General features: G+C 39.3%; 8 protein-coding genes across 12 annotated transcripts; 4 read left to right on the top strand and 4 right to left on the bottom strand.

Annotated features, from left to right (window-relative positions):
- Positions 1 to 9441: 9441 nt before the first annotated feature.
- LOC116213851 (F-box/LRR-repeat protein At5g63520) lies at positions 9442 to 15257 on the bottom strand. Its single transcript, XM_031548946.1, has 10 exons — positions 14918 to 15257; positions 14667 to 14774; positions 14454 to 14546; positions 14205 to 14309; positions 13970 to 14065; positions 13842 to 13881; positions 13052 to 13216; positions 11812 to 11987; positions 10567 to 10685; positions 9442 to 10345 (listed from the first exon to the last, which is right to left on the bottom strand). Exons 1-10 carry the CDS (start codon positions 15149 to 15151, stop codon positions 9865 to 9867), a joined length of 1617 nt encoding a protein of 538 aa, XP_031404806.1. The 5' UTR covers positions 15152 to 15257; the 3' UTR covers positions 9442 to 9864.
- A 722-nt stretch (positions 15258 to 15979) lies between these two features.
- Positions 15980 to 18314, bottom strand: LOC116213852 (palmitoyl-acyl carrier protein thioesterase, chloroplastic-like). The gene is made up of 6 exons (XM_031548947.1): positions 17618 to 18314; positions 17364 to 17497; positions 17140 to 17253; positions 16857 to 17034; positions 16675 to 16743; positions 15980 to 16422 (listed from the first exon to the last, which is right to left on the bottom strand). Exons 1-6 carry the CDS (start codon positions 18026 to 18028, stop codon positions 16165 to 16167), a joined length of 1164 nt encoding a protein of 387 aa, XP_031404807.1. The 5' UTR covers positions 18029 to 18314; the 3' UTR covers positions 15980 to 16164.
- A 3864-nt stretch (positions 18315 to 22178) lies between these two features.
- Positions 22179 to 24070, top strand: LOC116214966 (HVA22-like protein e). The gene is made up of 5 exons (XM_031550504.1): positions 22179 to 22508; positions 22694 to 22720; positions 22904 to 23026; positions 23256 to 23496; positions 23705 to 24070. Exons 1-5 carry the CDS (start codon positions 22462 to 22464, stop codon positions 23723 to 23725), a joined length of 459 nt encoding a protein of 152 aa, XP_031406364.1. The 5' UTR covers positions 22179 to 22461; the 3' UTR covers positions 23726 to 24070.
- A 2060-nt stretch (positions 24071 to 26130) lies between these two features.
- Positions 26131 to 28754, top strand: LOC116214965 (11-beta-hydroxysteroid dehydrogenase 1B-like). 2 transcript variants are annotated; one of them, XM_031550501.1, is made up of 7 exons: positions 26131 to 26213; positions 26327 to 26584; positions 26776 to 26968; positions 27102 to 27187; positions 27301 to 27432; positions 27541 to 27705; positions 28062 to 28754. In XM_031550501.1, the coding sequence occupies exons 2-7, from the start codon at positions 26402 to 26404 to the stop codon at positions 28350 to 28352; spliced, it is 1050 nt and encodes a 349-aa protein (XP_031406361.1). In that variant the 5' UTR covers positions 26131 to 26213; positions 26327 to 26401; the 3' UTR covers positions 28353 to 28754. The 2 variants fall into 2 exon arrangements, with proteins under 2 accessions (XP_031406361.1, XP_031406362.1); XM_031550502.1 differs by lacking the exon at positions 26131 to 26213 and having other exon boundaries at positions 26310 to 26584.
- A 1342-nt stretch (positions 28755 to 30096) lies between these two features.
- Positions 30097 to 35212, bottom strand: LOC116213248 (recQ-mediated genome instability protein 1). Its single transcript, XM_031548119.1, has 8 exons — positions 33898 to 35212; positions 33291 to 33461; positions 32658 to 32803; positions 31722 to 31846; positions 31106 to 31599; positions 30908 to 31018; positions 30701 to 30829; positions 30097 to 30580 (listed from the first exon to the last, which is right to left on the bottom strand). Exons 1-8 carry the CDS (start codon positions 34438 to 34440, stop codon positions 30416 to 30418), a joined length of 1884 nt encoding a protein of 627 aa, XP_031403979.1. The 5' UTR covers positions 34441 to 35212; the 3' UTR covers positions 30097 to 30415.
- Positions 35213 to 36178: 966 nt separating this feature from the next.
- On the bottom strand, positions 36179 to 40645 carry LOC116213249 (SWI/SNF complex subunit SWI3A). 2 transcript variants are annotated; one of them, XM_031548120.1, is made up of 7 exons: positions 40448 to 40645; positions 39714 to 40255; positions 38405 to 38908; positions 38153 to 38313; positions 38001 to 38050; positions 37648 to 37808; positions 36179 to 37552 (listed from the first exon to the last, which is right to left on the bottom strand). In XM_031548120.1, the coding sequence occupies exons 1-7, from the start codon at positions 40530 to 40532 to the stop codon at positions 37373 to 37375; spliced, it is 1683 nt and encodes a 560-aa protein (XP_031403980.1). In that variant the 5' UTR covers positions 40533 to 40645; the 3' UTR covers positions 36179 to 37372. The 2 variants fall into 2 exon arrangements, with proteins under 2 accessions (XP_031403980.1, XP_031403981.1); XM_031548121.1 differs by having other exon boundaries at positions 37648 to 37805.
- A 4120-nt stretch (positions 40646 to 44765) lies between these two features.
- On the top strand, positions 44766 to 50148 carry LOC116214267 (protein DEK). Of its 2 annotated transcripts, none has more exons than XM_031549651.1 (11): positions 44766 to 45664; positions 45846 to 45879; positions 46497 to 46576; positions 46788 to 46847; positions 46983 to 47096; positions 47183 to 47263; positions 47366 to 47437; positions 48158 to 48692; positions 49048 to 49145; positions 49238 to 49268; positions 49347 to 50148. In XM_031549651.1, exons 1-11 carry the CDS (start codon positions 45299 to 45301, stop codon positions 49493 to 49495), a joined length of 1620 nt encoding a protein of 539 aa, XP_031405511.1. In that variant the 5' UTR covers positions 44766 to 45298; the 3' UTR covers positions 49496 to 50148. The 2 variants fall into 2 exon arrangements, with proteins under 2 accessions (XP_031405511.1, XP_031405512.1); XM_031549652.1 differs by having other exon boundaries at positions 44767 to 45664; positions 46986 to 47096.
- A 945-nt stretch (positions 50149 to 51093) lies between these two features.
- On the top strand, positions 51094 to 53595 carry LOC116215563 (omega-hydroxypalmitate O-feruloyl transferase). 2 transcript variants are annotated; one of them, XM_031551311.1, is made up of 3 exons: positions 51094 to 51237; positions 51485 to 51936; positions 52486 to 53595. In XM_031551311.1, exons 2-3 carry the CDS (start codon positions 51496 to 51498, stop codon positions 53344 to 53346), a joined length of 1302 nt encoding a protein of 433 aa, XP_031407171.1. In that variant the 5' UTR covers positions 51094 to 51237; positions 51485 to 51495; the 3' UTR covers positions 53347 to 53595. The 2 variants fall into 2 exon arrangements, with proteins under 2 accessions (XP_031407171.1, XP_031407172.1); XM_031551312.1 differs by having other exon boundaries at positions 51122 to 51237; positions 51460 to 51936.
- Positions 53596 to 62181: the final 8586 nt, after the last annotated feature.

The following is a 62181-nucleotide window of genomic DNA, read 5'->3' as shown; positions in this document are numbered from 1 at the left end:
TTATTTTAAAAAATTATATGAAATTTCGTATTACAAGTACCATATATACACACAATATTTTTTTCCCAAATTTTAGGCTGTAGTAAGAAATATTCTCTCTATGTTTTCATTTTTTTAAAAAATTTTCTTCTTTTCTCTAGCATTTTAAATCCGGACCGGCAAGATAACGGTATAACCCGATTGATTAGTCCGGTCAAATGATCTAATCATTATGGTTACAAGCAAACTTTTGGAAACAAACCTCTAGCATTCATAAATACGTATAACGTCATATTTTTCACCCATATGGTGTACAAGCTTTTCTTGATCACCGTAGGATTTTACTTCATGTGACTCGAATAAGGTATTAGGTTGTTCGGTCGACTCTTTATACCAAATAATCCTATTGTATAGTCGGACCACTTATTTCTCAAAAAAAAAATCTCCAACTTTCGTTTAGAAAATTCAAAAGAAATTTCATATTAGAAGTATTAGATATACAAACTAAGACATATGGAATATTTTATTTTTCAACACCTTTTTCCCTCTCCGAAGTGTCTTTTTCCGTTTGTTTTAATTTCTCTTTTTTTATCTAATGTTTTTAAACCCAGCTCGATAAGGTAGCAATGTAACTTGATTAATCAATCAAGTCAAATGATTGGATCATTATGATCAGACTAACTATTTCTAAAAACTTATTTTTCCCCCCCCCTTTTTTTATCTAGATTTGTCCTTATTACATGCAAGTTCTTCCCCTTTTTTTTTACGAGTACTATATATAAAATAATGTCACCCATGGAATCAAAATTTCAATGTTCACAAGTAAATATGAAATCACATTTTCACCCATATGATTACAAGCTTTTCTATTTTTTCCTTGATCACTGTAGAATTTGACACCAAAAATTTTATTTTATTATCTTTATCTATTTTACCTTTTTTTAAGGAGTTATACATATATCCCATACTTGGCGACCATTTTTTACCGACCATTAAAATGGGTTGCCAAAAGTCCCTCGAAATGGGTCTGGGGTGACCTAAAAAACTGGGTTGCCTAAGATAGGGCTTTGGCCCACCAATTTGGATGGGTTGGCAAAAAATGGTTATGATATGCCAGCCTATGTCGACCCATAAAATTAGGTTGCCCAAGATAGGGCTTTGGCATACCATTTTAAATGGGTTGGCAAAAAATGGTCATGGTATGCCGACCTACGCTGACCCATAGAAAAAGATTGTCATAGGTATGATTTTTTGCAACCCAATAATTAAGGTCGGCACAAGTTAGTCGCATTAGGTACGATCTATTCCGATTTTTCTCTTTCCTGCCCATGATTTTAAAATTTCAAAATTGTCACTTAAATTTTTGGTCCAAGCCTTCCTTGATGTCGAAGCTCCTTTACTTTCCACCACCGCCATCTCTGATCCTACACAAACCCCGTTTCCACCTTCCTCTTCCTTATCCACTGCCTCTCGGCTATGTTTTTCCTGGACAAGCTCATCTCAACCTCTTAGTCCTGTCAATGCCTAGCTCCGTTCTGAGCCACCTCTGACCAATGGCGAGTAGAGCAACATCTTCCCCTATTGATGGCAGCAACTCCCTCCTCGACGAGCTCTCATCTTTTTCAGCTTAGGTCGTGGTGGAAATGGAAGGGTAAGATGGGTTTCAGTCCGCGGAGAGTGAAAACGAGGAATCGAGATAAGCTTAACTATTCACCTATGCAGAGGAAAAGCATAAGAAGGAGAGACTTATCGTCACTGAGCACCGGTAACCCTCCCTCTTTCTCTACTCATCTACTACGTTAAAGGTTAAAGAAAATAGATGGGAAAAAGGCATTTGATTGTGCTATTTCTTGCTGTTGGCAATCAAGTCAATTTGTATTGTGACTTCCAGTTACGATGATCTTTTCTCGCTCTTTGATAAGTAAAACCAAAGGATTTTATAGTGTAAGTTGATTTTTTTCAAAACATAGAAAGATAGTCCTACTAATTTCATGTTGTTTTATTGGTGTTATGTTGTCTTCCATGATTAGTCGATTACCACTATTGATTTTAGTATATGCTTAACCATGATTTTGTTGTCCTTCAGCTGATTCTCAATAATATGGAGTTCCAATCTGATGACATGCCAAATTATACGACATCGGATGGATCGGTGAGTTGTTCTTCCTTTGAAGAAACAACAAAAAATGATCGATAGTTACTTCCGTCATTTGTCTAATGTTATGCACTTGCCCGAAGTGATGTGGCTTTTTGCCCTAGGTTTTAGGTGAAGATTCAAAAGGATAATGAAGTGAGATTGAAGATCATCGAGGTTCAAGTAAAAGAAGAGGAACAACCTGCTAGTTCCACGGGGCGCAACGGAAGCGAAAAAGGGACAGAAATTCAAAATTTCCTACCCGTGAAACTAATTCCAAGACCTACTAGAAGAATAAGAGTAAATAAAAGCGTACCTGGAATATTTAAAATTGTCGACCAAGCGTCCCACGCGTGACGCCTCTACCGGTGTCCACACCGACTTTGTCGACGAGTCTTCGAGATCGGCGGTGCTAGCGACCAACACTCGAAAGAAACACCGATGCAACACCCGAAATTTTTAAGACTAATGGACCTAATTTGAGTTGAACAATTCAACCCAAATTATATATATTTTATATGCACACATATATGCACGTACATATATATCTATGAGCAATACGTCATTGTCTTGAGTCACGAGAAATCCATATCTCTCGGGCTCATGACGTATCCTACTAGACCTACGAGGCTCCTGTGTCACCTGTGTAGAAGATTGTGCCACAACAACTTGTGGTACTTGTTCTGCAACATCGCCCGTCGATTGGTCAATGTCATTTTGTGGTAGAAATTCCCCAAGTTCTAATTTCCTCCCACTAGTTCCTTTGGAGAGAAACTCTTTCTCAAGGAATACCGCAGTTCGAGCGACAAACACTTTGCCCTCGATGGGATTATAGAAATAGTATCATCGAGTTTCCTTAGGATACCCCACGAAGTAACATTTGTCCGATTTAGGGCCAAGCTTATCCGAAGACAATCTCTTCACATAAGCTTCGCAACCCCATATCTTTAGAAAAGACATCTTGGGACGTTTCCCATACCACATCTCATATGGTGTCCTTTCAACTGATTTCGACGGAGCATTGTTTAATATGAGAGCAGCTGTCTGTAGAGCATATCCCCAGAAGGAGTCAGGTAAGTTTGCATGACTCATCAAAGATCGAACCATATCTAATAAAGTTCGATTCCTCCTCTCAGCTACACCATTCCATTGTGGTGTTCCAGGTGGAGTCAGTTGAGATAAAATCCCACACTGTTTAAGATAGTCAGCGAACTCATAGCTCAAATATTCACCTCCTCGATCTGATCGAAGAACTTTAATGCTCTTACCCAACTGATTCTCCACTTCATTCTTAAATTCTTTGAACTTTTCAAAGGATTCAGATTTGTGTTTCATCAAAAACACATATCCAAATCTACTGAAATCATCAGTAAATGTAATGAAGTAGAGATACCCACCTCTAGCAAGCTTGTTCACTGGTCCACATATATCGGTATGTATGAGAGCCAAAAGATCACTAGCTCGCTCACCTTTTCCGGTAAAAGGGGCCTTAGTCATTTTCCCCATTAAGCAAGGTTCGCATGTCTCGATCGATTCTAAATCAAACGAGTCCAGTAATCCATCCTTATGGAGTCTAGAGATGCGATTCTCGCTAATATGGCCTAAACGACAATGCCAGAGGTAAGTCGGGTTCGAATCATTAGATTTGAGCCGTTTGGTTTCCACATTATAAATAGGCGTATCTAGATCAAGAACATACAGACCATTACTTAAATGTGCACTGCCATAATATACATCATTCATGTACATAGAACAACACTTGTTCTTTATAGTGAAACAAAATCCCTTCTTGTCCAAACAAGAAACAGATATTATGTTTCTACTAATAGCAGGTACATAATAACAGTCGTTAAGATCTAATACAAGCCCAGTAGGTAAAACTAGGTGATAAGTCCCTACAGTTAATGTAGCAACTCTTGCTCCATTTCCAACTCGTAGGTCCACCTCGCCCTTTGCCAACGATCTACTGTTCTTTAGGTCCTGCATATTTCCACAAATATGAGCACCACACCCGGTATCTAATACCCAAGATGTAGAAGTAGTAGATACATTGATCTCTATAACATGGATACCTGAAGTAGAAGTCTCACTTCCCTTCTTCTTCTTCAACTCCTCTAGGTATACCTTACAATTCCGCTTCCAATGTCCAGTGTTGCCACAATGGAAGCAGTAATCATTCTTTGCCACCTTGGCTTTAGGCTTCAACGCACCCAAGTCATACTTGGATGCACCTTTAGCCCTCTGGCCTTTACTCTTGCCCTTGCCCTTTCTTTTGGTCCCCTGGACCATTAGAACAGACGTCCCCTTACTGATATCATGCTCAGCTGTTCTCAACATGTTAAGCAGTTCAGGCAATGGTTTATTGTAGTCATTCATATTATAGCTCATGATGAACTGACTATAACTGCTGGGCAGCGACTGTAGGACTAAATCTGTGGCCAACTCTTGACCTAGAGGAAATCCCAGTCTTCCCAGAGTTTCGACGTACCCAATCATCTTGAGTACATGAAGACCCACCGGGCTACCCTCAGTCAACCTTGCCTGAAAAAGTGCTTTAGAGATCTCGAATCTCTCATGTCGGGCCTGCTCTTGATAGAGCTGCCTGAGATGCACGATCATATCGTACGCCTTCATGTTCTCATGTTGCTTCTGAAGCTCCGAGTCCATGGTGACTAACATGAGACATCCGACGTTTACGGCATCATCATGATGCTTACTATAAGCATCTTTCTCAGCTTGGGGGGCATCGTCAGGTGGTGGCGCAAGAAGAGGTTGCTCTAAGACATATAGTTTCTTTTCTTGGGTGAGAACAATTCTCAAGTTTCGATACCAACCAAGGAAATTATTCCCTGACAGTTTGTCCTTATCAAGGACGGATCGCAAACAGAAAGTACTAGAAGTGCTCCCTGCCATGGTAACTACCATAGAAATATACAAAATAAGTATTATGACACAACAATATTTAATGAGGACTTTATAAATATTGCTCCCACTATTTATATCAAATCAATGACCCTCAGTTTTGATTCAGAGAATATCATTCTCATAGTAGCTCAAGATCCATATCTCACCAAGCTCTGAGTCAGCGAGGGCTGATTCACCCAGAACTGGCTATTTAGGTAGGGAACTCACTTTCCCAATTGCATCACATGCAACTCTTGATTAGTTGGGTGAATAACTCCTTATTCAAATCTATCTTATAGATCGATGCCCAACTACATGCCTCTGAACTCATAATCCTATTAGGCTTGCTCAGTTAAGTCCGACCCACTGGTAAACACAACGTCTTACTAGGATAGATAAGGGCATCCTGCGAAGGCAAGGTCTACACACTCATCGATCTTGGTCTTGACGAGCGTTACACGGTGGAAGGTTATGGACTTAATATTTTGAGGGATTTGATTAACATTTAATCGATCTCACTATACACTATTATGTAACTATTACATAATAGTCCACACGTATAACTATTATACTAACACAACTAGGACATAGTCCATGTCTAACAGTCATGCACCGCAAATATCAAACATAATCACACGAGTACCAAGCATAAAATCATATTTTATGCTATTATCTACTCAGATTCTAACTAGCTAGGCTCTGATACCAATTGCTAGTTCCACGGGGCGCAACGGAAGCGAAAAGGGGACAGAAATTCAAAATTTCCTACCCGTGAAACTAATTCCAAGACCTACTAGAAGAATAAGAGTAAATAAAAGCGTACCTGGAATATTTAAAATTGTCGACCAAGCGTCCCACGCGTGACGCCTCTACCGGTGTCCACACCGACTTTGTCGACGAGTCTTCGAGATCGGCGGTGCTAGCGACCAACACTCGAAAGAAACACCGATGCAACACCCGAAATTTTTAAGACTAATGGACCTAATTTGAGTTGAACAATTCAACCCAAATTATATATATTTTATATGCACACATATATGCACGTACATATATATATTAGCATATATATATAATATGTGTGCGCTTTTATATATAAGCATATATATATAATCATGCTTACTGCCCCTTTTTATAAACAATATGGGGGGGTGAAGATGAAATCCCAACCGATGTGGGATTTAGGGAATTAAGGTTCCCTTATGACATGTGTCCTTACACATGTTAATCCACATAAAAGCCATGTGTCACCATATTAACCGTGCATCAATTTGGTCCATTTAATCTAATAAATCGAGTCTAATTAATCGACAAATTTAATCTCATTAAATATCCAATTAATTAGTCGCACCATAAATCATCTAATCTCTATTAGATGATTTTATTGTTTCAAAATATCTCGTCAATTTAGTCGTAGTGTGTGACCCTGTAGGTTCCCAATTACGTTGACAGTAATATCAAAATCTCTATTTCAATATTACAAACAGTGAGCGGCATCTAGCAATGCATCACCGTTACTCAAGTAATCGGAAAGTCAATTTCTCGACGAACCTCGTGACCTATATTACCGTGTAATATAATCCATTGTCCCCTATATCTCTATTGAGCCCAAGGCATGGTCGATGACATCCTTGTATGGCTCAATATTTCTCTTTCTTGGTTTACCGGTTAAGTCTATCAGAACAAATGAGCTCGATATCGTTATATCGACTCATTTGGGTATGCATACACTTTTAGACTTAACCACCAAGTGGCCGTGAGATATCGCTCCCGTTTCGTAAGAGGGACAAATTCTATTTTGATCACTCACATTCCTCTCCATGTTCTGTGGTATACCCAATAACTGTCTTTATAACCATCCTGTTACAGTGGCGTTTGACAGTATCAAAGTATATGACATTACATGTAGGAATCTATGGTGACCTCAAGTCAAAGGACCATTACACTATAGTCACTTTGAGATATGCTAATGACAGTTACGTAACAACCCATGTAGCAATCTCATGGTGGGTCAGTCCAATACACATTACTCTTAATGTATACATGTGGTGTGATTTGATATCTCCATATCCATGACCTATGAGACTTGGTCATCAATCAACACTCACACTAGTCTAACCGTATTATCGTTGTCCTAATTAACGATAATACTTTGACTATGGACATTTAGGAATAATGTTCATTAATTATAGGATCTCACAATCAAGTCACACTTGATGCCTATTGAACCTACTATTCCAAGGACATTATTGTGTAAAATCATATTTAGCGCAATCTACACAATAACAGATATGCCTCGTAATATAATGAAATAGATATCATATTACAGAACTGATTATAGATTGCCTCTAGGGCATACACCAATTCCCAACACAACCAGTAAAGGAGAAATTGCCCCTGTCTCAAAGCTTCGAGCTGAAGTTGCTGCAGAATAAGCGTAAATTTATATCATAAGTATTTGGCTTTGTCGAGTCTTATAACCGTAGAAATCTTAAATTATTATCGCTATGGACATAATTATTTGGATTGTAAATTTGATTCAAGTGTAATTTATATTTGTCTGTAGTACAATCAACAAACAACTTGTCAAAAGGCGAGAAACAAATTGATAACACGCTAGAAAAAGTGCTGATAGTGGCACCCGTTATTTATCATCGTGGATTGACAGCGGGCTATTAGCCGGCTGCCAGAGGATGAACCTAAAAAATGGTTAGGCTAAGACAAAGCTTTCACGACCCAAATTGGGTTGGTCCAAGTTCGCTTTGGGCGATCCAAAATTTTGGGTCGGCTCTAACCATAGCTTTGTTGACCCAAATTGTGTCGGCTAAAATACCCAAAAGTTCGGGTCGTCTTAAACATTGCATGGGCCGACCATTACTTTAGCGGACCCATCATTTTGGGTTGCCTTTGGTCGGGTCTATGGCGACTCATTTGTGAATGGGTTGTTGGGTCTAAAACGATTATACTTTAGGCGACCCTTTAGAATGGGTTTAGAGACCTAGGGCAACCCATCCGGGTCCTTTTATGGGTCACCACAGGACCCATCTCTTGTAGTATCTATACATGAAGACTCATAAACATTCTAAATCTATTGTTTTAACATAATATGATCATATAAGAAAATGTGAGTATAATAAATAATAATTTCTTAATATAATATTTATCTAACAAATTATTTGAGGGAATTTTTGTACCATCGGCGAAGTGCATGCATGTTCCATAGTTAAAATAATTAATTGAGAAAGAAATTTGAAATTTGACCACCATTTAACTGTTAGGGAAAAATACAAAAAAAATCCATTATAGTTTGGGATCGAGATAAATTGCACCATATGCTTTTGTTAGTGACAATTAGCCCCCATGTGGTGTATTCCGTTAGCCATAGGGCGTTACTATGTTAGTTTTTTTAATTTTTTTTCCATTTTTAGTCCTCAATCTTGAGCATTTTAATTAGTTTGGTTCTAAAACTTTTATCTCTCATCATTTCTATCCTCAACTTTCTATTTTTTTCATTTTAGTCCTAGAAAGAAAATTGAAAGAGAAGGAGGGGTCAGAGACCCCGATCGATTCCGGGATTGGGGCCACCAATTGACGGTCCCGACCCCTCATCCCCTTTCAATTTTCTTTCTAAGACTAAATTTTTTTTTAAAAAAAAGGAAAGTTGAGGATATAAATTTTAAAAGAAAAAAGATTTAGAATTAAAATGATTAAAATGTTAAAGACTGGGGACTAAAAATGAAAAAAAAACTAACGTCGTAACCCCCTATGGCTAACGGAATATACTACAAGGGGCTAATTGTCCCTAATAAAAGCACATGATGCAATTTGTCATGAGTCCTGACCCCAAATCACAATGGAATTTTTGTACTTTTCCCGAACTGTTATTAGTAAATTTTTATTTTTATTTTTATTTTTATTTTTATTTCTTAGGGTTTTCGTATATTAAGCGGGCAGTCGCACTTCTGTTTCGTTGCATTTCATTTGGAGGAGCTGAGCCTGAAGGAAGGAACTTTGTTCTCTGGGTCTGGACTCGTCTTACATGCATGCCTAAATGCGAAAGGCCCATATGAGTAGATGGGCCATAGAAAGATCGAAATGAGGCAGGACGAGTGGATGGGCTTTTATTAGCCGCCAGACCGTCTGAGGCCCAACAAACCCACTGCAACTGATGCCCAACCCAAGCATATGGGTATTCTTGTTTTAATGAATGTAGTAGATTTCCCTCTCCAGAATAAGAATACGCGCGACTGCACTGCAAGATATTTGGGTGCACAACTCATCGACTCAACCTTACTTTCACACTGATGGTGATGGATGGATCATCGAAAATTTGGGTTTTTTTAATATATATATATATATATATATATATAATTCTGTATTCCATTCCATGGGATGAAAGCTTAAGTGGTTGTTTGTTTCTCGCCATATTTTGAAAGCTTGGCTGCTTGCGTTTGGTTTCTTCATATTCTGTAACATTGATAAAAAGGCTTTGGAACCAACCGCTCCCTCGCTCGCTCCATCACCTCACATGAAATCTCCTAATCATATGGAGCACTTCCTTTTTTGGGGTGATTCATTTACCGCTGCCGCCTTCTTGCCCAACCCCCCCCCCCCGTACTATACACTACTATTTCATTTACGAGGCAACCAACTTGTTCTTGCCTCAACCACACTCTTTGTATTACATTTTTCAACCGTCCCTGTCCCACCAACTGAAACAACCAAAAAAAAAAAAAAAGTGCTGCTGCTGCTGGGGTAAGTACTGTATAATAACTTACCACCATGATTCATCCACCACCCATTCACAGAAATAAACGAGTGTTCTCTTCTTTTCTCGTTCTGTGACTCGCCTACTGCTCTGCTGGTGATGGCGGTGGAGTGTAGGTCATCACGAGATAAATGCTGCTATACACATGGGAACAGGGATTGACAGGTGTGCCACCTTCCGGATTTTGCTCCATCAAACTTCCCGAGCAGCGCCCAATTTCCCCGCTACAGAAGACTCCCGCGAACGGGACTCCAGGCAAGCTCTTGATGAATGGAGAGCTGTCAACATTGGGGCGTCCAAAGAAATACTCGCTGCGTCCACAGCACGAGAATATGAAGCCTCCAAAGACCTCCTCCTTCCTAACACTTTCCTTTGCTGCTGGTGATGAAGTAGCCACTGTCTGGTGAGAGTTACTTGCAGGCACGCCCATATTTAACCTTTCGAGGCTTGCACTTACTTTTTCACAAGTCGATGATGCCACTGCAGCATCTGGAGCATAAAATTGGAAGGGATCCCCTGTTCTAATGCCAAGACCCTCAACATACAGATATTCTTCGTCTTCTCTGTGACAGACCAAGACACAATCTAGTCATTCCTAAAGGAAACACCCCAAAAAAAAAAAGAAAAAAAAAGGGAGGAAGATCGAAGATGAACAAATCTCAAACAACCACAGGCGGGAGTGAGAATACCACGCGACAAGTTTCAACTGATGACACAAACAAACATCCAGATAATATATAAGACCATATATGCCAAATATAGAGGAGAAGATGTTAGACCTCACCTGAAAATGTTATGGAATGACAAAGATGTCATAACACCTGCCTTCTCTGATCCAATGGCATATTTTCTTCTCTTTGTGACTCCAATATAGAGATCGGGATGGCCAATTCGATTATTTAGCTACCACATTGCAAAGTAAAGAGGTATATAAGATTGGGAAAGAACGGCACAAAACTGCATCCTCTGCCGTCTAAGATACTAAAATAATCCATAAAAAAGATGCCATCCATTTAAACAGTATCCAAAGAACAGTTAGGTGCATGGCTTAAGTTTCTAGCCAAAACAACGATTTAGTTGTCAAAAAGGGAAACTCGTTCAATTTACCCTTCTCCTTGAAAATTCATCCATGAATTGTACTATTTAAAGCATTATCTCCAATAGTCATATATTCAGCTTTCTTTCTGCTTTCCTTTCCCTGGAAACCAAGGACAATTTATCGTGAAATCTTGCATTGCACAATTAGCACCAAAGCTCCTTCCACTGAAGACACAAAATGTGCTCTGGTTCTAGGAAATATTTAAGAGAGGGAAAGCGATGCTGCAAGAGTAATTCTTTTTAAGAGTAGTTCTCAATTTGCAGACATGTTCAGCAGAAAATTAACCCAGCTATTACTTAGGTTATAGTTCCCAAAATAACTCTTCTTTCAGTAACCCCTACACAAAATGAAAGGTAATAATTTTTATAAATCCTAACCAGACAAACTCCTCAGTCCTTCCATGAAAGGTAACAGAATCAGGAAAGCGCCCAAAAATGGTTCTCAAAGTATTGTTTTCATGGACAATAATGGCATGCCTTCTCAAGAGATCTACTACCTATATTACCGAATCTGCTTATGCTTGACATTTCATAAATGCTGATAATGAATCAAGATTATGCTCATCTGAACCATGTAATGAGGTTCACGCAAGCCCACTAGCACGATGCTAAAGCAAAGGATCGAGTAATTCTGTTGTCCCAAAAACCAACCACAAAGAGAGCTATGGTACTCACAGACTTAGTACCCTATGAAGCGAATCTCCAAGTTATTCCCATGCAATAGAAACTAAAATAGCAATGGGAAAAAGGGGAAGGCAGTAAGAAATATTAACAAAACAATGGGACACACCCATTCCATCATTAGACCCCATATAAGTTACTCCATAGCAATAGGAAGCAAAAAAGTGAAACTTCCACAATCTGTAACCTCGGTATCAAGAACTTCCTGAAAAGCATTTCTAAAACTACAAAGATGTCAATATTGGCATACCTCTTCATCAATATTCATCATCATTCTTTGGCCATCAAGAATCTCTCGGCTTCCCTCTCTTCTAGCAGTGAGCCAAGTAGAATGATCACTTGTTCTTACTGAAGCTGCCTTGTAAATTGGACCCAGGGCTGACACACCTTCTGACAATGCCACATGAAACTTTATTTCCCCTAAACCTGCTCATTCAAATCACGCCATAAGATGACTTTAATCGTTACCTAAATGATGCCCAAAAAGAAAAAAAGAGATGCATAAACATAGAAGCCAACATATTTTCACTCTAAGAGTATGTATATTTTCCCTAATTCTCTATGATATTCCCCATTAACATGTTGATTGCTGCTCCAGCAATGTCTATACCCCTTGCATATGCTCAAAATGCACATCCATGCTAAAAATTCATTTAAGGAGGTATATACTATTAGGAAGAGTAATCACCAATACTAAGTTACAAATTTACAAGAAAATATAACTGAAGGAAGTAAAGCAATGGGTAAGAAAGACACAGAGATCGAAATTTTATGCAAAAGAGGAAAAAAAATAAATTGTGGGCATGCTTGCAAACTAACTTGCAAAGAAAGACCTCAGACCTAAAAAATGAGTGAAATGAATGGCCATTATGTAAAACTGGAAAAAAGAAATGCATGATGTAGTATCATTCAGATACAGTAAGGTCCAGCAGAGATAGCGAGCATCCGGCATTTTTTCTGTCTCCAGAAATCGTGACACCAACTTTGGACAGTGAATCTCCTTAAATATAGGATACTGTTCAGTGATTCAGAAATAGAAAGCACACTAAAAAGAACATTTCCTGCTCACAGAAAAGAGACAACATGATATCTTGACCTTCCTTTTTGATATGAATGAAGGATGTATGCTACAATGAGGTTCATAAGACTTAATACGTCCATCAGGCACAGTGAGAAGAAACTATTCATGTATACTATCTGGATTCTAAGGTAGATGATGGTAATGTATCCAAAGCACTAATTGAACTTTTGTATCTAATTATCACGAGCTAGTTAGGTTAGCAGCTTGCGAGGACTTATATGGCATGTGGTCTGTATGCGATCTCCTGAAGGCAATAAGACAGCTTGTAAGCTCTTAAGTTAATATGAACAACATTATATAAATAAATGAATACTTCGTTTAAAAGAGAAGAAACTATTCAGTTGTTATTGGTTATATGGAATTTGGAGTATACACTAATAAAGGAAATACTCATAGAAGTGATAAGTACCGTGAATGTTGTTTCTGTCTCTTACAAATGTAAGAGCAACAGCATTATTGATGTAGCCCTGACCACCATCAGAGTCAAAGAAACTTCTTTTTTTAACTACAGTTTGGTAAACAAAATGGCTTCTTTCATCACCCACAACGGCCGTCTCCACAGGCATGGCAAAATCTGGAACATGCATTTACAGAAATTAGCTTGCTCAATAGCCAGACAGCTAAAAGCAAAGTAACTATGAAAGCATGATAGGACAAGGTCACTAGCAAAGAACAAAACCTAGCATTGACATGCTTGAACAAAAATAAAGGAACCATAAACTCAAAATTAAATGTCCACTGGTGTCATATAATATGGAACTGAATATATCTGGACACAGGAACAAATACTAGAAAGACAAAAAATCCACTACCTATTAATAAGGATTAAGGGGTACCAAATTAAATCCTCGTGACCACATGAGATGCCACTGACATTAAAGTATAGAGTTTAGAGATACCCTCATCCACGCATATATAACATGCAATTTAGATATGTACATTACATAGGGAATTAAATAAACACTACAGGATATCTTAAGTTACTACAACTCCCGGAAAACAAAGAACCGTGGGAAATAAATTTCCGCAGAATAAAGACCATTCCTTCTCTAAGCTTGACAAAAATCTTCCTTCTAAACTACTTAAGAAGCAATAGGTTCTTTCAACTAACTAGGATCACCGGATGATGATCTGCTTATCAAGAGAAAGATGGATGGTCACACTGAAAATCAGGAACATTACATTTACATATAACTCACCCAGCTTCTCTATTGCATGCTTGAGATCACAATGACCATTCTGCAACAAAACAAAATGGCATTAGGAGAGCAACAACTTTTTTCTATTTAATGGAAAAACACACAGAAGCTATGAGATATGAACCCACCCCAAACATCACAATTCCAACAGGCAATTGCTGACCTGAGACAGAAGCAGAGAACTGTCTGATATCTAGAACAAACTCATCGACCAGTATGGTACCCTGATGCCAATCAAATTACCGTGTCAGCCTGCTTATAAACATAATCTCAGGGAAAGCTTTAGGAAATAAAGATAGTAGTAGTAATAAATAGGAGAAATTGACGCGATACAAAGATCACATAGTTTTTGAACTCGAATACCTCCCGCTGTTGCATCAATGGTATAGCATCAACTTTTAATCCTGGTACAAATCCCACTGTCAATGCAACACCCCGACCCCCATTATCGTCATCTCCCCGTTGGACCTATCGAAGTTCAATTTTCAGAAGAAAAGGACAAGAAAATGCAAAAAATGCCTTTAGAAGCTCATCCTTTGATTTCATGCAATATTTCCCAAAGCAATTTCACCTGTAGACGAGAAATGAAGAAAAATGCACATCTATCCTGACCTCTAAGACTTCATCCGTGGAGGCATGTCTTCCAATAATTCCGACAGAGTAGGATACGACGATAGGAGTTGCAGTTCCCAAGCGTTTACTCGTCTACAAAACACGATATTTCACACGGATAAACAACTAGATGGAGTACCGGACAATCTTGACCTGAATTTCGAATTACAGAGGAATAAATAAAATAAGGCCACTGGAGAATCCAATACACACAAGCTTAAGCATTGATGACAAGTCACAATCAGTTGCAACATTGACAATGGCGAAGTGGGGTCGAATTGGGTCTGATAAAACCTTGTCCAGAACTTCCAGCAAAGCACCCTGCCGACAACAGTCCCAGTTGATCAGAACACGATCGGAGGATATAAATAAATATTAGAGATCAAGACAAGCAACATTTGGATTGGGTCTGTTTCAGTCGGAGCTCTAGTTAGTAGCTGGCTAGAAGCAAGCAAATAACGTACGAAGGGGGAAGGATTGAGGGAGAGGGCAGAGGCGAGGAGAGGGCGGCAGAGGATCTGATTGGAGACGCGGTGCCAGGTCTTGCAGACGCAGGCGGCGGATGCGAAGGAGCGGGCTGGCAGCCTGTGGAGTACGTTGTGGAGGAGGTCCCCATGGCAGAGAGCGAAGAACGGCTCGGAATAATGATCGTTCCTGGTCCTAGGCCTGCTGCTCGTGCCAGGAGAAGAAACCGCCATTTCCGTCGACACCAACCAAACCCCCAATGATCACCAGCTCAGCCTCATCGTCGTCATGCGTCAGCTTCAGCCTCTGCCTCGAAGGGCGAGGGAGGGAGGGAGAGTGATCGAGCACTGAGTTCCAAGCTCTTCCACTCCTGGGCTGGGCTGGGCTGGGCTGGGCTGGGCTAGGCGGGAGCGGGACTTCAACATGTGCCGCCGGGCTTTTGAATGAAATCACCATTGATATTGAATGGCTCTCAGCCCATTTTGGGCAACATTCCCTTTCCAGTTTAGCTTTGTCTATAACAAAATAATTCCATTAATTAACAACTACTAAATAGATTATCTGAAATTTGAGGTTAGATTAGTCATTTTACCGGTAGTTGCGAACTACCAATACCCACCTGGCCTCCGCTTACCCTCCTCAGATCTTCGGTGATGATAACTAACCCCTAATGCTTGCTTTGTTATTCCCACGTACTTAGATACGACATGTATATGCGTGTAACTGTGTGTCATTTTATGTGCAGATGTATGTATATGGTCGTCTCGGAATACTGCAATATCAGTCTGCCATTTATGAGTAGAAGTATATTGGCAAGGATAAGGGACCAGAAAAGTGAGGATGTTTTCTGACATAAATCTGTGACTAATGGATGTCTGTCTTGTCAAACAATACTGTTTCTATGTAAATTGTTGGTGTGAATTAAGAACCCGGAAGTTGTCCGGACAGAAGTGTGTGCTTGGATCTTTTCTGAGGTACAGCCGGTTCGACATCCCCAGCAACTTAAGTTTGCTACCATTTGTGCAAATTAGAGAACTACCACTGTCAATGCCTCTGTATAATAATAATAATAATAATAATAATAATAATAATAATAATCTTTGCAAGCAATGAACGCATCGCCTCACGATGCAAGGGAAAGAGTTGAAACTTATTGGAGAACAATACATGGAGTAGATATACAAAAACGAATTGAACCAAAGATCAAAAGCCGGTCATCCCAAGAGCACCCATACTGTACGAACTGTCAGTCCCCAGATTTTGAATGCCACTCTGTTCTTGCTCGGATTATCTCGGCCTTATCAGCTTCCATTCGGAGAAGGTGTATGTATTCCAGGTCAGGGTTGCTCCTTTTTCTTGCACCATCGGAGCCTTCTGACGTGGCTGACGACGTTCTGCTAGTGCTGGTCAGTGACTCCAGCAAGTTTGATTGGCGGCATTCACGCCAATATTCCAGTGTTATACTCGTCAGATGGTACGCTTCCAACACCTTTATGGGCACGCTCTGCAATAATGGTTGCTTTAGTACACTATCATCAGGATTCGGGATGCGTTCTTCTATCTGGAACTATACAATATAATTGATGACAGCTTTGACTATATTTATATGCTTGTTCATGACTATGATGTCTTCGATCATAGACTAGTACACAGTCATATGACTAATTATCAGGACCGAGTCGAAGCTTGATAAAGAATTCCCAAGAACAGAATAGATAACGGCACATGAACTGTCCAGGGACGGTGACTTATATACCTCTAGAATCCATCCGATGTATTTAACGTTGTTCACGTGCTGGTTAGCATCCATGTCGCTCCACCTAGGCTGAAACCAGAATATCAGATGAGCAAACGAATCAATTCCTACAAGTGGGAAAGTTCTGGAATTGGCAATCCTATGAGATCAGGAATAATAAGACGTAGCCAATGATGACTTACTGCCAGCCCTGAACGAATCCTCTCGGCTGTTCCATCAGTGAGCTTGTCGATTTTATCAACATCATTCTCCACGTGAGGAATGGCAAGTCTGTTCAGGTAGAAGGGTATGACCTCTTGCTTGACTTGTTCAGGGATCTTAGACAGCCTCCTCGTTTCTCTGTTCATGATCACCCATGTGCTGCATTCATGCGTTGCAGGCAAACAAGCTCGGACGTAAGCTCGATGTACAACATCAATGATTCAATATCAAACTTTTCAATTTGCAATAGTGTGGTGTATCCACCTGGTCGCTCTTGTTATGATCTCTTTGGTGTGGTAATCGCGGATTATCCAGTCTCTGCGCATCCCATTTTTCCCTGCCGCATCAACCCAGGTATCGATCTCCACCACATCTCCCCTGCCACAGAAATCACATATAAACCATCGAGTATTATTGAGGGAACACAACAGACGCTCGTGCCGATTAATATACCTCCTGTTTGTTGAGGGAATAAAAAAAGCTGTTACCAGGAGCTGTATCTCTGGACTTGAATGTGGATCCGTGTGACGACCCATATGAGCTTCCGAAGGCTCATCTCTCGGGTTGCACCGAAACCATTGCCAGCAAGGCCGGAGCTCGTCACGTGGTTTAGAGCTGTTTCCTGCATGCAAGCCAATTACTTGCTATCACAGTAGTACTCTTTTTTTTCTTTTTTTTGAAACTACGGTGCTATGATTCCCAAACTTGCGTCGGTGGGATCAAAATTATGGTTGAAACCAACCTGAAGGAGGTTCATGAGGGTCTCCATGGTGGCGGTCTTGTCGGGTCCGATTTCATAGGAGCGGATGATGAAGGTCTGCCGATACACAAAACGGTCTTCCACAAACCTGCCCAGCAAACACGAATGAAGAGGTGCGGAGATGGGGCTGTCCTTGAGGAGTCCAAAGTTCTCCTTGGCCATGGATACACCATTCACCTTCTTCCTGTCAGTCACGTCGAGCACTTGATCGCTGCCAGAAGATGCCATCACCTTGAGCCTTGCCCGCCTAGGGGGCCAGTTCATATTGTTACTTGAACAAAAACCGACCTTCAACAACCTTAGACGTTGAGCCAAGCACGATTCTCCCGGGGGGCTGAACGGGGAGCGGGATGTGAACTGCGACATGTTACCCGCAGCAAGCAGCTCATTCATATTTTCTTTTCCTCGATGGAAATTAAAGATTTGGTACGTGCGAAACCTGAACTGATGAGGGAAAGATTTTGGTAGCTTTTCTAATTCTACCGGATCATATTTCCTTGCTGTGAGGGGAAGAAATTTTTTAAGAACGTACGGCACATACGTAGTTTTAATGAAGACTTGTTTGGTGTAAGAAAGAATGTATTAGGGAAGAAGAAGATGGAGACATGTAAGTGAGAAACTTGCGCCTTAGGAAAAACGTGTGGATGCAATGGGGAAGAAAGATTATATCGGGAGAGAGATGATGAGCAGCTCAACCACCACTTTTAAACGGATGGTGGGGTGGGAGGGAAACAAGAGCCTTATTTGCTATTGTCAGCTTAATTTACACGCAATTATTATATATAGTAACTTTGTAACTTCTTCCCCACCCCACTCCTTTTTTTTTTTTTTTTGGTGTTTTGTTTGGAATTGGATTGGATAATTAGATGGACTGGAAAAATGAGAATGGAGGAATGGTTGGGATGAGGCATGGCAGGGGGCAACAGCAGATGACCAAAAAAATAAAAGAAAAGGACGGAGAGACAGTACTCCTCACACCCCTATATCCAAATTAAGACTTGAGAGATTGCTAAAGATCCATTCCATGGATAAGGTCAAAAGGATTTTATATTTCTTTTTACTCTAACACAAATTTCCCCCGGCAGAAATATCCAATTGTAATTCAATATGAAAACCAGACATGGAAAAGAAGGAAGAGAGATGAAATAGTTTTTCTTGTGGCTGTGTTAGGTAAGGATATGCAAAACGATCCGTGAATTTGTAAGGTATTTAAGTGAACTCTGAGATTTAGTCGAGCGAAACTCGTAATCCCTTGTTATTTAAAAAAAAAAGAAAGAAAGATATGCAAAACGAGTTGTTTTTTACCGTGCCATGTCGAGTAATATATACTTTGTTCGGAAATGCAAGCTAGAAATGGGAGGGGAGGATTTACTTTACTCCAGTCAAATGAGGAGATTTCTGAGGAAAGAATTTGGAGAGATCCCCCCCCCCCCCCCCCCCCCCCCATTGCATGCATTTTATTCTTTGCAGGTACCGCTGCAGTGCTAACTGCCAACTGCCAGGGCAAGGGAAGGGTATCTGCCTTCTCCTCTGCACTGCATGAAAGCACAACTAACGGGAACTACTGGAAGAAGAATGGAATGGGGTGTGTTGAGGAAGGTCGTAGACGCCATCAGTTATGTGGTACGATTAACTCCTTTGATCGTTGGATGGTTGATGAAATTATGTATTTATTCATCAATAATTGTAATTCAACGGTTCTAAAAGAAAAACATATCGCATCATATGGATTTCCTTTCTAATTACTAATAATATAAGATTTATTTTTAAATATCGGGTCTGTGTCGCCTAACATAATGATCCTTTTGATATATATATATATATATATCTATATAGATAGATAGATAGATATGGGTGTCCATGGACTTCGGGCTTTAATGTGGGGTTTTTGTTGGGGCATGAGTGGCTTCGGAGTTGTCATCTTGCTCATGAGCTTAGGTCTTGTCGGAGTATGTGGTGGGCTTTGCTGTTTCCTAAGCAGAAGCCCTTTTTGCTCAGTATAGGCCAGAAAAAGAAAAGAATGAGAAAGGATAATTTTAGGCTCCCAACATAATATCATAATAATCATTTTGGTTCCGACGATAATAGAGTAAAGTAGAGTACAAAGCTCATAAAAAATAAATAGAAGCCGTATATGTTCGTTATTCATTGAGAGTTTCAGTGTCCCTTTATTAGATATTAAAATTTTTGTTTTAATATACTAAGTTCGTGAACCTTTCTTATAATCGAAAGAGTTCCGTAAAAGTGATATGATAACATGTTGGATTGGACACCGCTACGGTGTGGTCAATGGGAAAGAAAGAAAAGAATATAGAAGATGCATTACTAACATACCTACATATATCTGATGGGATGGCAGTCCAGTCCAACAATTATAATAACATTAAGAAGAAGAAGAAGAACCGTGTTTTTTTTTTTTGGAAGGAAAAAAAAAAAGAATCGTGTTTATGGCCTCTCCAATCTAGTCCAGTCCAGTCCATTATCTCCTTCTTGCTTGTGAGAAGCCAGCCCATTTGTCGCGCCAGTGCTGACTGTGGACAGGAAAGGTTGCCGCTTCCACAGCCCCCTCTACTATTTGGGCGGTGGGCGTTGTCCCAAAAAGAAAAAGAAAGAAATAATAATAATAATAAGGGTAAATTGCACCGGTGGTCCAAAATGTTTTACAAATATTTCATGATGGTTCAAAAAGTTTTTTTCGCTACATGATGGTACAAAATGTTTCAAAGTTGTTTCATGATGGTACAAACCGTCAACTCGAGCTTGACGCCGTCAAGTCGACGCTGACATGGCTACTACGTGTTACCTCCTTACTGACGTGGCCGAAAAATTTTAAATAATTCTAAAAAATTTTAAAGGGGAAAACTTTTAAAAAAAAGGAAAAAAAAGAAGGGGAAAACGGGGAAGGGAAAAGGGGAAGAGGAAAGGGAAAAGAAGGAGAAGAGGAAAGGGGAAAAAGAAGGGGAAAACGGGGAAGGGAAAAGGGGAAGAGGAAAGGGAAAAGAAGGGGAAGAGGAAAGGGGAAGGGGGGAGAAAAGGAGGGAAAAGGGGGAAAAAGAAAAAAAGGAAAAAAAAAAAAAAAAATTAAAATTTTTTAAAATTTTCAAAATTTTAAAAGATTTTTTTTCTAAAATTTTACTCTTTTTTGTATTTTTTGTATTTTTTTTAAAATACAAAATATTTTAAAATTTTTAAAAATAATTTTAAAATTTTCAAAATTTTTAAAAATAATTTTAAAATTTTCAAAATTTTTAAATATTTTTTATTTTTTAAAAATTTTTACTTTTTTTTGTATTTTTTAAATTATTTTTTTGGACTTTTTAAAATTTTATTTTGTCTTAAATGACGTGACGCACTGTGATTGGTTCCTTGTAACAAAAGTGACACATAGGACGCGTCACATCAGCAAAATGTTAAGGGCGTTAGGGCCAATTGACTGTTTGTACCATCATGAAACAATTTTGAAACAAGTTGTACCATCATGAAGCGAAAAAAAGTTTTTGGACCATCATAAAATATTTATAAAATATTTTGGACTACCGGTGCAATTTACCATAATAATAATAATATCTTCTCTTATTAAATCAGATCAAGAGTATTCTTCGCCTTTAATTATTCCCTTCCAATCCTTTCCATATATGCTGCTTTTGCTTTTCCCTCTTTCCCTTTTTTTTTTGTTTCCTGATTTATTATTATTAATTAATTAATTATAGGGTAATGCGGCTTTTAGCTTTATCAATTCCTTCCCTCTTCTTTTGTATCTCTTTTCAATTCATAATAATGGCAATCAATTCAGTTCAATTGGGATTAGGGTAGGATGCATTGGAAAGGAGGGGCGTTCTCCTTCTTCCACGTCTCACCGACCTTTCCGCCTCATCCTCCTCGAAAGAACACACTGACCACCGCCACTAGCACCTACTTCCACGTGGCTTCAAACATTGGGGACTGTCAACGAGGAAGGAAAGCACCCCCTGCTCTGCCACTGTAAATAAAATTTATTATTAATTTTAATATAGATTGTATAGCTATCACTTCTTTGATAAATAAATGCAATCAATTTTATCCAGAAATATAAATAGATAAATGAATGAATAATCAATTTATTAGTATCATTGATTAATTAATTAATTGATTGATAATCAACTAAGTAGTAACTTCAACTGCAATATTCCATCTCCACCTGGTACAACCTACGTCCCGAGATAGATTGATCGTTCTTCCCTATCGATTACGTGATATGTATCATGGATCAGTAGATGCTAAACACATCTTTTTTTTTTGTTTCAAATAAAACAAAAATTTTTTGTTGGATCTTTTTTGACCAAGTGTCATTGTGATGTACATAACCTATTACGCCCCCAGACCCTTTTTTCATACAGCAAGTGAGGACCAAAGTGATCTAAGTTTGGCCCATGGTAGTCGGCGGGGCAGGGTTCGACACGTATTAAGGCAGGCGAGAGATCTCCGATAATAACTCCAATATCGCCACGTGTCCCTGCAATCTAGTCACCATGACTATGACTCTATATAATAAAAGGGAGGAGGTTTGGATCCTTTGTTTGCTCCACCCTTCATTCTCTTTTCCTTTGGTCATCATTCTACTCGAAGACCAGACCGCACTCTAATTTTTCTCTTTCCATTTTTCCAGAAACTGCATCATCATCATCATCATCTCTCTCTCTCTCTCTATTCAAGTTGATTCATTCGTTGGTGTCTGCGTGTGAAGCCTCCTCCCCTTTCATACGTAAATACATCCTATATCAGATCAGATCTTTGAGAAGAAGAAGAAGAAGAAGAAGAAGAAGCAGTAGGAGAATTAAAGAAATAATATGGGTCGCTTCTGGACTCTGCTAACTTATGTCCATTCCCTGGCCGGGTAACTTTTCACTTTCTAATCTCTCTCTGTTTCTCTCTCTATATATATATATATAATATAATACCCTTGCGATTAATTCAATCAATCAAAATATATTAATCTGACTCTTTTTTTTTTTTATACCTCCCAATTAATAATCTCCTTCCTTTCCTTTCTTGCTTTCTCTATGCAAAAAATTGCTGCAGGCCCGTGCTGATGCTGCTGTATCCACTGTAAGTGTCTTCCTCTCCTCTCCTCTCCTCTCCTCTTCCTTTGAAAGATTAAAATAAACAAATATATAGCTATCTGTATGTTTAAGATGTTGTAATGTAATTGGGGTGTGGGTGTGGGTGTGGTTGTGGTGGGCACTGACTGTGACTGTGACTGTGACTGTGACTGTGACTGTGACTGGGCAGGTATGCATCGGTGATGGCCATAGAGAGCCCCTCAAAGTTAGATGATCAGCAGTGGCTCGCTTACTGGATCCTCTATTCCTTCCTCACCCTCCTCGAGATGCTCCTCCACCCTCTCCTCGAATGGTGGGTACCTTACGCTATCCCCTACCTACCCTGCCTACACCTCCTCTATTTGATGTTGAATTTTTTTTTTTCGATTGATTATTACGTATAGTCGAGCCGAGTCATACTGTCTTTTTGTCTCTCTCATCAATGAGTGAAGTGATCCATCCATCGTTATAATTAATTTATTTATTTATTTATTTATTTACACATGTGCAACTGCCTCTGCCTTTGCTGCCTGCACGTGCAGGATTCCCATATGGTATGATGTGAAGCTGGTGTTTGTGGCGTGGTTGGTCCTCCCCCAATTCAAGGGTGCGGCCTTCCTCTACGAGAAGTTTGTCAGGGAGAAGCTAATCAAGAGGAGGGAGGGCGCAGGCGCTGGCGCTGCTCAATCGCCCAAGTCCACTTCTGTTAGCAGAAATAGTAGTAGTAGTAGTAGTAATGGCAAGTCCAAGAAGAAGTTCGTTGACTTCATCTCCACCAAGAAGGTGAGTCAGTCTGCCTCTCCTCTCTTCTCATCTCCTCTCCTCTCCTCTCTGATGAGCTAGCAAGATCGACGACCGACTAATTATTCTTCCTTCCTTCATCGCCGTACCTACTTACCGGTACCATGATATGGAGAAAGTGCAGTATGCATATCATATCATATGCTTGTCAATTCACGGCAGGAATTTTAAATGTGTGTGTAATTGGCAGGGGGAACACGAGGCCTATTGATGAGATGATGATTAATGGAGCATAGCAATATATATATATATATATATACACACACTCAAAAAGGGTATGCTATCAATCAATAGTACTGTATTATACGTGCAGGACATCTGCTTTTCGGGTGTGCTGTAGCTGCTTTGTTGTTGTTGTTGTTGTTTTTATTTTTTTTTTTTTTTTAAGAGTCTGAGCTTTTTCGTGCTCTTTGATGTATGATAATTGTAGCCAGTCGTGGTCGTTTATGTACAAATTGAAATTGTATCGGAAGTAGAAGCCAAGCCACTGTTGTAATTAATTATGTTGCAAAACAACATTTTCTTCTTTACAATGTAACCATAATATGATATGGTATAGTAGGGGGGATAAATAGTTGAAACAAACTTCCTTGCAACCCAGTCCATTTGAGCCGGTGCGGGTACCCTGCAACAACAAAAATGGACTCTTACACACATCTAGACAAATAGAAGCAGGGCGACGAGCAATGGCACGAAATGTGTGGCCTGCTGGCAAAATATGATGGGTTTGTATGTTTGCAGACAAACCAGTTACAGTAAGATCAACGGATGTTTCCATGGGTTCGGGTAAAGGATATTTCCGAGTATTGGATGTGTGGATGGAACGAACCTAGCCCACGTAATATTCTGGGCTTGACTGGAATGCAAGCGATGATGAATCAACAAAAGTGACTTACCATTATAGTCGAACGAATACCAGCAGCAGATTGTTCCTGATAAATGGTCTATAAAACTAGCAGAGATATATCGTTCCCTGTAAATAATAAGTAGATAAAACTAAAACTAAAATTAACACTAACACTAACGCGAGCTCTGCTCCGATGTCGTTCGTAAAATCTGGTTTTTGTGTACTCGATCCACCAATGAAGTGAAAAGATAACAATGATGAGGGTGAAGTACTATTTGGGGAGGGTAATGACATGGCCGGGGCATCAGTCAATGCTTAATTAAGTTCCAAAGGAGCCATCCAGTCCAACTCCAAGTATATACAATTGCAGTATCTGATAATGATCTAATGGTGTTGGACCGTCAGATCATGGGAAATTTCGTATAATGATCACAAGATATCGAATTGACTGACTGAACACACACCTTCTGCTGCTGGAAGCTTTGGCGGCGTGACAAGAGTATTGACCGACCATACGTGTCTCATCAAATTCCATGCAGAGATGCCACCCGACCCGACCCGATTCCGCCATCTCACTTCTCTTCTCTTCTCTGCTTCCTCCAAAAAAAAAAGGGGGGGAAAAATGAAAAAAGAAGGGCTTCGCCTCTTCCCTCTGGATGCATATAAAATTTGCCGGGCTGGGCTGGGCTGGGCTGGGCTGAGCTGAGCTTAAGCCCGATAAGTGATATCCTTAATATTAATTAATAATCATAAGAAGAATATTCCAGCAGAAGAGAGGCGAACAGATCGGTACTGGAGGAGCAGAGCAGGAGGAGCCATGGACTTGGAGGTCATCCACAACTTGTTGAACTCAGTAGCTGCCCCTTTCACTTTCTTCTCGCTGTGCTTTCTGCTCCTCCTCCTCCCCCGCGCGCGCGCGCACCCCTCTCTATGTTCTCACTTCCGTCCTCAATGAAGATATACCCGGCAAGGTCCTCCTCATCACCGGCGCCTCCTCTAGCATCGGAGAGGTAAATTAACTAACAGTTATTACATCACATTACATACATTATCACTACCACTAGCTAGTACAAATGTTGTGTTATATTTTAAAATGTCGTGCTATATTCAAGAAGTAATACAAATGTCGTGTATTTCTATATTATTATGTTATATTTAAGGGAAAAAAAGAGTAAAAATCGTGCATCTTTATATTATTTTATAAAGTTTGTGTTATAATTTAAAAATATATATATAAAGATAGTATTTTTTTAGGTGCCCAACCCTTAATAATTAAACATGAAATTTTTAGCCGAAAGGTGGGAACCTTTAGGGAGCCTGGGAACTCCTTTAGGGAAGTGATGATGACAGAGGCCGCGGCATCAGTCAATTTGTTATGTGAAGTCCCTTTTGCACAGGTCAAGCAAAAATATTCCCGGAGACATGAAAAAGACTATCTGAGCGGAAAGAGCAAGGGAAGAAGAAGAATCGGTTGTGGACGGACGTGTAACATCCGATCAATCAATCAGAGTGCCTGTCATGTCAGTGAATATGAATAATTGTGGTACTGTACTGATGTGCTCATATTTTTCCAACTTATAAGAGCCATCCTATATCCTACCCTGGTGGACTCGATCTTGAATGAGGAGGAGTAGGTAATATATACGCCGGTTTTTCGATCTTATTTCAGATAATATAGATAGATAGATAGATAGATAGATAGATAGATAGATATGAGCAAATGGTGACAAACAAGTGAATTGATGATTCAAACACTTGCCTTGCTGGAAGCGGTGGCGGTGCGTCACGGACTGACTCTGAAGAAGAATAGTAACAACGCGCGTCTACGTGTCTCAACAAATTCCATGCAGAGGTGACACCTCCACCTCCACCTTCATCGATCACTTCCTTCCCCCCGCGCCTTTCTTCTTCTTCCTGCTTTGAGGGACTGATATGATATCGATCCTTTTTTATTTATTTCCACAGCTACGTAGCAAAGATATAATTAAGCAGTGGAGGAGCGCTAGCTAGCAAATTATAAGCTCAGCACAGCAGCGAGCCATGGAAATCATCCACAAGTTCCTCAACCTAGTAGCTCCACCCTTCACTTTCTTCTCCCTCTGCTTTCTTCTCCCCCCCTTGTACACCTTCAGGTTCTTCCTCTTTGCTCTCACCTCCATTATCAGCGAAGACCTTGCCGGCAAGGTCGTCCTCATCACCGGCGCCTCCTCTGGCATCGGAGAGGTACGTATATATAAAAATATACATATATAAATTTACTGCCTAGCTCATACATGCATACATACATATATATATATATACACACACACACACACACATATATATGTGCAGGCACCTCCTTAATCTCGGTGTTTCCTTTAATCTGATTGTGACCGATGAATAATATACATATATATGAGCTTTGTATATTGCAGTACCTGGCATACGAGTATGCGAGAAGAGGGGCTTGCTTGGCACTGGTGGCACGTAGAGAAGCCTCGCTCCGGGAAGTGGCAGACAGGGCACACGACTTTGGGGCTCCCGATGTGGCTGTGATACCGGCCGATGTGTCGAAGGTAGATGACTGCAAGCGACTTGTTAATGAGACCATCAATCACTATGGTAGATGTAAGTAATTAATAATTAATGACACTGTTTCTCTGTTCTTGATTATATATATATATATATATACACACACGCACTGGGGTATATGGCATAATAATCCAACATCATCATGCCTCTCTGCTCGGATCTGACGCAGTGGACCACCTGGTCAATAATGCTGGGATTCATTCCATCTGCAAGTTTGAAGATGTTACTGATGTCATTACCTTCAGAGCCGTCATGGTACTCTGCTCCGCTCCGCTCAGCTCAATTTTCCTCTTCCTTTTTAGCGGCCTTTCGGCAGTTCTCATGGAAAAACTCACGTTCGAGTTGCCATGAAATGTATGTACATACAGGACACCAACTACTGGGGATCCGTTTACACAACACGTTTTGCAGTTCCATACCTAAGAAACAGTAGGGGCAAGATCGTAGTCCTGTCGTCCTCCGCTTCTTGGTTGCCTGCACCGAGGACGAGCTTCTACAATGTAAGCGACCTCTTCTTGCAACTTTATATGTTTTGACTACTGCATCAGTACTATATACATATATACAACTGGGGGCCAAATTAATAATGCCTGTACTGTAATGTGTAGGCGAGCAAAGCAGCCCTTTCGAGTATGTTTGAGACATTGAGGGTCGAACTAGGGCCTGAGATCGGAATAACAATAGTCACGCCGGGGTTTATAGAGTCTGAGCTGACTCGGGGCAAGTACTGGTCCAGGGAAGGCAAGCTGGAGGTGGATCGAGATATGCGAGATGTAAGTAAAGCTGTGAACAGAAGGGACACGAACTGATGACGATTGATTCATTCTTGGCTCGTTTCTTTTGTAAGTAAAGATTTTAAAATCTTACTTTAACTTAACTTTACCCACAACAAAATAAAATAGTTCATTTGAAACTCCATACGTAAACATTTATACAACTCTATTATAATATAATTCCATAATTAAAAAATTCTCTACACCAACCCTTCAAAATTTGATTTTAAAATTTTACTTACAAATCAAACGCAAACGCAGTGTTAGCTCCTCTCTCTAAAATTGGTCCTTGGTTCGCACTAAGGAACACAGTACGTGAGTAAGGCAACCACTAATTGGTTATAAATTTTTGACAGGTTCTAGTGGGGATGATGCCGGTGGGACTGGCGGAGGGGTGTGCCAAGTCGATCGTGAACAGTGCCTGCAGGGGCGACAGGTACTTGACAGAGCCAAGCTGGTTCAAGGCAACGTACCTGTGGAAGGTGTTCTGCCCTGAACTGGTCGAGTGGTCCTACCGGATGATGTTCCTCGCGAGTCCTGGGGCTCCACCAACCGAGGCACCCTCCAAGAAGATGGTGGATCTCCTTGGAGCCAAGAAGTTGCTCTATCCAGGCACCATTCAGACACCTGAGGTTAAGACTGACTGACAGTAGTTGGCACTGGGACTGGAGCAATGCATTGCATGCCCATCGGATCATCTGTTTTGAGTGTGTTCACATCCCAGCCTCACATCACGGTGAAACCAAAGCTTTAATTTTAAAGCAAGTCTCCGGATTCCTCCTCCATGTATGCCATGGGAGGACGGCTTTCCTCAACAAAAAGGAAAATAATTTTTTTTAAAAAAAAAAGAGTATATAAAGTGTATCTATCCACTATAGTTACGTAGCTTAAGTCACTGGTGTCAGGGTACGTAGTCCTGTGAAGGGAAGGACGTGTTTGATCTTCCTTTTTTTTCTTTTTTCTTTTTTTGTTCATCTTGCTGCTTATATATGTCGTGTAAATAAAACCTTCATCAATGATATGCTTATGATACAAGGGGTTGCGTTTAATTAGCAGCAGAAATGCCCCTCCAATGTCCGAGGGGAATCTCAAGTACAAAACATGTCCCAAGTTGTGTGCAAAACAATGTTCTATAGTAAGTATAAGAAGTGCGGAAACCGGAAAGTAGAGGTGGCAATACATGTGGTTTCATGTTTAAATATATCGTGTCTAAATGTGGTGTCATGTTTAAATATATCGTGTCTAAATGGATTCATGTAAAAAAAATTAAATTCGAGCATGATACGTTTAATAAACGCGTCAAAGTTTGTAAACACGAACATGACAAGTTTAATTATGAATTGACACGGATATGATATGTTTAATCCGTTTAATTAAGCGTATTTAAATGTGTATGTATACTTATTTACATGATATGACATTGTTATTTTTAGTTACATATTATACCTACATGATATGACGCTATTAACTTCCATTACATGTTAACGTTACTACACAATTGACATGATAAAAATACTATAAACAAACGATTTATATAAACAAATTTAGATGATTTTAGTGTACTTTCTCATATAAATTGAGAAAAGAAAATTGATATAAAACAAATTTATTAACACGATAATACATAATATAAATTGATCTAATTGTGTCTAAACGAATTTGATCAGTTTAGACACGAAACACATTTAGCCTTTTTACTAAATTCGCTAAACTCTGTATTGTATTCATGTCATGTTATCGTATCGTGTCAGATACTACCGGTCTTACCGGAAAGTCATGTTTGGTTGGTGCCAAAGTTTGGATTTCCCCCGGGCGAAAATCCGAATCATACTGTCCCACGCTATGCGGTTTGGGCTTAGGTGAAGCCCGGTGATCTCGACAGTGTTAAAATTTTACAAGCAAGATGAATATTATTTTTATTAAAAAAAATTTCTTGACTTCGACATTCTTATCCACTTACCCGAGCTTCAACTTTTCTTAATAATAATCTTATTTTTAAGTTTCATAATTTGACAAAAAAAATACTTTTTATTGATTTCATTTATTATTTAATATTCGCAAATATTATAAAGCAAACAAAATAAATGGCCAATTTATGTATATATACGATATATTTTATTTGCAGTGATTCACATCAACTTATTTCTTTCCTCTTTTTTATTTATCTACCTACCAAAAGAAAACCTGTCTCTTTTTTCTTTTTTCTTTTTTTAAATCATTAATTTTTTATTTAAAATTTAGAATTTACATTCTTAATTTTATTTATTTACGGATATTTGCAAATTGCTATGTACTGAAATAAGTAAATTCCTCACCTAAATACCCCATTAATAAGGTTATCATTGTAAATTTACATATCTTTCACATAAATTTATGATACGTACCGCGATATTTTCGAACTTACTTTTCCAATAATTTAATATAATAATTTCCTGTAATCCAATGATGATGCGCAAACCAAAATGCTATGCACCAAATTAAGTACAAAATGGAGTATAGCAGTCTGCTGAATACTGCCACCAAAGGAAGGAAATTGGAATATACTGACTGGCTACAATAACTTTTGGGACCCTCAAGTAAGAGATCTCATGTCATGGCCGTTCTCATGCTCTCCTCTCTCGTTCCCCTTTAATTCCTCCCCATCACATCTTCAGATCATTGTCTCTTTCCATCCCAAGGTCCACAGAGCAACAGACTGACTTACACCCCATCAAGGGGATAACTCAATGGGACGCAAGGAGGAGGAACGAGGTGCTTCTGATTGGGAACTCAGTCTTTCCAGAAGCAACCATGCATTGGATGAGTTGCATCCCTCAGTCATTTGTCGAGCTATTGGAACAGGAGATGTTTCATTCAATTCGATGAGCATAATTCCCTGTTGCAAAAAATTATCGATGATTATGCAGATTGTTTTCCTTTGACGAGCCTCTTCAGCAGAAAAGCAACCTCGCCAATGCCCGAACAAAATACATTATTGCACTATTTAAGCCGTTACCTCAAAATTTGCCAAGAAAGATTGGAATTGCTTTAGCGTCTCCTTCATGCCGCTGACTACATTCTTGTCCAGAGAAGACAGAGCAGCAGTGACCTCCTCAGGGGTACGCCCGATCCCGTTTTGAACAACCTGACGGCATGCATTTACCATAAGCATGTCGAAGTTTTAAAACAGTTTCCACGGGAGTGCCCATTAAGTAACACTTACATCAGGATCAATAAGAATTTCCGATATGAGACTGCCATCATCCACATACACCCGGAGCTCATATGACATTCTTTGCTTATACTGGAAGCCCTTCACACCAGTCAGAAAGCACTGTAAATGTTCATGGGAAAAGAGAACTGTCAGACATACTAAGATCTTGATTTACCTATCATGAAGATGGAAAAGTAAATAATATACCTTTACTTTTCCCTCGATTGAAGATGCTTTCTCTCTCATTGCAGCCCATTTGGCTGATAAACTTGCTAAATAAGTGAAAGGGATTTCCCGATTCCCGCGTAGTATTTTCGGATGTTCAACCTCATCAATTATTTGAATAACTTCTTGACCTGAGAAACCCTCCAATGACAGATCAGGAACCATAGTTTCCCTGTTTATGATCTCAGATCCTGGGTTCATCCCACCAACAGCTGAAACATTATTAAGCAATGAGTTGGCCACAGCATTCACACTTCTGGCTGGAAAAGAATCCATATGCATTTCCTCCATATTTGTAGGAGGATTCAACACAGGATTCCTTGTGCTTGTGAAATCAGCATCCACATGCATTTCTTCAAAATCTGATATAAAATTGGACGATGGGCCGGACACTGCATTTAGTGCACTCAAATTACTGGTGGATTCTACTGAGCTCCTCTTATTGTTAGGCACTGAAGTAGGTAGCAAAGTGATAGCTGGAGAATGAGGAAACATGTCAAAATCATGTTCTAGTATCATTCACTGAGCTGATTGCTGACTAATTAAATCGGAGATTGTATAGAAAATGACAACCCCAGGCATGAAGGAACAAGAGTACCTGTTCCTCCGGCATGAGAATTAGTTGCAACTTCCTTGGAATGATCACCACTCACCACGCTATTAGGTGTCCAGGCAGCACGGGTTGCCCTGGTTGCTAAAGCAGGAAGCACTCCTGAGCGCGTTCTACACAAGGTACAAAACAAAATACCAACCAACAATATCATCAAGCCAAAAGATTGATTTCCAAAAAATCATATCCCCAATCATAAAGCAATGACTCTTCAAACTATAGCATCTTGGACTGTGTTCACAAAACCTCTTGAAACATACTGATAAGACAATAGAATTTACTTATAATGTATACAATAACTAATGAAACTGTAGTTTCAGAAAATATAAACTGAGCTCAATATGATTAAAAGAAGGATTGAAGGTGGAGAAGACTATAGAGAAATTTCCATTGAAACAGGTCGACCAAATGTACAGAAGTCATGGTACAACTTTGAGAATTTTCAGCTGTCTCTTCAACACTTTGAGGATTTCTTTATTCTTTATCCTCATTCAATCCTTTGAATACCTAATGATGCTAAGTAGGATCCAATATTTATATTCTCATAAATATAAAAGAAACGGATGTCCACTGACTTAAGATCAGAAAATGTTCCGTATCTTCACTCGAGCAAATTATGAGAACAACTCCAGACAGTAATCTAGGATATGCTTAATGACTCCACTGGGAAAATATAATCTAAAATCAGACACCGGCATTTTAGTAATGCACCTCTCAAAGCTGACCGCTGACTGCTCTCTAAAAAATTAACAAGACCAAACAACAGATAAGCAGGACGAAGGTTGCAGAGGAGCTTGCAATGATAAATTCGTTCTCAAAGATTACTCGCACACACAAAGAAAAAGGGCTCGCTCTTCACCAGTATCAAGTGGTACAGTATGTGAAATAAGACCACAATCACTTCAATAATTGGCCAGTCTGTACCTTCTTCCTCTAGGAGGCTTATTCACTTCATTGACAAGCCGCTCTCTTGCTGCTTCCAATTCACTGACCACACCTCCCAGGACTTCAACAGCTTCAGGAACCAACATTAGGAGCCCATGGTGTACATGTACATTGCAGAGAAGAACCTGTAAAACATGGTCAAAATCCAAGTGCAACATGACCACCCCATCCTCAACAAATTGTGAAAATTTAAATGCACGCCCTCTATGGTTTTGGAGAAAGTAAGCAACTAAGAAGCAGGAGAAAATAGGAATATGCACCTTCCGTGTTTCTCAATAGAATATGACCGAGCTAAAGAAAAAGATTGCTATAAACTGAAAAAGTTAAGAAAACCGAGTTTATAATTTAAGGTGATTGAACAGATAGACAATCTCTTTTTAAAAAAAAAAATTTAATGGAAACGGCGAATTTCAGCTCAAGATTCTCTATGTTAATAAAAACCAAATTTAAAAGAAAGTGAACCTCGTCCAAAAAACAGCTCACTCTTACAATAAGGCAACAATAGGCAGGGAACAACCACATTGGGAAGAAAAAAAAAAAAAAAGTAGCTGACTTGCAACACATAGACTGCTCATTTCTACAAAATGTAAACGGGCAGTGAAATATAGAGACCTTTAATCCTGCTGAAGCCAGAGTTTCCAGGTCCTTAATAGGCCTGTACTCCATTCCAAAAACACGTTGGACACCATCCGTCATGGACAACTTGAGGCATCTCTTGAGCCCAGCAGATGCATTCTGGTACCTGCCCCTAAGAGGACAACTGATATTAACAATCTCATCAACCTGGAATTGGAAAGGTACAATTCACCATGAGGAAAACACTTACAGAAGAACTTGCTTACGTTATGATGCTAGGATTCAGCATTTAGTGCATAAAAACAATAGACCAAGCACAACTGGACATACTCTTGACTTAAAAACACTCGTAAGACAACCTTTTCTCTGATTTTTATGGGTCCATCATCAATATTCAACAACAAATGAGTATAACATAAGGCAACTATTATGATGGGACGCCGTGCTATACATCCGGACAGAGTAGTCCAGCAAAGAAAATGAGGCCTGCAATCAGAATGGAGACAGCTAAGAGTGTATCCCGAGACAGTGGGACGTTTTCATGGGGGCAGGGCAGGGCAGGTCCTAGTTGGGTAAGGGTTAGCATAACAGGACTACCATGTGAATGACGGAGCAAAGCACGGGCTCATAAACCGATGAGTACCTGCAAAACAAATGGGCCTGGAAGATGGACAAGGTGGAGGGCTTCCACATTCGCAGGTAGCACGCCACCACCAGAGTAATTCATGTCGGAAAGCAAGAATTGCTCGAGACACAGCTTCGCTTTGGTGGTGACATCAAGGCCAGGGAAGCCACGGACAGATTCCTCAAGTCGGTTCAGACAATCATATAGCCACTCTCTCCTTAACGTCAGGCCCATCCTACCGAGATACTCGCTTACAGGACAGTCAAATGCAGCCGCAGAGCCAGAGCTCAGAGACACGACCGGTGTTGGTGGCATGGGTCCGGGGATGGATGAAGAAACAGGAGGAGACGGCGGGGAGAGATCTTCAGAGACGTCGATGAAGTCCCCGGCTTCTTCATCGGAGATGTCGATTGCAGGAGAAGAGTGAGAATGAGGATGGACAACAGCAGCGGTCTGGGGAAGCGTTTGCTGGTGGAGTTGAGGAGGAGGTCTAGAGTTAGGTTGTTGACCATCATCAGCCTCGTCGTCGGAGCAGTTGAGGCGGAGCCGCCTTCTGCCCATATTACCTGTCTGACGCTGCCGCTGCCGCTGCCGACGCAGAGAGAGAGAGATTGATGGGGAGATTGGAGTCTGGAAGGAGGGAAGAGAGAAGAAGTGGGTGGTGAATTCACTGCAATAGAAATTGTTAGATGGACTAGTCCCACAAAGTATTTAAGTAGCGCCCAAACTTTTTAATTCCTTCAAAAATCAACCCCGATCCATTCTCTCTCCTATATCTCACTGCTTTCCTCCGCGCGCCTCCACCTCCGTCTCTCTTCCATCATCGGTGCTTGGGCTTCCGACGACTCTCCCCCGCCGACGCTTGGGTTTTCGACGATGTTGGTTGTCGGAAGCAACCACTCCTCATTATCAACGTCGTCAAAACTTCGGCTCTTCCAATTTTGCAATCTCTCCCCCCTTTCGACTTTGCAATCTATCTCTTTTCCTCTCTCGTTCGATCTTTGGATCCAAGAGATTCGAGCTCGTAGCAGCGGCTAGGAGCTCGTCACCGAATCCAAGACCTTGATTGCCGAGTTAAGGGGAGGGCAAGGAGGCTCGGATCAGAGGCCAAAGGTGTAGAAGCATGGGTGGAGAAGAAAGAAAAAGGGAGGAAAGAGAGAGAGACTGCAGGGGCCACAATCACATCGGAAGGCCGAAGTCGTCTACGGGGACGGGAGGTGGGAGACGAGACTGTTTTGAGTAGAACGGAGGAAGAAGAGAGAGTGTACGGACTCAAGACTGCGAATAGGGAGGAACTGATACAGCTGCGCCTAAGGGAGGGAGGGAGGGAGGGAGGGAGAGGAGAGAGAAAGTGTATGTTGGGGCCCATTTTATAAAGGGACGAAAAGTTGAGGAATTTTTGAAATATTTGGCGGTATTGATTTAACACGTGTCACTCATCTGCTGAACTAGTTCATGGATGACGTGGTGGTCTAACTCCATCTAATAATTTCTCGAAAAGGGAAGTAAATGGAGGAAGACGGAGGTGGCACCAAAACAAAAAATGGAGGACGGAGAGGAACAAAACAGGGCCCCACTTTCCCTTTTTGTGGGCTAGCCCGCAAAGATTTGGGTTGGGCCTACAGTGTTTTCCTCTTTTTGGGCCTGCTCATCTTCGTTGTCTCCTCCTTTCACCTTCTCGGCCGGACTCGTCTGATTACCTTCTTTTTTTTCTTTTTTTCTTTTTTTCCTTTCTTTTTTGTATTATGATATCCGAAAGCTCAACGGACTCCGACTAATTCAATTTGAGCTGGATCGGTCACTAGAGGGGTAAACTCTTTCAGCATTGATTTTCTCTATACACAATACTCGAATTCGAAGCCGTACTTAAGGAAGAAAAAGTCCCAAAATCACTAGAAAACAACTCATATTGATATGATTATCTCATTTGTGTGCAAGTTCAAGGAATTTTTGAGTTTTTTTTTTTTTTGTGAATAGATTTGAGTACTTAAGTTTGACTCGGTATGGTTTTTTTGTCCGTCACTTTGATATATTAGAGTAACAGATAGCTCCATATCTTTTTTCCAAGAATAATGGACACAGATTCATATCCTTTTGCCGGAAAAGCTTTACTTGATGATGATTTTTGATGGATCGGCATTTGGCATGAAAATATGCTCCGACCCAACCCGAACCCTACTAATCAAAGTGCCAACTTCCAAATCCTGTAATTTCGCAATGCAGAGAGGGTGGACCTCATAAGATCACTGACCCAATGCACTCGCAGAACGAAGTACTAATTAAGTTGAAAACTCGTAACTGGTCAAAAGTAAATCCGACAGCTCTAATAGGATTGAACAGAATAGAATACACAAACGGAATGGGATGATGGACTGGACTGGACTGGACTGGACAGGACAGGACAGCTATAAAAGCTGTGCTTCAATACTTCCTCCTGAATAGATGCATTTACATGCCCCCTTCCCTTTGTGGAGAATAGTCCTTTACATGATATGATACAAAATAACAGACGGGAATGGCCTTTACAGGATACAAACAACAGGACAGCTTACATCCATCGCCCCAACCAGACTTATCAACAGATGTTCTACTTACTCTGACCATTCAGATATTCCCCTCAGAAACTCGAAAATAAAATCTCTTTTTAACTTTTTAAAGAGGGAAAGTTGACATTGCAATGATAGCACAGCAGTCCAACCCTGGAATCTCACCCATCATCTTGGATCCTCACCTTCCTGAATCCTCAGGATGCCACTTACAACTTCTTCCTTCTCAGCAATGTTTTGCCTCCCGGAAGTTACCGTAAAAGATATCAGGAATCAATGGCCTCCAAGCATTTTATCCTTGTTTCCCTGAATCATATGGCTCTTCCATCCCCAGCTGCATAAGAAAACCACCAAACTTGAACAAAGTCCTATAACCAAACCAGACCGATCGTATCCAGTGGACCAGTAGTAGAGCAATTGCTCTTCGCAGACCCCTTCTAATGAGAGAGCAATTTAAAAACCCAGCTCCAAAGGATGAATAACCTATTAAAAGGCCGTTAGCGCATGTGTGTACAACCGATTGGAAACAGCTCTCCTTCTGCTGCTAAGTTATCTATGTCCATCATAAAGTTGCAATCGTATGAGCTGATTCAACTGCATGAGTTTGAGAGATCAATGGCGAGCCTTCACTGGCATACCTTGTCATCTGGGTTTAAAAGAGTACAAGAAAAAGTTGCCATAACTATTATACGAAATTATCTCAAAGAAGCCGACCTTCACAGAAATACAGAATTGATTCTTCTGCTAGATGAAAGGGAGCTGGAGGAGGAGACCATGCTTGGGGGGGGGGGGGGAATGTGTAAAAGGATAAACAACAAAACAAGACCATCTAAGCCTAGAGGATATATCCAGGGGAAGCCAGCTACTGTATCCAAGAGGCTTGAATGCTGCATGGTGCTGCATCATCACAAAATTGCATATAGACTACACCAACGTGCTCCCCAGTCTTAACACTTCAAAGATGGATGATCCATCCACCTAGATATGCCTGCACGCAGTGCTCTTTCTAAAACATGCAACCGTTCTGATGTGATTGCTTCTTTTAGATTTTCCATTTCTGCAAATTCTTTCTCCATTATGAGCTCCAGATCTTCAAAATGCTTCATTTTGTACTGGACTTTCTTCATCTACAGATGCATGGGCAATTAATAATAATTAGGAGTATATTGTGTAAAAAACCTTTAGCTGGTTATTAAATCAGCCACGGAAACCACCAATTCACCTGAGTTTCAATTACACTTGCCACCAAATGTTCAATCTCTCTGTCTTCTTGATCAGCAAGTAATTTTGCATGAGCAGCAGCTGCCCCTAGAGCTGCTGCAGTTGCAGCTCTCATTCGTAAAGGAATGACAGTTTTACTTGCCGGTACTTCTGGAGCTTCTGCTGGATATATAAAAATGATAAACAGTTTCAAAACATAGCACTGATTGAGAGCAAAAGTACCGCAGTGCAAGGGGTGAAAAAAATGCAAACAAATCGGCAAGATAGACCAAAACACACAGCTCTAATTACCAGAGATGATGTCTCTCGACTCATTATTAGGGAATAAAAAGATTGGAATTGACAGATCATAACCTGCTTGACTGAGCTCATCCTTCATACTGAAATCTCCGACCACAGTGCCACTGGCAATGGAAACATAAATGCCATACCTGTGTTAGTGTGCCAAACCATAAAAAGACAGAATAATCATGAACGATTATAAAATGGATGGTTCGTGATGGTACCTATGCAACCCAGCAAGAGCACGTGAATCATTTCCTGTAAAGACCTCCTGACCATCAAATATCTCCCTAGAGCACGAGGTTTCATTACAAATTGCAGTGACTGCAGTCTCAGCTGAAGCAGCAGCAATATCTGGGCTGACCGTTGCAGACATCAAAGCTGCCTGGCATAGGACAGTTGATGATTACTGGCAAAATAAGTAAAACCAAAAGGTATGACCATTTTCAGGCTGAGAAAAACAGAGGTAGCAATACCTGTTTCATCAGGGAAACGCCACCACTTGGAAGGGCGTTAACACGCTTCCTTTTAAGAGGAGGTTCTTGGTTCGCACTGTCTCCACTGTCTCCATTCTGAATCTCCTCAGTCTTCTCCGTTTTCTTATGCTGATCATCTGATTCAATAATTTCTGGAGACCGAGCCAGAGGTCTCTGAAGCTGCTTGTTCACATTACCATCAGGATCATCATTTTTACCAGCTCTGTAGGCAGAACCGAACATGAATTCACCAAAAGGCAACTCGATGAGCTTCAATATGCAATCGAGCTTACTCTTGTTCCCAATAATTTGAGCAACAAGCTCCCAGTCATCCCCATGCTTTAAAACAGATTCCAAAAGAAGCAGAGTTTCTGCTTCGGTCCACTCAGCTCCATGATTACCATCACTGCCTTTGCAGTCGCTGAACCTAAAATCATCCTTTGATTTGTTCTCTCCAAGATTTTCATTCTTCAAACAGTTTATGCAGATGACAAATCCCTCCTCCTGAAGTATAGAATATATGCCATAAGTCACCATGCAGGATTTAGAGTCTTAAATCACGATATGAAGGATGTAAAGATGAAAAGACCTACAAAAAGATTCTAATTTCAACATGCCAGCAGCAGACAGGATCTAAGCAACAAATCTCGGTTAAATCAGGGGCGAGTCACCAATTTGTTTTGCTTGAATTATTATTATTCACATCCCCGCTGTCCCCAACTAACCGATTATAGGCATAAACAAGCAATGGCACAGGCATAAGGGTGAAATCTAACTTCGGAGGACTGTTCCCAGACAGTGTGCCATTCTAAGTGAACGGGTCAGTCTGTGGTCTGTTGGTTATCAAACCATGATATCGCTGTCCCGTATATAGGGTGAACGGCCTGTGTAGGTTCTCACCCTTATCGGGGCATTAGGGTTCAGAGTGGCTACCAATCGCATAACTAATCCAACTCTTTCAGTTGAACTGTGGGTCAATCCAGATCCGCCAAGTCCATGTATCTCCACTTGCGTTTGCATGTTGAAATCATCACTCATGATTCGTGTAAATAAAAAGAAGCGTCAAACACAATATTTAACAAATAGTGCTATCAACGATAATGATCTAAACAAAAAAAGAATTGACAGAACAGGATCCTCATCCCTGGGCATAGACATGGAAGACCCGCGGCATATGAAACAGAAGTGAAAAATTCATTAGGCCACAATTAGGAAATCCTATGCGAAAATAAGTGATAAACATACACGTGTAGTGAACATGAAGCAGCTGCGAAGCGGTCAAATGAGCGACAACATGCACTAGCAATACCTTTGTCGATTCATAGCATCCCGAATAGCAAATGGCAGAACAGTTTCTGCAGGCCAATGCCTTGTGCTGCATGGCATCCCTGAAAACATCGGAGAAAGACGCCAGCGGTGGGATCCCAGAAACCTCCCTGGATGGCCCACCAGTGCGCTTAGTAGTTGTAGGTGCAGACAGGGGTCGACCAGAATTCGGCACCGCCACGACACGGATGCCGTTTGGAACTCCCTCCTCGACATCGACCTTATGATGCTTGAGCTCAGTATCTCCAACTGCTTTTACAGCGCCATAGTCAGTGGCGCCGAAGTTGATCAAACCCCACTTCTCCAAGAAGAGGAAGACCTTGTGGAGTAGGGTGACGTCACCTACGAGGGACTTGCGGACTTGGGTGAAGGCGAGGCGTCCGGAAGGATCTTCCCGGTACTTGTTGATGATGAAGTCCCTGTACTCTTTGTAAATCTTAGGGGTTCTCGATATTGAGCTCAAATCAAAGAACTCCTTCAAGGCGACCCTCTCGGTCTCGTGGATTTCATCCCAAGAGAACCAACCTGCACGGAAAACTCTCAATTTATATACATAATATACATACATACAGAAATCCTTCGACGTGACAGGATAAGCATCCAATATTTCATACAAGAGTTCCCACCGAGGAAGAAAGAAAGAGAGAAGAGGAGGGAGGGAAGACAGACAGTGTGGTTGGAAAGGGGGAAGAAAAGAGGAGCGAGACAGAGACTGACTGGAGTGGATTGGGATGGTGTAGAGATCGTCGAGGTCGCGTCGGGAGGACCTGGCATATGGGTCTATAGTTGCTGTGCCCGCCATTTCGCCGGCGAAGCAGCTCAGGTGAGATTGCAATTGTGCCGGTTTGTCCGCGCGGGCAAAGATAAGTCGGAGGAGTTCCGTCCCGGCGGTGCCAAAAAAAACAAAAAAAAAGGAGGACGAGATGACGACTGACGAGGATGAGGATAGTTTGAGTAAATAGGCAATTTCGTCCTTACTTTCATAAATTATTTCAATTTCATCCCTAACTTATTTTTTACATTAATTTCGTATCCGAATTTACTCTTTACATCAATTTCGTCCCCAATTTTGTACTTTTGTATCAGTTTCATCCCTGCTACATCAAATTGATCCTCGACTTTGCACGGTTACATCAGTTTAGTCCCTGACTTTCGCAACACAAGTTCCTGAGTTTTGACGTTACATCAGATCGATCCCCAGTTACATAAGGACAAACAGCGTTACTTTTTCACTAGTTTTTTCAGGGATTGAATTGATGTAACAACTTGGCAAATTGGTGTAACCCTAAATTATCATTCTCTCTCTCTATCTTCTCTCTCTCTCCATCTCTCCATCTCTTTCTTCCTACAGTTTCACTTTAAATGAATTTCATCTTCTCCGTCTTTCGGTTTCTCCTTCTCTTCTTGTGCGAGTTTCCATTTCTCACTCAGCTTTTCTCCCAGTCTTCTTCTTCTCTGTTTCTTCTTTTCTTGGTAGCTTCTCAACAAGTTGGTCTACCTACCTCCAACGAATTTCGGTGCCCACCCTGCAAATTCGAATCCTCGTGCCAAGATCACGTCGCCAATCTTCCTTTATGGACTGGGGCTCTCTATCTCTCTCTTATGGACTTCAAAATTGACAAATCCTAAAATTCTAAAAAGTTTATGTGCGAGAAAAAAATAAATAGTTGAATAACTCATCTCTAAAAATCTAACCGTGGATATAATTAAAATTAAATTATGTGCCTGCGAGAAAATAACAATTGGTCTCGTATATCTGAATCTATATGTTTTAATAATAACTCTAATATTTCGTTTTTCTAAAAAATTAAAAAATTCCAAGAAAATAAAGACATGTTCCACAAATCTATATTTACTTGCTTTTGAAATTTAAAATTTTAAAATAAAAAAATAAAGAAAACTCAAAAAATCGATAAAATAATGAACGGTTTCATTAATCTATATCTATGTATTTCTAAATGTTCAAAATTTTATTATTTAGAAAAAAACTCAAAAGACCGATAAAATTTCATTTACAAACAAAGCATTTTGGGACTATTTGGCACAACCCACCTTTATGTTGCTTTCATATATATATAGATAGAAACTTAGACATATTACACTACAAAGACATAATTATGATAAAATAACCATTTCAACAGAACTTGTGTCCAACAAGTTGAACCATGCTAAAATTTTATAGATGTTTGTGTGCACAAATTATGTTCGAATGGTTATTGCCTTTGTAATATAATATGTTTAAGTTTTTATATTACTTAATGTGATAACATATGTGGATATTATTTTGATTTGTAAATGACATACTTGTAATTGTTTTAACACTTATTTTCTAGTAAAATTTATTTTAACATTCAAATCAACATACATATATATAAATGCCTAATTCAAACTCATAATCATCCAAAGAAGTCATATTTTGGTACATGTGATATTTGAAAGAAGCCATATTTTGATAGATAAAGGAATATAATTATGTGATTTTTTAAAAGTTATTGATATTTTCGTAGATGAGAAAAAAAATTATTGATGTTTTGGTAGGCAGGAGAAAAAAGTAAATCATGTGATTTTTTAGGTTAAAAAGTTTGTGGTATGCCATCCACGTATACAATCGTTTGCCACATCAACTTCGTTAACGATTACGTCAGCAGTTTTGATAGCCCAATTAATAGAATGGTAAATCAGGAAAATGAAAGTAAATATTGTGATTTTTCATGTCAAAATTTTAAAAATTGGTAAACCGATGAATTTCGTGAAAGTAATTGGTTTTTAGGCTATTTTTTCCTTTTTTATTTCTTTTATTTGTTTCATTGTGTAATTTTAATTATAATTTAAAATGAATTTTTTATTTTAAATTCAACATCATTTCACGTGAAATTCACGTAGGCAAATAGACGACAAACTTAACAGAATGGTAACGAGATGTCAAATCTGAGACAATTCTCCAAACATGTGATTTTTTTTGTTACATAACAAAATTTAGAACAAAACTGATACGTTCTACAAAACATAGGTTTTTTTTTTCTGTAATTTACCTTATTATATATATATATATTGGGCGTTAATTAAGACTTATAAATTTAATTGATTAAATTGGCAATTTGGTCCCTGACTTACATGCGGTACGTCTGTTGAGTCCCTAAGAAATATGTTGCATCAAACTGGTCCTCAAATTTGTGTATTTGCATCAAATTGGTTTGTGCAGCATTAGTTGGTCCCTTAGTTGAGAAATTGCATCAATTAAATCCTTGATGGCAAGTGGCACATCGACCAGGTCCCAGGCTACATTAGATGGGTCCTCGAGTGACATCGATTGGATCTTGCAACTCTAAGGTATGTTGCTAGCATGACGGCGTCTAATGACCTTTAAGTGTTTGGGAGCTATCTGATGTAACAAAATACACAGTTGATATAATGCTTTTGAACGAGGTTCGGTTGTTACATAAGATAGATCTTCTATTTAATCGTATTTTGTTATTCTTCTTTCTCTCTGTCTCATCTCCCTCAATCTCCATCTCGATCTCCCTCGTGAAGTTTCTGTTCATATTATTGTTCATGAAAAAGGGTCACTAAGACAAATTAATCTTTGATCATCTTCATTTTATTGATGCGTCAGATCTTTAATTTGACGGTAAAAGAAGGGAGGTGAGGTTTGCTGTTGAGCTTCCACAACTGCTACAAAGAGTTGGGCAGATCAAACAGGAGAGGGAGGGAAGAAAAATTGACAGATTAATGTTACTAAGCTTCTATTAAAATGAATTGCTTGAAATACTTAGTATAACACGAAGATGAAGAAGATAATGATGATGATGATGAATTGCACATATAAATACTCTATTAATGCACTAAATCTCCCTTTTTTTTTAATAAAAAATTTAGACTGTACTTGTGAATCTCAGTTGGGTCGGGTCGGGCCGGCTCTCACCAGCTAGCTCGATCAGGTGTCGCCCCCTCCTCGACTCAACCCATATCTCATAGAGAGATCCCTTGATATAGTAGAATTTTTCTTTCTTCTTTTTTTTAATAAAAAAAAGTCGATAGAAGAAGGAGAAGAAGAGAGAGAGGCGCTAAGCAGGGGAGATGGTCAGGTGCAACAAGTGGGTCGATGAGAGCTCTAATGACAGCCTGGGTAGTGGCTAAGCAAGTTTGGCAAAGAAGAGGAGAAGAGAGGAGAAGAGAAGGGAAAGAGAGGGAGGGTAAACGAGAAAGGAGAGAGATGGGGTTTTTATTTTTTATTTTTTGTTTTTATTTCATTTTAATTTTATTTTTTTGGCCACATCGGGGGCTTAAATACATGAAGGGCCAATTTGATGTTTCATTGGATCATATTGATGTAATATCGACCCTTTATTTAACGACATCAACGCCTACAATTAACAAAATGCCATGGCATGGAGGACCTTATTGATGTGATAGGGGACCCAAATAATGTGACAAATGACCAAAACTTATGTACACAGACCAACATGATGTATTTTACTGTTTAAAGGGCCAAATTGATATACTAAGAACCTAAATGATGTCCAATATATACCAAATTGATGCAATTATTTCAATGAAGGACCCAATTGATGTATTAAGAACATATTTGATGCAAATTTACAAATTTAGGGACCCATTTGACGCAAAAAAATTTCTCAGGGACTCAACTGACATAGCGCAGGTAAGTGGAATCAAATTGCCTATTTACTCAAATTAATTACCCCTACTTGACGATTTGATTTCATTAATTCCGAAATGAAGGAAAGATGGCCAATCAAATCAACCCCACCCTACACGCAGAGGATTATTTTTCTTTAAATATATATATATATATATATTAAAATTTTCGAAAAATTTCCGGTTGAAATCTTGGAAACACGCTCTCCCCCCAAAAAATTCACTGGTTTTCTTCCGGCCCGCCCCCAAAAATTTCGCCCCTCCCCCGCCCGCCTTTTTCTTTTTTCCCCCCCCAAAAAGCACGCGCCCCCGCCCTCCCGCCCGCCCAAAACCCATTCCATTCCATTCCCCCCCGCGCGCGGGCATGCATACACACACGCACTCTCTCTCTCTTTGCCTGAAGCTTATCGTAGCGTTCCGTTTTCATTTCATTTCATTTGCATTTTGATTTTGATTTGAGTAAGGAATTCTCTTCCCTGTGGGCTGTCTGTCAGTCTCATCATCACTTTTCCAGTCCTCCATTCGTTTTCAAGTCCATATTGAAACATTGCACTTTGCACTCTCGCGGGCTGAACATTGGGACTGGGAGAGTGAAAGAGCGAGCACAAGTCGTCGGTCAAAACAGTTTCTCCCTTCTTACATCATTCCTAACTACCTGCATTAATCCCCCTCCCCCTCCTCTCCCTCTCCCTCTCCCTCTTCTCTTCTCTTCTCTTCTCTTCTCTTCTCCATCACACCCACCCCACCCCTCTGCTTTCTTGTTCTTGCTCTTTGCTTAAACCTTCTCAAGCCAACCCACCTTCCCCACCCCCGCCAAATCTAGGGTTTTAGCTTAGCTTACTCCCCTGTCCCATCTTCCTCTCTCTTTCTACTGCTAATTCCTTCTTTCTTCCTATCCCCCCGGCAATTCTCATGGCCAGTGAGACCCCCCCCGACTCCAAACCTTCTGACAACAAGGAGGAGCTGCCCCAGAAGGACCCCCAAGAAGATGACCCTGGACACTGTTCCCCGATGAATAAGGAAGGTCATGATGAGCCCGAACAGGATAAGAACAACAACGATGATGATGATGGCGGAGGAAATCCCAAAAACAAGAAGAAAGACTCTAATCAATCGACTCCCAAATCCAGGAAACGGGGCCGTAAACCCGGAGAGAAGGCCGAGGTGGCCACCACCCCTGCCACTGATAGGCCTGCCCGTGAGAGGAAAGTCGTCGAACGCTACTCTGCTTCTCCTTCTAGCAGGACTCCTGGTGCCAAATCCGTGGCGATTGCTAAGGTATGAATGATTTCTTAAAGTTAAACACCCACCCACCCACCCCCCTCCCCTCCCCTCCCCTCCCCTCCCCTCATCTCTTTGGCTATATTCCTATTCCATTCTTGACCTCCCTTATATATGTATTTCTTTTTCCTCCGGATGTTCTGTCAATTGAGACTCGGTCCGCTGGCTGGCATTTCAGGGTACTGGGACGCAGCTCAAGGATATTCCCAACGGTATGTGTATGCTTGCTTGCACATTGACTGGGAGTGGAAGTGGTGGTTTTATTCTGCTCCTCTTTGGTTGTCTTTATTTGGCATTGGCGCGGTGGTGCATTAACTTTTTCATGTCAGAAGATTTAATCAATCATGCTTCATATCGAATCACTCCTCAGAAAGGACCTTCCTTTGTTCGTTCTAACCAACACTCCGATGCCATTTTACGACTCGGTTCAGGGTCCGTGTGTTTTACAGGATCTGCCTCTGAGCCTCTCGATGATGTTAAAATGTGAACCCATGCAATGCTCCATTTGCTGTAAAAATTCTCTTGGTTTAAATAGTTGACGATCATGAATGTAGAGCACGCAAGCTTTTTTACATGACCACTGGAAGGAATGAACGGGTCGATGTTAACCCTTATGGTTCCCGGCATAATTCGATTTCATATGCTGTGTGCGGGGATGAAAGCTTATCCTCTTATAGAGAGGTGGAAACGTTCCCATCTTGTTGACTTTGTTGATGGTCGTTTCTCTGATAATTTTGGTCCCTTGCACTTCCATTTGGTTTAATATTCCGTTGTATACCGTCTGACATCCGATTTATCTATTATTATTATTGTTATTTTTTTTCCCCAGTCGCTTTCAAGTTGTCCAAGAACAAAGCTGATGATAAACTGCAGTTGCTTCATTCAATACTCTTTGGGAAGAAAGCAAAGGTGACCCAACCCAGCCCTACCCATCTTAGTTTTCCTGGTGTAGTTTTAGTGGCACAAAGTGCCATGGTTGCCCTCTGGATTTTCTACTGTCCCTTTTTGTCCTGTCCTCTCAACTTGTATTCACGCTATCTCTGACAAGTAGTACAGCTGAGCTCTTTTTACTTAATCAATTTGCATTTCCAGTGAGCTCGTCGTGATTATGTATTTGCAGGCACACTCTTTGAAGAGAAATATTGGTCAATTTTCTGGATTTGTGTGGAGTGACAATGAGGTAGTCATTCTTATGAAATAATGTTGCTACAATCTTTTGGTTTCTTCCATGATTGATGGCCTCTCTAATATATTTACTTATAGTGGCATCCTTGTTAGGGATTTGGATTATTAACTTATTGAGCTTTGTCATTAGCAGGATAAACAGAGGGCGAAAGTGAAGGAGAAACTTGACAAGTGTGTTAAAGATAAGTTGGTTTACTTTTGTGAAGTACTGAACGTCCCGATAAATAAGGCAACCGTGAAGAAGGTAACCTAACATAGCATGATAATGTTTCTTTCATATGCTCTTTTATGGTGGCACTGATCTCTTTGCTGTGCTTAATATGATTCCAGGAGGAACTTTCAGTGAAGTTATTGGACTTTTTGGAATCCCCACACGCCACTACAGATGTATTACTTGCTGACAAAGAGCAGGTCAATCTTTTAGCTCCTTTCTGATTCTTTTTGCTTTCCTTCAATATACCCTCATCCATTTGACGACTATAATAAGCTCCGGTATATCATTTATGTGGTTAGAAGCGCAAGAGGAAGTCTTCGTCAAACAAATCATTAAGCTCTGGTGAAGTGTCCGCAGAAGGAACACAGAAGGTTTCTTTTCCACTTAAATCTAACCGTGTTATAACTTCATTGTCACTTACAAGAACAAGGCTCTCGATTCTTTTGTTCCTGGAACTTGCTTGCTGGCAAAGGATGACTCATCTACAATGATATGTTATGGAAATTCTTGTTTGAATGCAATATGTGTTGTTTGGCATAGAACCTTTCTGTGGCATTTTTCAAGGAGTGCCTTGACTGGGTCTCACAAATCTCTGAAACTTTGAAAAGGAAAGCAACAATGTTCACACAGAAAATTTTAACGGAACAAATTGAGCTACAAAATTGTTCGTTGGACTCGCAGTTCATTTTTCCCTAGTTCATTAGATGTAGAGTTCACTGCATTTGCCCGCCTTCAATTTCTTGAGCATGTTCAGGTATTCTGTCCTGTTGGGTGTAATAAACTTTTTAGTGTTTCAATTTGTTATTTTTGCTTGACACAATTTTGCCCCAAATGTTGTCATGCTAAATATAGTGAGCATAATTAATTTAGTCTCTGGACTTTTGTGTTCTTCCCTTTGTGACTTAGTGTTGCCTGAATTTGGTTATGCAATTCTCGACTGTATGCTAGGTATTTTGTAGGCACAGTTCATGCCCACTCCCACCTATGTAACTTTTGCTTTTTATTGTCCATTTTGCATCTTACTTGTGTGGACTTGGTGATTTGTGCTCATTTATTTGCAAAGGTTGGTTCTAACTGCCATTTTGCTGTAGAAACAAAATAAAAGAGCCAAGGTAGGGGAAAAGCAAAAGACATCATCAGCAGCTGAAGAAGATGCCAAGGGTGATGATAACATGATACATTCAGATGCAGGAGATGACTCCAGTGAAGCTAATGAGAAAGATAAGGTAAAGGAAGACAGTGATCACGCGGAGGATAAATCTGAGGAAGAGGAAGGCGCAAAAGAGGAAGGTGCAAAGGAGGAAGCAGACACAAAAGGCAAATCTTCAGATGAAGAACAGGCAAAGGAGGGAAAGGTGGGCAAATCTGGGGATAGTAATAAACCAGGCAAAAAGGGAACTAGTGCAAAATCTTCTAAAAGCCCTTCAGCATCTGCCAAGAGATCTTCAAGCTTAAAGAAAAATGATGAAGATGCTTCTGGATCACCTGCTAAATTGAAAGGATCTGATTCAAAAAGGAAGAAGGCTGAGAAAGATAATAGAAAGGACAAAGGTGCTTCCTCAAAGGGAAAGTCTCCTAGCAAGAAGTCAAGTAAATCACCAGTAAAGGCTTCAGCAAAGGACCAAGGTCTGTCTCTATCTTTTACTTGTTCAATCGTGTTCATTTGAGAAGATTGAATACTAGAAGATAATCTTTTTAGCCTAGGTCTATATCTTGACATTTTTCTGATTTTATAGGTTCATGCTTACAGAGTCTTTTGCTCAAATTTATTGATCATATTGACTTGTATGAAAGAGATATGTGCACTGCAGTTTCCTCTTGTTTGAGTTGGGAAGTTTTGTATGGTTTGTATGTACGAGCAGTTACCTTTTCTATGGTCATGTTTGTTTCCTGTACCCATTTTGAACGATCTAGTGGGAGTTTTCTGTGGGATAATTATGAAGTGATACATGGTCATTTTTCTTTTGTTTCTTTGAATCAGGAAAGAGCAAAACTAGCAAGAAAGCAAAAGCAGGGCCTAGTAGAGAAGAGATGCATGAAGTGGTCGTAGAAATTCTCAAAGAAGTTGATTTTAATACTGTGAGTGTCTCTTTTCATCTCTATGGGGCATGAGTCAAGCAATAGATTTTGAGTCATTTTTTTCACCTCACATTTTGTCTCTGACATTGCAGGCTACCTTGTCAGATATCCTGAAGCAGCTCGGTATATGTTTTCCTTCTTCTTTTTGTTAATGTTATATGTTCCTTTCCTGGACAAATAACTAACTTGGAACTTTTGCAGGTGCAAGATTTGATGTGGACCTTTATAGTAGAAAAGCTGAGGTGAAAGAGATAATAACTGAGGTGATAAATAACATGTCTGATGAGGAAGATGAAGAGGATGAAAATGAGGATGCAAAGAATGATGATGCAGGGGATGCAGATGAGTGAAGATGCTGAACCCTCTGTTCAGTTTAGGTTGGGATGAAAACTGCTTACATGAGTCCTGAAGACTGAGTATTTGAGACCAGCAGAATAATTTGCTGGTGGACAATCTCTCCAAACGGGCAGGCATTTGGATGCCTCAGGTTCCATTGGAACTCTGGCATCGTGAAAGTTTTATAGCTGAATTAGTTTGTAGGTGTACCATTTAGTTTTTCATCATGTGTTGTCTGTGCTAACCTGTTGATCTCTCTCTCTATCTATCTATCTATTAGTTTTTTAGGGTTCCCCTTTAATTGGTATTTTTGTCAGGGGCAGTCTGTTTCGGTATCGCCTCCATGACTTTTGTAGCGATTAGCAAGATTAATTCCCTAGAGAAGGTGACTTTATTTCACTGGATGAAGGTTAAGCCGACTGATTCTGGGATTGTGTTTGTACTCGGATTCAGATACATGTGAATAAAAGCCTGCAAGTAGTTCAGTTCAGCATGCATCATAGCTATAGGAAAGTAAGTATATAATGTGAGCCTTGTTTATGGGCATGGCATTGGCATTTGATGATGGGTTAATTGGGGACTTTAGTTGCTTCTACATTGAATACGTGGGGATGTATATATCCTGGGAATATTGGTTTGAATACTATAGTTCATACTATGATTTGTATATGGTAGTTAACATTCCTTTATTGTACATTATTGTTTTGATTCTTATACTATGAATCATACTATGATTCGGTGTGTGCGTGTGTCCATACATCATACAACCACCTGCTCTCACCAGCCGCATTATTGTTTTGATTGGCAAGATAAGGTAAAAAACGCCTGCTTTAAGGAATGATCTCTGTTGGTTGGTGGTGATCCTCGAAATCAGAACAGCAAGAAGCCTTCTGCCACATTTCCGTATGGAATTCAATGCAATCTATGGGTCCGAAATTAATTGTACATCTTACCATGAGAAAATTTAACTGTGGGATGAAAAGGAAAGCGTTGCCATTTGTTCTGGAATTCTCGTCACTGTAGAAGAGATGAGCGCCCCACCCCCCCACCCCTTCTTTCCCTCCACAAAAAGGAGTATGGGTTAAGATAATCAGACGTGGGAAGGTTATATAGTAAATGGTATGAATTTCATACTGGAAACTGAAAAGATCAAGTAACCAAACTTTGGACGCCAACCCCACCAAACCCTATTAAACAAAATAGAAAGCAACGAATGGGAAAAGTATATTTTTGGGTTTTGTTTAGAGGAGGGTGGGGGCTGGTGATGTTTTGGTTTTCCTTGCCAGTAGCCTACTCCCACCCCCCTCTCCTTCCCCATTCATTCATTCACTGCTCACATTTGGAATGAGATGTCAAACAAACAAAAAAGAAAATCGACACCAGCCAGCAGCTTATGTTTTTGTTTTTACTTCCCCAGCAAGAAGAATCAACATACAATCCTCTGCTGCGTCTGTGTCTATGTCTCTGTCTGTGTATGTCTCTGTTGAGTGTGTGCCACCCTATAAAAACCAAAGAAAGAAAAGAAAGAGACAAATTTTCAGCTGTCCCTTTCCATGTGGTACATTTTTGTTTACCAAATCGTTTTGTTCATCAATTATTGGGTCAGCTCCTCCTTATATAAACAGCCAGCCAGCAACCCCCCTCTGTCATTGCCCGCTGCAGAGGCACTAATGCACATCTCCCCCACTGTGTAGACTCCCTCCTTCCTTTGCACCCCCCCATTCCATTACGTCTTTCTACTACTTCCCTTTTGCAGGTCTGCATGCATTCTCCTCCTCTCCATACAATACCTATGGCTCTCTCTCTCTCTCTCTCTCTCTCTCTTTCTTTCTTTCTACTTTGATGTATGCATGTACGTACATATTCATCTCTGACTCCTGTCCCTGCTTCTTTTAATACTACTACGTGCACATAAAGCCCTGAGTTATTTTGTTTCATCAAAGCATAGTTAACTTCCTGATTAATCTTTTGTGATCAGCTAGCTGGTTGTTCATCTCTTATAGGTGCACATCCAATGGCAAGTCTTGGCAATGGCATCTTTGAACTCAGAGTGGAGCAAGGTGAACCGTCTCTTGTTCCTCCTGCAGAGGCTACTCAGAGGGGGTTTTATTTTCTCTCAAACCTCGACCAGAACATTGCTGTGATCGTTCGAACCATCTACTGCTTCAAGTCAGACTCCAGGGGCAACAAGGAAGCTTTCCAGGTTATCAAGAGCGCCTTGTCGGAGGTTCTCGTTCACTATTACCCGCTTGCTGGAAGGCTGACTTTAAGTCCCGAGGGGAAGCTGATTGTGGACTGCACCGGGGAAGGAGCTGTTCTTGTTGAGGCCGAAGCCAACTCTACAATCGAGCAAATCGGCGACATCACCAAGCCTGACCCTGTGACACTCGGAAAGCTCGTTTATGACATCCCTGGCGCGAAGAACATACTTGAGATTCCTCCCTTGGTGGCTCAGGTCCTGCTCTTTCACTTTTAAGTCTTCAGTATGCTGCCTTGAGTTGTTTGTGCTATATATATACATATATATGTCTGCTCTCAGCATATTTAACTATACCTAGCTAGAGTATTACCTCAGACTACTAGTCTTAGCCTATAATGTGAAATGAACTACTGATAGTGATACTCCCCCTTGCGCATATATACAACTAGGTGGTGCTCTTATCTTTTTGGCAGTTCAAGGTGGGTTTTGGAGTCTTAGGAAATATATATAGTGGAGAATTTGAGCTTGGAGTAAGTAAGTGGAGCTGTTTGAACTTTTCTTTTGCTCAATACTTGCCGAGGTTGAGATTTTAATTCCCCTGGAACTGAACACTTTGCAATCTGTCCGGGATGCCCTGACTAGCAATCATAACTCCCACCATAACTCAGGACCGAACATCTCAAAACTACCTGATAAGGCTTCTCATCTAGTCCTAGTCCTTGATTAGTGATCTTCTTCCTTCAGCTTAAGCCCTGGTATAAAATGGGTGGATGGCGCATTATGTAACTCCCTTTTGCTTCACAGGTGACTAAGTTCAAGTGTGGCGGATTCATTCTTGGGCTGTGCATGAACCATTGTATGTTCGATGGGCTTGGCGCCATGGAGTTTGTGAACTCTTGGGGTGAGACTGCAAGGGGATTGCCCCTAAGAATTCCCCCTTCCCTGGACAGAACCATTCTCAGGTCCCGGAATCTGCCAGAGGTAGAATTTTCGCACCATGAGTTTGCGGAGATCGAGGATGTCTCGAACACCAGCAAGCTCTATGAAGAAGAGGAGATGTGTTACAGGTCCTTCTGCTTTGACCCCGAAAGGCTCGAACAGCTCAAGAAGAATTCCATGGAAGACGGGGCCCTGTCTAAATGCACGACCTTTGAATCGTTGTCGGCCTTTGTGTGGAGGGCAAGAACTCGGGCTCTGAGGATGCAGCCTGATCAGCGGACGAAGCTCCTGTTTGCGGTGGATGGACGCTCCCGGTTTGATCCTCCTTTGCCGGAAGGATACTTTGGGAACGGCATCGTGTTAACTAACTCTCTCTGCAGTGCAGGAGAGCTGCTGGAGAACCCCATGTCATTTGCAGTGAAGCTGGTCCAGGATGCAGTTAAGATGGTTACAGACAGTTACATGAGGTCTGCGATAGATTACTTTGAGAAGACGAGAGCAAGGCCCTCACTAGCTGCAACGCTCCTCATCACTACTTGGTCGAGGCTTTCTTTCCACACGACTGATTTTGGGTGGGGAGAGCCCATCCTGTCGGGACCCGTCGCATTGCCTGAGAAGGAGGTCATCCTGTTCCTTTCCCATGGAAAAGAAAGGAAAAGCATAAACGTGCTCCTGGGTCTCCCTGATTCCGCCATGAAAACGTTCGAAGAATTGATGATGGTATGATTCAGTCAAGTCAAGTATCTGTCAGCACGTACTCAATTGAAACTTGCTCCATTGCATTTATGGTTTTTTTTTTTACAATATATATATATATATATATATATATGCTCTCTTCCACTACTCATTTTCCTATGGATTCCAGGATTTCTTCTCTATTGAAGAGAATTTGTATTGGCATGCTGGTCTATCCGTAGTAGTCCTATTCGTTGCACAGAGGAACGAAATCGTATAAGTGTCCTTGCTTGCTTGTTACCTTACCGAGTGCTGTTATTTATTTATTAAAAAAAAAAAAAAAAAACAACAACAACAATAATAATAATAATAATAATAATAATAAGTACAGTATTTGCTTCGGTAATGATGAGGGAGCATATGTACTGCTGTTCTATTACTGAAAGGGCAAGCTGATCGAGCTAAGTGCAAACCCGTCCCTTATCTAGTGCATGCGTTATATGATAGGGAAGGGGAAGTCCCTATATATATATCCTAAGCCGACGGATAGGAAATACAGGCTTCAACTGTTGAAGGATCGACCAAATACCGTACCGGATTAATGATTCAGCGTCGTGTCGGAATCAGAGGACGAACGTGTCCGTGATATGTTCATAAATCTGCCCTGAAAGCCAGGGCAGCATGCATTTAATGTGAAATTCATTTTTTCTTCGGCAAGCAGGCGTATAATCACAGAAATTAAGACAAGTACTATAAGATTATGAATCGTTGCGTTTAACTGATCGATGAAATCATGTCCACATCATATTAGGGGCAGTTGACTGTTTATAATCAAATATTTGGGCAGGCAACAGTAATCACTCCATCAGCAGCCATCATCATCATCTCTACTTCGGTGCTGCCATACCATGAAAAGGGAGCAGCTGCGTAGAAAATGACCGTTTAAGTCTAGGTTGCTTTCTTTTGAACCAGTAAATTAATGATCGAAGAGGCCACTTCCATGCCCCTGGACAAGCTATATATGTTTGATTGATCGACATGAATACAAGACAACATATTGGAGACTTGTAGATTTTTGACAGGTAATTAAGGATGTGATAGCAATATAAGGAAATAAAGGCACACATATATACATGGATAGAAGAGCAAGCCTAAAGTAAGCAATTAATTTGGATGTAATCACCCATGGCCTGCTGCCATTCACACTGGTATCCGTCTGTCTGTCACCAACTAGCTAGCAATACGGTTCTTAATGGCTCTTGGCCACACCGTTTATTCGCATGCAAGGATCCAAATCCAATGCAGTTCAGCCAGTGCATATTACCTTTTATTTTACCTTCAAAAAGGAAGGATATATCGTATATATGTGCTTACATATATACATGTCCAGACTTTAACTCGTGTCCAAGTCCAAAGTGTAGCTAAGCATATGTATACGATACAAGTACTCGCCTGACATATATACGGAGAGAATGGATACGCCATAAAATTAATGAAGAGGCTCCACGTTGATTAGATGGGGCAAACAGGAAAAATGGCATTAATTAATTGATCTTGTTGCTTGCTGATGATATCATTTTTTACGAACCCAGTATTATTTGTCCCTTTTCCTTTTGGGTGAAGACGGCCAGCCGACTATCTTATTCAGCTGTGCAAGTGCATGGAATGCGAGCAAAACCCGATTTCTCTGTCTTTCTCTCTTTTTAATTAAAAAAATTATTAGGATAAATATTAAATAGAATACAGTTGAGAGAGGGAGGTCATTTTATTGCGAGGGCATTTGCGTACTATATAGAGGAACATTGTATCCTGTGAAGTTAATCGATAACAACTTATATTATAAATAAAATGCTCGATCGACAAGGTCCTCAAATTCCAACAATTTGGGCTTCCACTGAAAGATCATCTTAGAGGCTTATTAATTTTCACTTGTGGTCCTCATCAAACTTAAAAAAATAAATAAAAAATCTATGGAATTTTTAAAATGATATCTAATTCAAAAAGATCTCAATAAAATGTTTTGTTAGAAGTAACTTTAAAAATTTAAAAGAAAATATAAGTCGAAATGAATCTTTTTTTCTTTATTATCTTGACTTTATCATGATCCTCGGTTGAAGTCTAATTATCAACATCTCACCAGATTTTTTTTTTGGGATTTTGATACTTGAAAAATAATAGAATTAGAAGATGAAGAGGAAGAAGGAACGGTCAATTAAGTCATGGGAACACAAAGAAATAAGGACTGAGAAATTAACAGAATATTTCAATAAGCAATAAACTTCCATGCGAATGCTCGTTTAAAAGAAGCAAACTGCATAAGGCAATTGGAATGCGTCTTGTCAATAACTGTTGAATAGCTATCGATAATTTTTTTTTTATTAAATAAACTTATTAATTTACAAAAAATACATTAATTTTTAATATAAATAAATACGTACTACATGGTAGGAAACTTATTTTTGATAAGATGATGCGTTATTTTGTAAGATATTTGTTAATTAATTTGAATACAACAAGATTCTTGTTAATTAATGACAAGTTTTCCAAGAAATATGTATTATATGTAAATGATAATTAAAGAGGTCCTTAATTAATACGCAATTAATAACATGCATTAGATTATGCATTATTAATTCAATACTGGATGAGTAATTAAGCTGCGTTTGATAACACATTGTCAAGCCTTTTTTCTTTTCTTTTTTTTTTTTCTTTTTCGGTTACGCATTGTCAAGCCTTTAATATTATGTCTGATGGGATGGGCCCCGGGAGAAAGCTAACCTCAGCTATAGCTTTAGCTAAATACGTTGGATGGGGGACCTTAGTTTAGTGGCCCTTCCCTTTCCGAAGGTCCATTCCATATCCATAATAATCAGCGTTCACATCCGCATCCGCAGGCAGGGGTGCGTTTACTCGTCTTCCTCCCTCCCAGTCCAGCCTCCTTTTCTATATATATATATATATTATTTTTATATTTATTTTTATTCTTATTATTTTACCTTCGGCTGCTTGAAAGAAAAAAGATACAAAGTCTACAGGGCCGAGCCCCTCTCAACATTCCTGGTCAGTACAGATAGGGAGATCGTTGGTATGTCGATGGGCCAAGTAAAGTTACAAAAACAGGCCCAAGAAGCTAAGCTTAGATGGCCCATCTGGTCTGGATGTATCAATATATATAAGCAAGATACGAGTTAGGCCCGGCCATACGGCTTTAGAACATTCTGTTTTTTAATGAAATTTTATTTATTTTTTAAAAATTTTACAATTTAAATGATCTTTTAAAATAAAATTAGCAACAAAATCTTTCGAAATTATTTTTCATTATAATATTCCATTTTAAAAAGATCGAAAATATCATAAAATCTTTTGGATACTATAGTGATCTTCAATTGAAGGTAATATGAATTTTCTGAACGGAATTTTCTATATTTTTATTTTTGAAATTATATTTAATAAAAAATATTTTTTAAAGATATCTCATCATAAAATTTGATTTCTTGATTTCTTTAATTTTTATAATTTATATAATATAATGTATTCGAAATAAATGAGAGAATTCTTGAATTTTTTAAAATAAAAATTAATATCTCATCACATAGATTTTAACATTGAAATAAGTATATATTCATACATAATATAAATATATTAATAGATGACCTCGGAATGCTTGATTTCTGAGTAAAATTTAATAAGTATATATTAGTACATATTTTCTGAATAGGTATTTATTTGTTTATTTTTATTTTCGAAATTATTTTTTAATAAAAAATAAATTTTAAAGATATCTCATCATAAATACGATTTCTTGATTTCTTTAATTTTATAATTTATTTAACATAATGTATTTGAAATGAATTAGAAGATTTTATTATATATGTAGACATTATTTAATAATCTTTAATTTTTCAAAATTAAAATTAATGTTTCTTCACATCAATATTGACATCAAAGTAAGTATATATTAGCATATATATTTCCTAAAGGAATTTTCTAGGCTTTTATTTATTTATATTTTAGGATTTATTTTTAATAAAAAATATTTTTAATAGATATCTCATCATAAAATCTGATTTCTTGATTTCTTTAATTTTTATATTTATATAACATAATGTATTTGAAATAAATGTGAAGATTTAATTATATGTATGCATAGATATTATTTAGTAATCTTGAATTTTTTAAAATAAAAAATAATATTTAAATCACATCAATATTAACATGAAAATAAATAAATATTAGTATATTTATTTATACATAATATAAATACACTTAATATATGGTTGTGGGCAACTTTCAGTATATATAGGAAGGAAAAGTATAAATAAATTATATGTTTTTATAGATATCTATTTTTTTAAAAAGAGATTAGATAATATTTTGTAAACATATATGGATTATATTTTCTTTTCAAAAAAAAATATTTGTTAACCATAAAAGGAAAACGAATCATATTATATTTTATCTAAATTCCATATTAAAGTTATAAATAAGAATCATCATAGACATACACATGGGCCTATTCAATTTTCAAACAATACGTTTACAACTAGACGCGAGCTGTTAAAATGTATATTTATCCCTAAATGCAAATGAGTTGATTAAATTTATATTTTGATTTTTTCTCTCATTTTTATCGTAATTTTTTATTTTTTAATCTTTTTCCTCATATTCTTTCTCAAGATTAATGATGTGACTTCATCTCTCGAAAGGCGGGTACACAAGCTCTCAGAAAGTAAGTTCATATGCTATTAAACGTCAACAAGGTTATTTTAAAATTTTTGTTTTATTTTTGAATCTCGAAGGAATTTTTCTTTTTAATTCTTAATTATTAGTTTCTTTTCAGAATGGTGTACTATCCAGTGCGTTGTACGGGTTCCACGGCCAGTATAAATATAAAGATGATACATCGTCCATCCCAAAAATCAAAGTAAATAAATATGAATCAATGTGAATTTCTAGGAATTCATAAATCTCCGGACAAAGACAGGGAGGATGAACTGATGGAGTTATAATTTGGGTTCAACCCTGAACATAATCGAAGTTGTTGGGAGTAATTTATGTTAATTTAAGTTGGCATTTGAATGAATATTGAATGTTAAAGTTGCAGAACGAAGTTAGCCCCCCTCCACAGAAAAAAAGAAAAAGAAAAATCAAAACAGGGAGTTCCAAAGGAAGCCAAGTAAAATGAATTAACGCTCCTATATATATATGTATGTATATTAGACCTTGCACTCGCGCGCTATGTGCGGCAGATAAATTAATCAAAATTATATTAAAAATTTTCAAGGAAAAAATTAAGTTATATCAAAATGTGAAAAAAATAATAAAAACAATCGAAAGTGAAGGCCTATAGAAGTAATAAAGATACTTTTGGTTCTCAACCTTTGACACTTTTACTATTTTAGTACTAAATTTTCACCATTCTCGTTCTTAGGGGGCGTTTGGTTTCAAAGTTAAACTAAGTTTGATTTTTATTTTGATTTTGATTGTGGAAAAAGACAAATAAGATGGTATTATAAATTTGACTTGGGAAACGTGTGTTTTTGTTGTGTAGTGGGTAGAGTTAAAATCAAAATCATAATTCTAAAATCACATCATTAAACCAAACGGGCCAGCATTTTGATTTTTTGCCACTTTAGTCTCGCTGTCTATTTTTCCATTAAAAAGCACCTTTTTCGTTTGGAAATAATTTTTAAATTTTTTTTGCCCTTCTCTCTCTACTATAATTTTCGAAGAGGAAAAGGGGGGGGGGAGTCTCGGTGGTGGGGCCTCCCCCTCGCGGGGTCATTGCCCCTCTATGGGAGGTAATAGGAGGTGTCAAAAGCCTCCAGCGACTTCCTCGAAGGGTGCAACTGCCGACGAAGGAGCCCCATTCTGTCCCTACTCTCTTTCTTCGAAAATTACAACAGAGAGAGACTAGTGGGAGTCCAAGGAGATGGGGCTCCCCGTCAGAGCTGCACCCCTAGGGAAAGTCGCTAGAGGCTTTTGACACCTTCGGTGACCTCTCATGGGGTCTCTCTTTATATTGTACTGCCGGGGCTGTCCTTAAGTTTTTTTCTTCTAAATTTCATATATATATATATATATATGTATATATTAATTTCTCATATTTAAAAAATGAAAATGTTTTAAAATTTTATTTTTGGACGGAAAACGCACTTTTTAACTGAAAAATAGACGGCATGACTAAAGTGGTCAAAAAGTGAAAGGTTGAGAAAGAGAATGGCAAAAAATAAAGGTTTATAATTAAAATGACAAAAGCGCCAAATGTTGAGGATCAAAATATTATTTTTCCCTAAATGTAACCAAAGAGGAAAAGAATATGGGAATTTGGACACATGGCATGAGGAGAGGAAAGAAAGTTGTGTTGAGTTATATTGTCATTACATTTGATATGTTATCTTTTTCCAATATATTTTATCCTTATAATTAAACTTTTAAAAAGTTACCATACGTAGAGCATTGACTTTCTATAATATTTACAATTTAAATGAGATATGATCATAAACAATGCGTAAAATATACAAAATTTCTACACTTCTTTATACATTTCTTATCTTCTTCTATAATATTTTCCAAACTCAATGAATTTTCAATCGGAGAAGTTAACAAAAATTCATGTTGATGGGATTGATGGGGATTTCATTAATAATGATGAAATACTTGAAGATGATGCATCGAATAATAATATGTACCGTGATAATGTGATGTTGATGATTTCCAATCAGATGGAGGATGGGTAATCACAAAGTGATACAACATAATTTTACTTTAACATCTCCAAGTAGCAATTTATTTATAAGGTTGCGTAAGATGCCAAAAATTTGAGAAGTGTCTCAAATCTTTAATGAAATTAAATAGATATAATGAATGATTTCCTGAAATATTATATATAATTCAATTACTAAGAAAAATTAAATTAAAACAAGGAATAAAAAAATGTAAATTTTGTAACTTATGTACTTCAATCTTTTGCCATTGTCGAGTAGAGCAGTGAACCCCTTATTGGGTCTTTTACTATCGATGGAGGTTAAATAATATTGTAGGAAAGAAGAGAGAACATACAGATAGTTTTGTTTAATTTTTCAATATTGTTTAGGGCTATTTCTCTCAATAAGTTGTAATTGTTGTAGAAAGTAAATATTTAATTTAAGGTAATTTTTATAATCTTCATTATAAAGATAAAATTATCTTGAAAACTAACAGTGTTAGTTTTTGGGATGAAAAAAGACACGTGTCGTAATTATAAAAGTCACTTGTAAAAAATTGGTCTCCGCAGACGGTGCACGGCATAAAAATCCCATAACCATGCATGATTAGTGATCACTTTCTCTAATTAGTTGACGTTGGAATTAATTAATGGAAGCCCGACCGATTATCAGTGACGACAACACTGTTCCCGTATCCATTGAATGGATGGATTGTTGAAAACTTAATGGCCTGTTTGGTTTCAAATTAGGATTTTAAAATCCTACTTTAACTTAATTCTAATCACAATAAAACAAAATAACTTATATAAAGTCAAATGGTGGGCCCAATTTATACCACTCTTTTTCCGCAACAAAACAAAATAACTCATACATAATTAAAGGGTGGGCCCCATTTATACTACTCTTTTTTAAAATCAAAATCTGATTTTAAAATCCTATTTTGAAACCAAACGCACCATAAACTACACTACAAGCTGGTTTCTCTTTAATTATAAGTTAGTTTTTAAAGATTTGTTTGGTTTCAAAGTAGGATTTTAAAATGCTATTTTAACTTAATTCTAACAACAACAAAACAAAATAACTTATCAAAGTCAAATGGTGGGCCCCATTTATACCACTCTTTTTCCACAACAAAACAAAATAACTCATACAAAGTCAAAGGGTGGGTCCTATTTATAACACTCTTTTTTTAAAATTAAAATCCGCTTTTAAAATCCTATTTTGAAACCAAACGCAGAATAACAGTTTGATGCGACATCGATTTTGCCTGGGCCACGTGTCTCGATGTGATCAGCTTTACTCGCTGCAATACCAAGGGTCCCGAGGATGCTCCCTCGTGTGGATCCCTTATTCTTTTCTATCTATTATGTCATCTATCAAACTTCGACCTCCGGTCCTTCGTTGACCTCACGTTGTCCGTCGACCTCACGTCGTCCTCCAACGTCATGTTGTCCTTAGGCACTTTGACCCTCGACCTTCGGTCCTTGGACCTTCCGCCCTTCGACCTTTGGCCCTCAACCTTTGGTTCTTAGACCTTAGGTCCCTGGATCTTCAACCTTCAGCGCCCTTCAACCATCCGCCCTCGAAATTCGATCCTTGGACGTTCCGCCCTTTGACCTTTGGCCCTCGACTTTCGGTCCTTAGACCTTCGACCCTTCGTCTTTCGGCCTTCAACCTTTCGACCATCGGCCCTTGACCATTGACCATCGATCTTCCACCCTTTCGGCCTTTGGTCCTTAGACCTTAGGTCCTTGAACCTTCGATCCTTGAACCTTTGGCCCTCTACCTTTGGTCCTTGGACCTTCCTCTGGTCCTTCTTCGACCTCAGGTCATCCATCGACCTCAAGTCCTCGATCTCAAGTCCTTGGATCCTCGACCTCAAGTCCTCAATCTTGGGTCCTCAGGTCCTTAACCTTACGTCATCCGTCGACCTCACTTCATCTGTTGACCTCGGGTCCTCGACCTCACGTCTTCGACCTTGGGTTCTCCGTCGCCCTCCTTCCTGTTGTTCCCCTCGACCTGCAGCACTTCGGGGTTGTCCCCGGGAGACACTCTGACGCCCAAGTTAGAGATAGAGAGAGAAGCTTTCAAATGGGGGAGAAGGGAAGAATGAGTTTACCTTTGCCCTCTAATTCTCCCTATTTAAAGGGAAACTCACCTGAAGCGTAGAGTATGCAAA

The sequence above is a fragment of the Punica granatum genome, chromosome 7, assembly GCF_007655135.1.
Source record: "Punica granatum isolate Tunisia-2019 chromosome 7, ASM765513v2, whole genome shotgun sequence".
Taxonomy (NCBI): Eukaryota; Viridiplantae; Streptophyta; class Magnoliopsida; order Myrtales; family Lythraceae; genus Punica; species Punica granatum.
The sequence above is the reverse complement of the archived record's forward strand: the minus strand, read 5'-3'. Positions and strand labels throughout refer to the sequence as shown.

What these genes read in the sequence shown, in the direction of transcription:
- LOC116213851 (XM_031548946.1), bottom strand. Translation starts at nt 15,151, where the DNA reads ATGGCGGTTTCTTCTCCTGGCACGAGCAGCAGGCCTAGGACCAGGAAC. An exon ending in CATTGATGCAACAGCGGGAG is followed by an intron (nt 14,066 to 14,204) that starts GTATTCGAGTTC and finishes GATTGGCATCAG; the next exon opens with GGTACCATACTGGTCGATGA. An exon ending in GCATGCAATAGAGAAGCTGG is followed by an intron (nt 13,217 to 13,841) that starts GTGAGTTATATG and finishes TGCATGTTCCAG; the next exon opens with ATTTTGCCATGCCTGTGGAG.
- LOC116213852 (XM_031548947.1), bottom strand. Translation starts at nt 18,028, where the DNA reads ATGAATGAGCTGCTTGCTGCGGGTAACATGTCGCAGTTCACATCCCGC. An exon ending in CCCTCATGAACCTCCTTCAG is followed by an intron (nt 17,498 to 17,617) that starts GTTGGTTTCAAC and finishes GCTTGCATGCAG; the next exon opens with GAAACAGCTCTAAACCACGT. An exon ending in ACATCGGATGGATTCTAGAG is followed by an intron (nt 16,423 to 16,674) that starts GTATATAAGTCA and finishes CCATTATTGCAG; the next exon opens with AGCGTGCCCATAAAGGTGTT.
- LOC116214966 (XM_031550504.1), top strand. Translation starts at nt 22,462, where the DNA reads ATGGGTCGCTTCTGGACTCTGCTAACTTATGTCCATTCCCTGGCCGG. An exon ending in TATGTCCATTCCCTGGCCGG is followed by an intron (nt 22,509 to 22,693) that starts GTAACTTTTCAC and finishes AAATTGCTGCAG; the next exon opens with GCCCGTGCTGATGCTGCTGT. An exon ending in CTCCACCCTCTCCTCGAATG is followed by an intron (nt 23,027 to 23,255) that starts GTGGGTACCTTA and finishes CTGCACGTGCAG; the next exon opens with GATTCCCATATGGTATGATG.
- LOC116214965 (XM_031550501.1), top strand. Translation starts at nt 26,402, where the DNA reads ATGGAAATCATCCACAAGTTCCTCAACCTAGTAGCTCCACCCTTCACT. An exon ending in CGAGGACGAGCTTCTACAAT is followed by an intron (nt 27,433 to 27,540) that starts GTAAGCGACCTC and finishes TGTAATGTGTAG; the next exon opens with GCGAGCAAAGCAGCCCTTTC. An exon ending in TGGATCGAGATATGCGAGAT is followed by an intron (nt 27,706 to 28,061) that starts GTAAGTAAAGCT and finishes AATTTTTGACAG; the next exon opens with GTTCTAGTGGGGATGATGCC.
- LOC116213248 (XM_031548119.1), bottom strand. Translation starts at nt 34,440, where the DNA reads ATGGGCAGAAGGCGGCTCCGCCTCAACTGCTCCGACGACGAGGCTGAT. An exon ending in CAGGCCCATTTGTTTTGCAG is followed by an intron (nt 33,462 to 33,897) that starts GTACTCATCGGT and finishes TTCCAATTCCAG; the next exon opens with GTTGATGAGATTGTTAATAT. An exon ending in CAATCGAGGGAAAAGTAAAG is followed by an intron (nt 31,019 to 31,105) that starts GTATATTATTTA and finishes GAACATTTACAG; the next exon opens with TGCTTTCTGACTGGTGTGAA.
- LOC116213249 (XM_031548120.1), bottom strand. Translation starts at nt 40,532, where the DNA reads ATGGCGGGCACAGCAACTATAGACCCATATGCCAGGTCCTCCCGACGC. An exon ending in GCTCTTGCTGGGTTGCATAG is followed by an intron (nt 38,051 to 38,152) that starts GTACCATCACGA and finishes TTCCATTGCCAG; the next exon opens with TGGCACTGTGGTCGGAGATT. An exon ending in CAAGTGTAATTGAAACTCAG is followed by an intron (nt 37,553 to 37,647) that starts GTGAATTGGTGG and finishes ATGCATCTGTAG; the next exon opens with ATGAAGAAAGTCCAGTACAA.
- LOC116214267 (XM_031549651.1), top strand. Translation starts at nt 45,299, where the DNA reads ATGGCCAGTGAGACCCCCCCCGACTCCAAACCTTCTGACAACAAGGAG. An exon ending in ATAAGGCAACCGTGAAGAAG is followed by an intron (nt 47,097 to 47,182) that starts GTAACCTAACAT and finishes ATATGATTCCAG; the next exon opens with GAGGAACTTTCAGTGAAGTT. An exon ending in CCGCAGAAGGAACACAGAAG is followed by an intron (nt 47,438 to 48,157) that starts GTTTCTTTTCCA and finishes ATTTTGCTGTAG; the next exon opens with AAACAAAATAAAAGAGCCAA.
- LOC116215563 (XM_031551311.1), top strand. Translation starts at nt 51,496, where the DNA reads ATGGCAAGTCTTGGCAATGGCATCTTTGAACTCAGAGTGGAGCAAGGT. An exon ending in TTCCTCCCTTGGTGGCTCAG is followed by an intron (nt 51,937 to 52,485) that starts GTCCTGCTCTTT and finishes TTTGCTTCACAG; the next exon opens with GTGACTAAGTTCAAGTGTGG.